Raw genomic sequence first — 72089 nt, forward strand, 5'->3', positions numbered from 1 at the left:
TCCTACCGTCTCTCTAACTCTTGCCAGATAATTTTCTAGCACCATATTTGTCACTTTTTTAATAATATCAGCAGATGATGCGGTCGAAGRTCGTCYAAARCAAGGYATGTCTTCAACGATCGCTCCACCCCCTTTGAAGGCTTTGTACCACTAGTAGACGTGTGTTACTTTGGGTTAATTATAGCTAATTCAGCATTCAGCGCTGAATGGGACTTTTCGAAATTAAGTAAATTTGATATCATTTTACCCTGAACAGGGTATACATATGTATTAACTTGCAACGATGTTTACAATACCCAAAAGAAAATGTGCGGACCCTTCAAACGCTCGCATATTTAAATGATAATCGTGCCGGGCTAAATCGATTTAGTCATGTTCGTCTATCTCACCCTCCTCACCCTCCAAAGATCACAAAAGCATATAGCTGCCAAAAAATTGACTGATCCAACTCAAGTTTTCGATTTGACAAGGCATCGTCACGAGAGTTTGAATTGGAATTTCGCCAATTAATCTAGGCGATAAAAATCAAGATCAATTTTATATTTGCTGAAAATATCACTTTTACTAAAATTTTCGTACCCTGAGCAAAGTATATTAATTTTGCAATGAAAATTTGCAACAACCATAAAGAAATGTCGACGACCCGTTATTAATCAGAGTGACTAGCTAAATTAATTTGACCATGTCCGTCTAAGTGCACACGTCTTTTTCTCCTTAAGGTCCTACACCGTTAAGATCACTATAGTATTAAATAGCTGCTGCTATTACAGACAGATCAAAAATAAGATCGAGTATGGAAGCCTTTTTTATTTGACAAGACTTCAAACTTCAAAAATTTAATACAATAAGGTAAAAGGAATATCAAATTATAACAGCGAAAATTTATTTTAATTTTAGGAAGCTTCCATATTCCTACTTAATCAAATGTTCATGTTCRTTGAAACATTTTCGAATTTAAAAAAAACGAACTGAGGCCTTTTCATTGCAAACTATTTAATTACCAAATTCTTAAAATATTATTATTTTTTTTAAATCTTAAAATTTGATTGATATTTATACCACTAATCGAGCCTTTTTCCCGAGTTYAATGCTTGCCAGAAATCGGGTAAGTTTCACTTTCATGGCAAGTTTGTAAAACATATATTTAAATTTAATTTTATGTTTCGTTAAAGCTATAAACATATAGTATTCTAAGATAAAGATGAATAAGCGAACGCCCTATACTACAGCATTCCTCTAGTAAACTAACTTAAATTCTTAKAAACCCTAGCAATTAAGCTTTACTATTCCGAAAAGTACAAAAAAATGTAGTTTTTAAAAATTAAATATACTTATTTACAGATTTATAAATTTATTGAACTCACCTTAAGTCTGATTCAAAACGTTGCGCAAATTTTCAGCCGACGAGTAGCACAAACCAAGCTGTTGAAAGAAGTAAGTAAAGTATGGATAAAAAGATTTAAATAAACAAAAAATTTAAAATTTGATAGCTCTAAAATAATTTTTTAAATAATATTAAGCAAGATTTTGCTATGAAATCTTTAGAAATCACAGCTAAGGCCGYCAGCAGATCGAAACACTAACCGAACCGCACAAACTGTCTAAACTTAATGTCAGTCGAGAAGCGACTCCAGTAACTAGATTCGAGCGTTATCTGTGGCARTGTGGCAAATTTATGTAGATGCAACACACAAAAATACAAAAATAAAAAATATTGAAAGAAATCAAACCAACACGTGCAGCCGCGAGCAGACGTATAAGCACACAACAAACGTTCTGCGGTCCACGCGGCGTATACGTAACGTGTCAAGCAAACTCCGCTGACAGACTGACCGCAAACAGTTTACACTTGCTAGCCGCAAAGCAAGACTAGCTCAGGCTCTTTGCGGCGGTCGAAACAGTTAGCCAAGCCGAAAAATAAACCAGCGCAGGTACAACAACAACAACAGCAATAATATGAGCGACAAGCGGTCGCTTTGGGAGGATAACAATAAAAACAAGAACAACAACAATAGGAACCACAATAAAATGAGGCTAAATTGAAGATTTATTGAAAAGGCGATGAGCGCAACACATACATATACGAAGGCGAAAGTGTGTGTGTGGACTTGAATATGTTTGTGCACACATAYATGCCCACACGTGCATATTTGTTGTTGTATATAGTACACTATATTTGTTATTTTTACACCTATGCAGTCATGGTGTATATGCGGCTTTGGAGTGTATGTSTTTTTATTGTTGTTGTTGTCTGCCACAATGGCGCTCCGCTCCAGCGCTTTGCTTTACCTTAAGCGCACTTTGCCGCGCCACTCATTTCTTGAAGTTGCTACTTCGCTTATTGTCCCGTGCTTTGGCCGAGCACTCAGCGACTACACAAAAACAGCAACAAATCAAATACAAGCGCATAAAAATAAACTGCCACACACACACACAGACAAACCGCGTATGAGCGCGCCATCAGCTGGTCCCTATTGACCAAATCCGACCGCAGTGACCCGCAGCACCTTTCATCGAAGTCAACAACTGAGCGGAAAGGGGTATTTCAACAGCAAATACTAAACACGAGCAACAAGAAAAGAAGGCGAACACTAAAAATAACGAAAAATTGTTGTGTACAAAGACGAATTGGTTACGCCACTTTCGATTGTTGGGGCAACAGCGCACTTCGCTTCGAACTCCAACGCCGGCGCGAAGGTGGCGGCGAACGAGAACGCATAAGCGCCGCGTGAGTGTAGTACACATTTCGGTCGCCGCCTTAGCGCGCGTCTTAAGAGCGGCAGCGATGCGGAAAAACAAGAATTAAATGCATGTAAATTTGACCTGCTTTCGCGTACTCAATTCCCGGCCACAAAATACTACGCGCCACCAGTAGCGCTCGCTTGGCCTTAAGCCGCGCTGCCGTCGCCACCACCACCGCGCCGTGTGCTTCCGTTTGCCATCTCTGCTTGGCCCACATTTTCTGGCTTGGCACTCTTACTTTCTTGCACTTGCCACAGTGTGTTCTTTTGTTTTCTTTTCGCTTTCAACGGCCGCGCACACAACCACAAACCACTACATGCAATGYTGGCAGTAAAACGCTTAGCTCGCGTGTCGGTGCCGGACGGCGTGCCGGATGCGGAAGGGACGCGCTGAGGTGGTAGCTCGGTTGTGGCAAGTGATATTGAAATTTTCAACGGCAGTGGACAAAAACAAAGGTGCAGAAAGCAGCAGCGCGTCGACAACTAACCGTATCTGCTGCGGGTAAAGTTGTGCAAGTGTRGCAAGCAAAACTTTTACTTTCGTCTCGTATTTTTTCGTCTTATTTTTTTGCTTTCTATTTTCCTTAATATGCACATGAAACGAAAACTTGGCCGCCGTCGGCGTTTGCATGCCAGCGCCGCTCGGCGCGCAGAGCGGGTGACTCGGTCAAGCGAATTTGCGACTACATCGAGCGTTTTTGCGCACATTCATAATTTTTTCCTCACTTATTATTTTTGCTTTTTTTGTTTTTGTTTACTGACGACTTTCGTTCAAATTGTTTTCAATTTTCCAAGTGAATTTCTTACAACACTGCAGGTGTGTGTATGTGTGTGTAGGAGTGTAGGTGTGGGTTTTTGTGACCGAGTGTGCAACAGTGTCTAAGTGTTTGTGCGCTGCGAGGAATTTAAATCCAAACAGACTTAAAGAGATATCTAAGCGCACACATACACACATACATTTTGGCTTGTCTATGTGGCTTGAGGCTTACAGCGTGTATACCTGTTATTGCTGTTCTTGCTTTTGGCACTAGCTGCGCATAACACATATATTCCACATTTTTTATGTGGCAGGACGAATGCACAACATACACATATGCAGATTTATACCAATTTCGAAAATCGTAAAATGCCTCAAGCATCTAACATTAAGGTAGCATGGATGTGTGTATAGGTGAATATGTGTGTATGTGTAAATGAAGTAGTCAGTTAGTGTAAGTCGGTTAAGTATGATGCGCTCAATTTTGCTGACGACATTGGAGTTTTAAATCAATTTCCATTTAACTTCATTTGTTACTTGTTGCCCTGGAAGGGATACATACCACTACCACTTTTGAGTATGTTATGTCAGGTAAGGTTTAGAGGTCGACCAAAAACGAAAGAGAAAATGTATATAGGTTTAGTGGTACTTAAAACAACAACTCTCAAATTTTTGGAGAACATGGAACTAGTTGACCTTAAGAATCTAAGAATTCATAAAAAGCAGCGATCTGAACTTTAAGCCTTATTATACCCTAAACTTTGCGGTATTTTAAGTTTCTCACGATTTTTGTAACACCCCGAAAGTAAAATCGGTGATCTTAAATTGAAACCACCATGTGGCTTCATATTTTATAACCCATAACAGGGCTACATAACTACTGTTTGCTAAGAGATTGTTGTAAATTCTTGAACCGAGGGCACACCGAAGACTGCCTGAACATTACCGAACGTACCTGTATGATTTCAAACTTCGAATATAAGCAGARATGCTTTTCGAAATGGTGTTTCATTGAAATCCTATCGAAAGATTTTGAAAAATTATATAACTAAATCACTGAGYAAAAATAAACAAACGAAAATGCATACCTCGAAAAAAATGTTTCTCCCACTAAAATCTTTCCGAAACACAAGCCAGTAAATAAAAGTGAACTTTAATGACTCTATTGCGTTTTATACGACATGTTTTTTTTGTATTGCTGTTGCTACACTCTACCTCCTTTTAACGTTCAAAGATTGGCTTTCAACTTCAACGCTCGCCAACACACTCGTGCACTCACCAGCGCACCGTCAATGCCAGCGCAGGCAGCGGGCAGCGGTAGCGGCGTCGCCTAGTACCGTTATCGCTAGGCAGCGCATAAAATAATGAGTTTAGTTTGTGGGTCAAGCGGCAACAAATCAATGTGGGCCAACAAGCGAACAGGTTTCACCCCAACACACGCACACACACATACATTGGTACATGCATATGGCGTTGTGGTCAAGTAGTCAAGTAGTCAAGGCGATGTCTACGTATGGTTGGTTGGGCGAAAACAACAGTGCCGACATGAAAGTCAAGTAGCTCCTAACWTCTTGTCGAATTTCAAGTAAATAAYTGACTTATCTAAAGGATTATTTGTTAGCCGTCCAAGTCAGTTTTAACCTACTTTCATCACTTTTTATTTTGATATTGTATTTGTTGTTGCCAAGCAGTGATAGTTGGCTGCCACATAAGATTTTGTTGCAGTTTTTTGGTATTCTTTCGCTTAAAAATTATTTCGCCTGCTCTTAGGTGCGCCAATGGCCAAACGGGTATAAGCTCCTGGGCGTTGGCTGTAAGTATAAAGGACCGAACCAAAGGCGAAATTTGATTATTGTAATTACATTGGTATGCCTCAGTTTGGCCATGTCAAGGTTGCAAATTTACTGCCCTAAAAGCTGAAAGAAAGCGTGTATGCAAAAATAAAAAGTATTTTTATTTAATCAAAATGCCAAATTATGCACTGCGACTAGGTGAATATTTAGGGTGTGAAAGATATTACGGAAACTGAAATTAATTGGGGAAAAATAGGAATAAATAAATATAAAATCCAGTTAAAATTAAGTTTAGATTTGTAGCATATTTTCACATACTCCAACCGATCTTTTTTGCATAACTGAAAGCGTTAAAATTTTATGAAAAAATGTTGCCATATGTTTRTAATTTAAACATTTTAAAGAAATAAGAAAAATAGTTACCAATTCATTTTTCTTGAAATTGTATTATTTATTATAAGGAAATTTTTTTTGGAGTTGCCACTTATTTGTAAAACAAAAAAATTATTCGAAATTTTATAAATTAAAGTCTTACATAATTCGCTGGTATTTTTGAGCACGACTAAAAGCGTTAGAAATTTTATGGTAAAATGTTGCCATATGTTTATAATTTAAAAATTTTAAAGAAAAATAATTAGCAACAATTATTCATGAAATTATATCATTTATTRCTGTAAAATAAAGAAAAAAATTATGGCGTTGCCACATATTTGTAAAAAAAAATAATTCGACCACAAAATTTTTTGAATTTTTTTCATTTTTAAGTAATATTTTGAAATTTAGGTCCATTATATATGTTTTTTTTTTCAATTATTATGTCTTTAGTCACAAAAATTAATTATATCCTTTCTTAGTTTAAAAGCATAAGCTCTTATCTCATCCAACAACTTAATACTCGTCCTTCTTTTACTTCACTCATCTTAACAAATTGCTACTCCCATTGCAACGCTGCAAAGCAACTCAAAGCGCTCAGTCGATTACGACACTTCACACCTTCAAATTACCGTTAGCACCTCGATATTACTCAATTATAAATAATTTACCAATGGGATTTATTAACGAACGTTCATATGTCACTAATAACTGGATTATGACATATGTGTTTGCTCAACATCTCGTGTGTATATATGAGTGTGCTTGTGTGTAATTTGCGCTCAATCATTTTGTTTGCGTTTACGTATGTAAATAGACTGGGTCTCGGCGCTCCTTTCCACATATTTAGAAATACATACATAGATATGTGGAATGAGTGAGCGTATAGCGTAGGATGACTGCTTGAACATATGGCGCTGAATCATAGCGGCGCAACTATGAAATACTCACGCGGCACTTAGTGATTACTCAAAAGGCACTTTCATTTTATTTTTTCAATATTTAATTATAAATATCATGCGATATTGTCACGCGACCCGAGATGTGTGAGTTTGCATTATTTTTATGGTCTTGAACTTGAACTTTAAAGAAATAAGCATATGGCATGTGAATGGGGTGSGATTTTAAAAGTACWCATTCATATACATATGTATGTATGCACATTAATATATTTTAAGAGTACACGAAAATTAGTAAAACATTATGCACAAGTGGAATTCGCATGAGTTTTCTTGATTAGGATATAGCAGCTGAGGAAGTCCTTTCAGAAAAATAAGGACTTCGATATCAATATAGGATTGTTTTTTTTCCTTATTGTGTATATAGACCAGATTTTTAGTCGCTTCAAAATTGACTTCAACTGAAAACATCAAGTAAAACCAAGTCCATGTTCTTCCTTAGTCACTACGCGCCGCAATTTCAACATTATTTCTAGTAATCCATGTTATTTTATCTTCCATGAAAGCCTTTTATGGAAAATCAAAAACGTTTTACCTTACGAATTGCACAAAAACTTTGGAGTAATATTTAAGAAACAGAAAATTTACAGTTAAAGTAGAAGACTTCTACCTCTCTCTGGGTAGCGTGTTGGGCCCAACTCTGTACATAATGACATTCCAAAAACTATTAACGTATTGACTTTCACTTTTGCGGATGGCACAGCCCTAGTAAATCGTAACAAATGCCCCCTGAAGTTAAGAGCAGCAAATTTAAATATAAGTCCTGTTATACAATGCAATCATAAAACCGCTCAACCACATTCTTTAGCTTCTTCAGTTTTTCAATAGATTTAAAATTTGAATTCTTTATGTTAGGCTCCAATAATAAAGAAATATCGAAAAACCAATTTTATCTCTCACAGCTTAGCACAGTAGTGCGATACACCTCCAGCCTTATTAAAAAATGATGTCTTAGCCAAATGGCAAAGGAAACTGAAAAATACAACTCGGGCTTGTTTAGGAAATCAATTAAGAGGCTGCGTCTACGCTGGCGAGGTCATGTCGTCCAGCTCTGAGAGTACTTGGCGAAATACCCGCCGAGGGAAACAGAGGAAGAAAAAGAACTCTACACTTGGAAACTCCAATTGCGAAAAGGAAGAACGACTGGCGCGACTTTTTAAACTCGGCTATAACCGCATAAGCGGTGTCTACGCCAATAAAGAAGAAGAAGTCTTTTATTATTCCCATCCTATTCTACGAAGCAGATACATTTACAATGACGAACCGAGATGAAAATGTTCTTGGAGCAATCGAGAAAATTTTTCTCCACAAGATCTTTGAAGACGTCCGTGTAAACAATAAATATCGAAGAAAATGGAACTGTTTAAGCTCTGCGCAGACATGAATATATTTAAACACATAAAAATTCTGCAAATCCGCTGATTAAACCATGTCGTTCGCAGAGAAGATGATGCACCAACGAAATCCTTCTTCGATTCGACACCCACGGGTGGACAACGGAAGCAAAGGCGCCCAAACAACCAATGGGGCAACCAAGTGTATAACGATCTGTTACACTTGAGAAGCTACTTGCAAAGGTCTACATACGTATATAGTGCCGAAGAAGAAGAAAAAGATTTCCTAATAGATGATCATATAATTCAAAGCGGTAAAGGTGATTAATAATCAACTGTAGCGCAAAGTCGAATTATAATCGGTAATGATAAAGAACAGATAGATGAGAAGAATACGAGGCAACTCAAAGCTTTCGGAGTGTGCCGGCCAACATATGTCCACCTCTATTGGCGTTATTTGGTCTCTCATCCCAAAGAACAAATAAAAAGATTCTAAAGCTGGAGAGATAAGCTACTTAGTTTGTTTACTGATCAGAAGGAAAGGAAATGGATTGATCTGATTACTTTAAATATAGACGCATAACTGTTAATCGTGATGCTATTCATCAAGTAGTTTTCATATATCCGTCGATTGTTTTTTCTTAAGACATTCTTTGTACGTTTAAATTTTATTTCTATTCTCTTCAAATGAAAGTTCTAATTTTCTTCTTGGTTTTCGGTTTTTCTTGATTTAATTGAAAGTTAGCACCTTTTTTCATGTGTATGTAAGTTTGCCTTCTCCATCTAACATTTTCTTCTAACATAATTTAACTCATGTACTGTAACCGTAGGAAAGTTTCAAGAAATATTTAGTTCATCTAATAAAGTATGAAAATAAATGGATATGTCAAAAACAACTCTTTTCGTTCAACTCAAGTTAAGCTAATGAAAGGCTTTAATATGAGCTTACAAAACATTTCACAAACATACACATAAACATATGTATACGTGTTATTGCTGTTGCTTTTGACATTCTTCCGTAGGCAATTATTTCAATCACAGCCAATTGCAGAACTGACCTGAATGCTCAACCACCAAATATTAGGTGAATACATTCAAGACAGCAACTGGTAAGCCTAATTTAGATTTGGATTTGTGTAAGTAAGGCAAATATAATACTAAAAAAGTCAAGGTCAGCAAATTGGAACTGAGGAACGCATACTTAATTATAATAAACTAACTAATTTTGGAGAAATGGGAATAAAATTGGTCTGATATTAATCAGCGCCTCATCGGTGCAATTACGAGCTAAATGAGGTCAACCAATGGTTTACTTACGCAGAGTTGCATAAAATTACGGAATAAGTCTTAATGATCAGCCACAGTTGTTTTTGTATGTGATTACTATACTACAGTGTTGAATAAAAATACTACAGCAAATATAAATAATGCAAATAAGCATTGCAAACCATGGAAACTTAAGTGGTCTCTGCCCAGTCCACAAAAGGGGAGACCTAACTACCGTGTGGCAAGCCTCCTGAACATCGCATATAAGGTTCTGTCGAGCCTATTGTCTGAATGATTAAAGCCCACCGTCAACAAACTGATTGGACTTTATCAGTGTGGCTTCAGGCCTGGAAAATCAACAACTRACCGGATATCCAGCATGCACAAAATCTTGGAAAAGACCCATGGAAATAGAATCGACACACACCACCTCTTCGTCGATTTTAAAGCTGTTTTACACATCACTAAAAGGAGCTGGCTTTATCTTCAATCAATTCCTGGGAAAAATAATAGGCAAGGTACAATCTTCTATAAGAGCGTACAGCTGCTGGCGTAGACCGAGGATATTGATATCATTGGCCTCACMAACCGCGCCGTTATTTCTGCTTTATTTAGAATAGATAAGGAAACGAAAACAATGGGTTTGGTATTAAACGAAAACAAGACGAAATATCTCCTCTTATCAAACAAAAAGTGGTGACACTCGCAACTAGGCGTTGATAATTTCGTCTATCTTGGAACCAGTATTAACATCAACAACAATGGCAGCCTCGAAATCCAACGCAGAATAACTCTTGCCAGTAAGCAGGTWCTACTTCGGAATGATTAGAAATTATTGGCWACGGCGAATACCGCAGTCGATGGAGCGATGAGCTGTACGACATATACAACGCCATTGACATAKATCAGCGAATTAAGATACAGCGGCGACGCTGGCTGGATTAAGTAGTCCGAATCGATGAAAACTCCGTACAATYACGACGTCAAGCTCTTATGAGGGTTCAAATGTAAAGTTTTCCACTTTTTTTTAAAGATATATCTCAAGCAACCATTGTTACAAAGATCAAATGTACTAGTGTTGGTGGACTAGTTAGTCCCATTACGTCAAGTTCCCAACTAATGTCATAGTTTTGTGTCTAAGTGACTTTAGTCWTTATCCCCTGTTCTGTTTTCTCATTAGAAACTTTTGCTGGTATGATGAATGCCATTTATGAGTTCTAAGGAGTCTCAGACTCCCGCTTCAGGAATCATGCTAAAAAGACAGAAAAGCGACTATCTTCGACGCTACCAATTTTTAGTCTAGTCTTCATTCATTACTTAGGTTAGGTTTTGTGCTACAGGAAATYAGGTTCACTCGCATTCTCGGTATTATTACCTCACTATTATAAAAGTTGAAAATGCTCTCTTATCCTCCTGATTCMATTACTCAGTCAACCAATAGTTACCACTGGGTAATTATAACTCTCCACAAACTACTTTATTTCGACCAATTCCAATATGTAGCAAAATTGTTGATTCAGCTTTAAACGTCAAAAGTTGTCTTTTGAATATTTCAAAAATTATATATCAGTTTTGACAAAGATTGAAAATGTTAGAAAAAAATGCAAAAATTTCAGTGTTGCGAACAATGATCGGCTTAGGCGAAGAGATCGAACCACATTTTATAGTACCGCAGAACTCAATTTCGAATATACGCCAAAAAATGGGACTGAGCGAACGTAAAGGTGCACAAATGCCAACACTCATACCGTTGGAGAACTCACTGCGCAGCACACAACCGGCCACCGTCAAGTGTCCGCACTGCGAGAGCATGGCGAAGAATTTCCTCTACCTCGAGAGTCTCATACGCAACAACTACAATCCAAAATCGCAATGTGGCCTCTGCTACTCATCGCTCAAGTATCTGCAGTATGTCAACAAGAGTATTATGCAAGTCTTTGGCAATTTCGAGAGTATCGTCAATGCGGCCAACACATTTACTGGTAGCCATCGGCCACGCTCGCCTATCAMTGCTGCGCCTGTACGCGATACGCGCGCGATCACAGCCAAGTCCCTCACCAAACCGGCCACTAAACTCGCTGGTGCTAAAAAAGGCGTAACGAAGAAGCAGYTGAAGGAGGGTGGCAAAGTCTCGCGTCCAGTTTTGCAGACAAGCGCCAAGAGCATGACGAACGCGCGCTTAACGGGTGGCGCGAAGCATGTCGGCAAAGCACGCAGTCATCACGCTACCACTAAGGCAAAGCCTAAGAATAAGAAAGCAAATAATGGGCGTCTTCCCGGTGGCTTTGACGGTAAGCGCAAAAAGTCCGCACTCGCAAAGCCAAACAGCAGCARGCAAAAGAACATTAAGTCGAAGCGGAACAAAGTCACTGCGCCACGAACTGGCAAGTAATGCGACGATCAATTATAGTTGAGCTGACACTGGCTAGCTCTAGCAGAGCTTGAACATTGGTAGCAATCSAGTTTTTATTTTTTAGTATGATTTTTTTCTATTTTGGGGGGGCAAAATTAAAATTCAAATGTGATTTAGTAAATTTTTATTATGTGAATATATTGAATAAATTTTATTGAAACAAATGGTTTGTGATTGTGAGTTCTGACCGATTGACCGATGCCRATACCCATGATAATATTACAATATTTGTTAAGATTAACCGACCAGAGTCTGGCTCTGAGTTCTTTGAGTAAAATATAATCAAAATTTGTCAGAAAGGTAACTTCTCGGAACAATGATAAGACATGTATGTTACAAAGTCTTCAGCCTAGTCTAGRTCAGAGAATGACCTTGCGATGTTTCCAAATAATTAGTCTTTACAAAAGCAATTGAAAAAACTACGAGGCTATTCCAAACAAGACTTGCTGTATCTTCTACCAAGACTTATTCTTCTCTAAATACGAGAATATCACATTTTGACATGGTTTCATATTTACCCACTCTCGCACCATTTCGTCGTCTCACTTTTCTCGAGTAAACAGCAGACAGACAAGAAAACTTCACTTTGTTCCTGGATTGCTGCTTAAAATTYCAAGTTTGGCTTGGATACCAAATTCTTGGAACAATATTTTGTCTGATAACGTAACCAACAAATGTTATGACACAAAGCATCCACCGATATAATGTGGACGGGTCAGACTAAAAATATTTACAACGGTCTTAAAATTAGTTTAGATAGTTTWTATATAATGTAATGTTATATATAATATTAATAGATTACATAATTGTCTTACAACAAATTTTTTCAACAGCAAAATATGGCATTTAAACTTCTGTGATTTCGATTTCAAATTGTTTCGTAGATAATACTTGGAATAAAACGAAATTTAAGATGATTAATACTTTTAGATGACARTATGAGAATATTTAGCTCCAAAAAAGTAGTCCAAACTAAAATAACGTTAATTGTTATGGTAGTGATCCAATTTTTAATCTCTTTCCACTAATTTATCTCGGCTATTAACGAGTGAATGTCGAAGACGAATGACTCTCTTATTCAAAGATTTCTTATGGCTCAAAGCTCTTTATGACAAATACTTAAAATATATTTAATAAAACCAAAGCTTCTCATTTTCCCCTTTGAATTTTTGGCCATTCAATAAAATGTTTATAACCAAAATAATCAATTTCGTTGATCCGTATACTTTCGACTCCAACAAAAAGCATTTAAAATCGACCCTTTCAAGCTCCAAAACAAACGACCGATGACTTTAAGAAACGTCTAGAAAAAGTAAGCATAGAGAAGCGACAGGTAAATATTTATTTCTCAAATTGTCAATATTATTGTTTACAAACGATGTTAATAAACAAAATTTTCAAAAACAAACACTACAAGGTCAATGAGCTCTGGAAAAAAGTAAATATTATTGTTTTCACAAAAAGTGTGAACTCAAAAATATTCAAACTGTACGAACTCAAGTTTTTCCGTCAACGTACAAATTGGAGTCGMCCGTTTTGAAGAAATAGAAAAAATGTCAAACCTTTTTGACGAATAATTTTCAAACCGAAAAATTTTTCTAACTGAACGGAAGCAAATTTACTCCGTGAAAATATCAAAAACCTACAAGAACTAACACAAAATAATAGCAAAGACTAAATATTATACATCTATAAAAAAGAGTAAATAACTTATTACTTCTTATTCAATAACTATAAAACAAGGAGATAACCCAAAGGAACAAAAGCAGTATCCAGTTTATTTGCGGTTCTTGCGCAAAAAGTGTAAAGGAAAGGCATTAAACTACACGCACGTACCAATAAAGTAAAAATCAGCTAGTGTAGGACCTTCCCGTCCATCGCCATGGCGGCACCCGAAGAAAAGGAAAAGAAGGAGAAAGTCGACGATCGCTTTGACTATTTCAATAATTATGTCATGAAAACATTACGTTTGAAAAATGAGCGCTGGGTAAAACTAATGGGCATGCCCGAGTCGAAAGTAAGTGCTTGTATGTATTTATATAAATTGATTTTTTTTTTTACCTTAGAAATGTTGGATTTGGAAATAATTTCTWAGATTTCTTAAATTTTCAATACGTTTTTAGTAATAAAAAGCAAAGGTTTGAAAAATATAAATATATAAATAACAGTTTTGGGTTGGTCGGCCTACTATGAACATTTATTTTCGTAGAATGTAAAGTGATCAGTTTATATTTGTAATTTATTTGCGACATTGTCGACTTCACAACAATTTCGCTACATTATTTTAGATTAGCATCTAACACTTCGAACAGTGAGTGAMTTGCTAAGTCTGTATGAGCCTTTGAGAAGGATATGCTTTTCTTTCTGAAATTTATGAATAAGTCAAACAATACAAACTGTTCCATGAAACATGAGCTTTAAAATTACTTAAGTTGGATGACTCCTATGTCGAASAGAGATGATAAGGCCATCAACGAATACCAAGCACTTGAATAGGCCTCGTCTCTTGGGACAATTTTAAAGAGATGCGAGGTTATAATTTAAGAGAGACTAGATCAATGCGCTTTTATAATACTGAAAACCATACGAGTATGAAAACTATCGTTGTATAAAGAAAATTCATTTTAGTGACGCCTGAAGAAGATTCAGCTGGTATTTAAATTTTTAAAATGATAAGAGATTCCAAACCGTAAGCTTTTCGTCCGATAGAAGCGTTTTGAAGCTAGTTCTAATACATTATTTTGGTGTTAACACCCGGATCAAGCTATTATCAACGTTTTACTTTACAAGATCAAAGGACATTACTTTTTATTCCAAAATATATTACTCACATTTCTCTTCTAACGTACTTTCAACTAGGAAGTAATTCAAGTATTCCTCAACGACTCCAGCCAACCGCGTTTGGTATTCTACCTGAATAACGCTTCCATTTTGGTACCCGCATTTGACTTCCCCGCAAAAGCGCGCAGTAAAATTGTCTACTTCATGCGACGCGAAATTCCTTCCGATCTGTCGTTACAGGATATGGACAGCGTAAGTAGTTGCCATATCATTTGGTTCTTTATTTAACATTTCAATTATTTTTTACCAACAAAATATCGCAGAAACTAATGATTGGCGATATCCTGCCAAATGTGCTGGAAAATCTCTCGGTGCTCTGCGATGATGTTATCTTCCCTGTGGTCAATAATCCAGTAAATCAGGATGGTTGGACATCGGTGATAGTTAATGATATGAAAACCGAATCACAGGATTTACGCAATGGCATTGCACAAATGAAGGGCATCGTTATAAATCGAACAATACTACCGTTACCCATTTGTATTGACGAAGTGATGGATTGCGCGCCACAAATTGCTATCGGGTGAGTGTTGAAAAGATTTGTCCCTAACTTTTGGACTGATTTGCAAAGTTACGAAAAATGTAAATTCACGGTTGGTCAGTATACCATAGGTTCATTCTGAACAATCTTAATCCAGGATATAACTGGATGCAAAGAAACTGATTCATCTGTCAATGAGTTGGGCTCTGCAATTGCACTTTTTGAAAGAGAGAGTACGAAAGTGTAAATCTATCTAGACCAAATCTTTTATTTCGGAAACTGCAGAATTCACGTCAAGTCTTCTTTATATTAACTGTGTTCTTTATATAAATTTCTTCGGTAAAGTGTGACTTGATTCGTAGTTCTTAATCGCCTGCTTCTAGATATTGATCAAAGTCCGTTTTACTCCATTTTAATCATCACCTACCTTTTATTAACAAATCTCTTTCCATTAACCCAGCAACTTAAACAACTTCAACAACCTGCTCAAGCATTCATTGGAATTCATGGTGGTGAAATGGCTCGATTCAGTAGAAGATTTGGTTTTGGTAAAGGCACGTGAACGCATCTATGCCAAGGAAACACATCCGAAACCGGATCTGCTCTTCAGCTTTTGGGAGTCTCGCTTAGAGAACTTGGAGAATTTAGCTGATCAATTAGGTGATAAGCGCATAAAAACTATCGGTTTTGTGCTCGAGAAAATAAATTCCGTTTTCGAGTCCACGTATCGTAAGATTGTGGAGCTGGTGTTGCAATCTTTAGCCGAAGCACGCGATATAACCAAGTACTTAACACCACTGGTAAAAACTCAACAAGAATTGCGCACTTAGACTTGAATGTAAACTATTGTATAAAATCTTTCTATAGCGCAAAGTTATCGACTCTTTCGAAGTGAATCGAATGGATGAAAACCGCGCACAATTGCGTCCGGTACTCCTCACCATCGGGCTGGTGTGGGGACATTCAAAATACTTTCACACTCTGGAAAATATGGTGTTGCTCTTCGAACTGTGGCACAATTCGCTGATCGAGAATGTCATCTTAACCATAGAACCCGAGAGCTGTTTCGGTGATGTCGACGAAGCCTACAAACGCATAATATTGAATATTGATCACGTGGCGTACTACAAGTAAGTGACAGAGTGCGTACAATCGACTAAGCAATAATTTTAACCAATTCATCATGCAGAAAAACATATGATCATTGTCGCTCGAGTTTGAAGAAATTTAAGATTGGCACACAATTCAACTCGCAAGACTGGACATGGCATCCGAAAATGATTTTCGATCGCTTAGATCGTTTTGTCGACCGTCTGTATGTGATGAAGAAAATTTTCGATACCGGACGTGATTTTCTAAAGCTAGAAAAGATCACAGTTGGCGGTCTGAAGGGTCGCCAGATATCAGCGGCACTAAACAAAATTCTCGAGGAATTCAATAACAAGTATCGTGATTGGACAAATGGCGTGACATACAATGTGCTCGATCCCGACGAGTCAGTTGAACAATTTCAAAATGATGTCGAGAAATTTCATGATTTCGCCGAAAAATTGGAGCGACGCATTGCATTCCAATTCGAATTGGCGCTACTGGACTCACATGATCTGATGCTTTGCGGCAGCTTGTTGTTACGTCCGATTATCAAAGAACAATTGGATCCACATATGCATATACTGGTGGACGATTTGGCCGAAGAGATACATGCAGTGAAAAAGGATTTCAACGTTTTCGAGGACATTTACAGGAAATCGGGTGTTAAGGCGAGTCAACGATAAAAAAAATTGAGAATTTAATGATCGAACATCTTAAAGAAATTGATTTTTTTATAATGACAAAGTGATTAGTCTGGCAACAATAATACTGTTATTAAATTCACTCAGAAATCTTTATGGCACTGTAGTTGTAGCGCGACTTGACTAAATTAACTGATTAAGCCCAAATGTAGGCAACATTTCACTTCCTTTTGAAACAAAATTTAAATTTTTTTCTTATTTTCCACATTAAGTTTTATATTATTATGATTTTCTAACTTCTGTTGTGCATTTGGTTTAGGCTCTTCCCACTGATGATTGCTTTCCCAAAGTATCTGGTGCTATCTCGTGGCTACACAAATTGCGCCATCGCATCACTTGGATCAAGTCAGACTATGAACTCTACGAATATCCGTAATGAGCATAATTTGATGCATTTATTATTACTAAATTTTTTACGCCTTAGACTCTTTGACAATGAATATGGCGTACAAACACTGGAGATCTACCATCAAATGCTAAATGAAATCGACACTCTAAAACAGGCGATACTTGAGGAATGGTATACCATGGTGCGTGATCAGATAGCATTTGGCATGCAACAGACCCTACTGAAGAAGGACGATAAGGGTGTGCTCTCGGTTAATTTCACACAAGAATTAATGGATGCTTTGAAGGATATTAAAGTATTGCGTATCATGGAGTGCGAAGTTCCGGATGAACTGATGGAATTCTACGAAAGAAGTGAAGAATTCTGGGTAAATACATATTATACTTTAAGTATGATTACTTTTAGCAGTGACAAGCTTTCTTCAGAAACCTTAACTTTTCTGATAAACCCTGAACCCTCCTTTGGTCTAAAGTAATTATCACATAAAAGTCACAACTAAAAGTTCACTTTATTGTTTTCACACAGCAAGCGCGTCTCAAGCTTATGCGCATCGCCGAATGGTATAACGACGTTAACTCGCGATCGCAGCCGAGCGAAATGAACTTAATAAGAGCGGAATTGAGTGCAATTGAGCGTTATATGGAGCCATTGATTAGCGATATTATCTGGATGTCTTTCGGTATGTAGAATTTCGAATGATTAACTGACTTATTATCGCCCATTCACTGTCTCTATTTTTCTCTATCTCTCTCTCCAAATTGCAGATCAGCGTTTTATAAACAAAGTATTTGGTAAAATTAGCCATTTGCAGAAACGCATCGAGAAATGTCAAGCCAATTTAGATGCGATTAAACAAAGTATTAATGCTTGGGGCAAAATACCATTATTCCAACGCAAAGACCTCAATCCAAAAGCACTACTGGGCGTCGAGCCCCGTGCCGATATTATTGCCAAACGTGTCAAACAAGCAAGTAATACCAAAGAACTCATCGATAAGTTGATGTACGAGAATGCAAAGCTCTTCTTTGATATACCGCAAAGGTATGTAATTGAGGAGAGCAGCGAGGCGCTCGAAGAGGAAGATGATGAAGAACGTCCCACACCAAATACAGCGGCTGTTAGCACTGCAGCTACTGTTGCTGAGAAAGCTGTACCAGAAGCCAAGCGCTTCACACAACAGACGAACGATGGCATAGAAGAGGCATCTTCGGAGGGAGAGGTTCATAAATATATCCTTTATAATCCACAATATTTGAAACTGTCATACCATTAATATTTTCGCAGATCATTAGGCCGCAGCATCGTTATGATCTGCTGCAGACACTAACCGAGACAGAGCGTGAACAATTCCGTGAATATGAGAAATATGTGGATACCCAAATCGCCTCAGAACTTTTGGATGCTGTCATTACAAGTATTACCTACCTACGTATGGAAATCGACAATCGTTACGAAAATGATGCACCGATTTTCGAAATTCTCATGGAGTTGCAAGAGCCACTGGTTGTTTACTTTTTAAATTTGGATCCCAGTTCACCTTATGGCTTTACAATGCATATAGATAATTTGATTGATGATATGTATAATATGATGAGCATGTTGCCACGTGTGGCACAGGATCCACCACAGGAAGGCGAAGAACCCGAAAACTTCATGGGTATGTTGGGTTATTTTTCATAGATATTCTGAAAATTTTCTATCGACGTCACAAACCATAAACATCAAGGATACTTACCACACGCTATGTATATTAGTAAAGCCTCCCACCAAAATTAGCTGCAGAACACAGCAAGCTTTTTAAAATACTATTTACTTATGTTAGTAAGAGGAATCTGAAACCGCCTAAACCTTTATACTTTGATAACTGGCTAGTTCGGTTATTTTCTTTATCTTTTGACATTTATTCTGCTCCCTAGATCTCACCAATATTTCTTTAAACTTAACCAACAGATGAATTAAAAGATAAGCCAGAACTCCAGAAGCAACGTAATGAAATCATGAGTAGAGTTAAATTCGCTTTACAGCAGATACGATCACACTCCAAGCTCTATATGGATTATTCGTATTTGTGGCTCTCAGACAAACAACAATATCTTTCCGAAGTTAAGAAGTATGGTCGACCCTTGACGGTGGCCGAGCGTGAAGCGGAACTCGAAGGTGAAGGCGAGTCAGGTTTGAAGCCGATAAAAGATGATTATCCACCGCTAAGTATTTACAAAGAACAGGTAAGAATGTCAAAAATTAGTTAATATTATATGATGACTCTGAAAAGTAATCTTTACATCTTACAGTTAGACAAATTCATTGCTTTGCAAAATGAGATTTCTCAGTGGGAGTCTTTCATTGATTTCAATGTCTGGMTGCGTTTAAATAAGAAAGGATTCAAAAATGCAGTGCTTAATCAGGTTTCTAAGTGGATAAGCCTCTTCAAACAAGATCTCATCGATCGGGTTATGAACTCGCTGCAGGTGACAAGGATTCAATTTCAAAATTAAATCTTATAATATATGTATATTTTTTGGTATTGAAAACAGGAACTGGAAGATTTCGTAGAGGAAGCAAATGAAGCATTGAAAATCGAACTCAATAAAGACGACTTTGAAGGTTTGCTGAAGATCCTTTCTGTGCTCAATACGATCAATGAAAAACAGTACACATACGACTATATGTTCGATCCATTGCGCGAGGTTGTGGATCTGCTAAAACAGTACAATTACGACTTTAAGGATAACGTCTTGGCTCAAGTAGGTTAATGCGGCTGAGTAAGCCTCAAGCGCTCCATTTTAACGTTCTCTCCTTGCAGCTAAACGAGCTACCCGATAAATGGATGAAAGTGAAGAAGAATGCTGCGGCGGTCAAGCAAACAATTGCGCCCATACAGTCTTACCAAGTCGATCTTATTGAAAAACGAATAATTTTATGCGACACAATGGCGAATCAATACCGTAAGCGGTTTCTACGCAAAAAAGTAAGTAATCTAAGTTTTGGTATTAAAGTAGAAACTTTAAGTTTTCTCTTCTACTATCAACAGTTCTTCCACGTGCCCTGCAGTAATCCATATGAGCTTATCGATGAAGCAGACTTGGAGATAAGCGCACTGGAGGAGCGTCAAAAGTCGCTCTCTGAATCTGCTGTGCTATTCGAATTACAAGGTCCAGATCCCAGTAAGATTGAACGGTGTCGCAAGGACTTACAGCTGTTGAAGGTGATGTGGGACTTTGCAATTACAATACAAACCACAATCGACGAATGGAAAAAGACACCTTGGAAGAAAATTGACATTGAGTCGATGGATCAGGAATGCAAGAAATTCGGCAAAGAGTTGCGTGGTTTGGGCAAAGAAATGCGCTCTTGGGATCCTTACATACACACTGAGAACCAGTTAAAGAATCTGATGACTTCATTGCGTGCGGTAACGGAACTGCAAAATCCAGCAATACGCGATCGCCACTGGGTTGAGTTGATGACAACTACTGGTGTTAAATTCAGCATGGATGACTCGACAACACTCAAAGACTTGATAGATCTTAATTTGCACGAATATGAAGAAGAAGTTAAGGGCATTGTAGACAAGTCAGTTAAAGAGCAAGCCATGGAGAAAGTACTTAAAGATTTGGCGAATACTTGGGCCAATATGGAGTTCCAGAATGATATACACGAGCGCACTGGACTGAAGTTACTTAAAGCTTCAGAGGAAATGATCGAAACACTGGAGGAGAACCAAGTCCAGCTGCAAAATATGGCATCGTCAAAGTATGTCGGTTACTTTCAGCAGGAAGTCGCATCGTGGCAGCAAAAGCTATCGAATGCGGATCAAATCATCGGTTCGTGGTTTGAAGTGCAACGCAAGTGGCAATATCTTGAGAGTATATTCATCGGCTCGGAGGATATTCGATCACAATTGCCTGAAGATTCCAAGCGTTTCGATTACATTGATCGCGAATTCAAACAATTACTAAATCAAATGAATGCTGATCGCAATGTGGTGCGCTCAACAAACAGACCCAACAGCAAACTCTACGACACACTCGAAGGACTGCTCAAACAACTGACAATGTGCGAGAAAGCACTCAACGACTACCTGGAGACCAAACGCTTGGCATATCCACGCTTTTACTTTGTCTCCTCCGCCGATTTACTAGACATACTCTCCAATGGTAATAATCCTAAAATGGTGTGCCGTCATTTGACGAAGCTCTACGATTCTATGGGTCGTCTGAATCTCATTGCGGGCACAAAGCTAGCTGTCGGCATGATTGCGAAGGAACATGAAGAGTTTGTACCGTTCTTAGACAATTGCGATTGTAGCGGCAAAGTCGAAGTGTGGCTCAATCGTGTTACGGACCGAATGCGTGATACGTTACGTGATCACTTTCGGCGCGCTGTCATTGCATACGAGGAGAARCCGCGACACATTTGGATCTTCGAATGGCCCGCACAACCCGCTTTGGTAACCACGCAAATCTGGTGGACAACCGAAACGAACGACGCCTTCGCTAAGGTGCAACAACGCTATGAGAATGCCATAAAAGACTACAACAAAAAGCAAGTGGCGCAATTGAATAATTTGATTAATATTCTACTCACCGATCTCACACCAGCCGATCGTCAAAAGATCATGACCGTCTGCACGATCGATGTGCATAGTCGTGATGTTGTGGCGAAAATTATTTCCGCCAAAGTAGAGCTGGCCACGGCATTTCAATGGCAAAGCCAGTTGCGTCATCGCTGGGACTTGAAGTTCGACGATTGTTTTGCCAATATCTGCGATGCACAATTCAAATACGACTACGAATATCTCGGCAATACACCGCGRCTGGTGATCACACCGTTAACCGATCGTTGTTACATAACCTTAACACAATCACTGCATTTGGTAATGGGTGGCGCACCGGCAGGTCCAGCTGGTACAGGCAAAACCGAAACCACTAAGGATTTGGGCCGCGCACTTGGCATGATGGTCTATGTGTTCAATTGTTCCGAGCAGATGGATTATAAATCTTGCGGTAATATACATAAAGGACTGGCGCAGACGGGCGCTTGGGGTTGCTTCGACGAATTTAATCGTATATCAGTTGAGGTGCTGTCCGTGGTGGCGGTGCAGGTCAAGTGCATACAGGATGCCATCAAAGTAAGACTCAAGTCTTTAAAGCAAACAGACGATAATTTATCCTTAATTTATTTGCCAGGCCAAGAAGGTGATGTTTAACTTTCTGGGTGAAATCATATCTCTGCGCCCAACTGTGGGCATGTTTATCACTATGAATCCCGGCTACGCTGGCCGTGCCGAATTACCCGAGAATCTGAAAGCTCTCTATCGACCCTGCGCCATGGTTGTGCCAGACTTTGCGCTCATCAGCGAAATCATGATGGTCGCGGAAGGCTTTCAGGAAGCACGTCCGCTAGCGCAAAAATTCATTACACTCTACACGCTMTGCAAGGAGCTCTTATCTAAGCAGGATCACTACGATTGGGGTTTGCGCGCCATAAAGTCAGTGCTAGTAGTAGCCGGTTCACTACGTGTAAGTTGCTGTACAGTTATAAGTATATATATATATATTTAATTATCAGCACTCACAGCCGAAACTGAAATGACGAAGTGATGTCCTTAGCTCAGCAATTTGCCCAATACTTGGTGACAAACTTAATCGCCTTTCGCATACGGTACAGCGGCTCACATCCGCTCTTTCTTGGCTTCCGCAGGCTTATAGCTTTGCCAAAAGCTTTACATACATTTTCAACTCGCAGTTAAACTTTTCCTGTCTCACAGTTGTGTCACAGAGTTTTGGAGTTCCCGTAGCGCCATTAGCAGCACGAGTTCATTTAAGACTCGGCAGTTTTCGCCTTCGCCATCATCGTCATCATATCATGTTTTAGTTTATTGAGTGTACAATTGTTTTCGCCACTGTCGAGTGTCCTTGATTATGTCAACACCTTCATTTTGCTTGGCACTTTGCTACCAACGTCACGTCCATGCCGATTGCATGCCTCAGCTCGCAGTGCCAACTAATACCATTAACCAGTTACCAAAGTTTCCGTTGCACAATCTCGGATGCAGCACGAATATATGCGCATACTTCCGAATGTATGGCTCCAATGTCGAAGTGCAGCACATTTTAATTAAAACTTTCGYGTGCACGGTAATGCGAAATCCACATTCGCTAAATTAGTCCATGGCGACATAAACGATGTTCGACTCGAAGCCAGTGTCATTAAGAGATACCGCTAATTTAGTTACGCATTTTATGTGCCGAAGGATAAATATGTGGCATTGAACTTTTAACAACGAAGCTATTGCTAAGTAACAGCTGATTGACCGGACTCGACCCACCTAATAACTGAATTGTGGTCGGATGGAGGATTTTATGATCGGATTGACTCTGTACATCGTTAAAACCTCGTGAAAATTGTTTTTACTTATTCTAAAACTGTGTCACTTTTAACTATTAAATCTGGAATATAAATTTGCCCTTGTTGAGATAGCTTTTGTAGCGTCCGTAACCCCTAGCCCGCAGTACCGTTGCACCTCTGCCAGAGATTATATCGGCACTCGTCCGATAATATCATCCACCGTCACTAATATTACATATCTACATCCGTTTTCAGCGCGATGATCGCTACCGACCTGAGGAYCAGGTGCTTATGCGTGCACTGCGTGACTTTAATATACCGAAAATCGTCACCGACGATGTGCCGGTTTTCATGGGACTTATTGGAGATCTATTCCCTAACTTAGATGTGCCACGAAAACGTTCATTGGAATTCGAAGCTGTGATCAAACGATCAGCTGTTGATCTGAAACTGCAACCTGAAGATGGTTTCATCTTGAAAATTGTGCAGCTGGAAGAACTTTTTGCTGTCAGACATTCAGTATTCATAATTGGTTTCGCCGGCACTGGTAAATCGGAAGTTTGGAAGACATTAAACAAAACATATCAAAATCAGAAACGCAAACCACACTACAATGATCTCAAYCCCAAAGCTGTCACGAATGATGAACTGTTCGGTATTGTCAATCCAGCGACGCGTGAGTGGAAGGACGGACTCTTCTCCATAATAATGCGCGATCAAGCCAATTTAGGTGGCACTGGACCGAAATGGATTGTTCTGGATGGTGATATTGATCCCATGTGGATTGAGAGCCTCAATACGGTCATGGATGACAACAAAGTGCTGACACTGGCGAGTAATGAAAGAATTGCTCTAACAAAAGAGATGCGTTTACTATTCGAAATTGCTAATCTGAAAACGGCGACGCCCGCTACCGTGTCGCGCGCTGGTATACTTTACATCAACCCGCAAGATTTGGGCTGGAGTCCATTCATACAATCGTGGCTAAATACACGTGGCAATCAAACCGAAGTGGCCACGCTCAATGTGCTCTTTGACAAGTACGTGCCTCCCATGTTGGATGTATTTAATAAGCGTTTGAAGCGCATCACGCCCATCTCTAATATCGCCATGTTGCAAATGACTTGCTTCCTGCTCGACTGTATGTTAACGCCACAGAATGTGCCCAACGACTGTCCAAAGGATTGGTACGAAATTTATTTTGTATTCAGCATAATATGGGGTTTCGGCTCGACGCTCTTCCAAGATCAAATCATTGACTGGCGTAACGAGTTCCACAAATGGTTCATCAATGAATTTAAGGCTGTTAAATTTCCACCAGGCAACAATGTGTTCGCCTACTATGTGGATCATGAAACAAAGAATTTCCTACCGTGGACCAAATTGGTGCCATCGTTCGAACTGGATCCGGATGTGCCACTACAGTCCAACCTGGTYCACACTTCGGAGACGACGCGTTTACGTTATTTTATGGACGTGCTTGTCGCTGATAATCATCCGGTAATGCTGATCGGCGCTGCGGGCTCTGGAAAAACTATAATAATGGGTTCGAAACTAAATGCTCTACCCACCGAAAAGTATGCCATACAAAATGTGCCCTTCAATTTCTATACGACCTCGGAGATGTTGCAACGCGTGCTGGAGAAACCGTTGGAGAAGAAGGCCGGTCGCAATTATGGGCCACAAGGCAATAAGAATATGTTGTACTTTGTGGACGATATGAATATGCCGGAGGTAGACAAATACGGCACGGTGCAACCGCACACACTAATACGGCAATTTATGGACTACCATCACTGGTATGATAGGGTGAAGATGACATTGCGTGACATACATAATTGTCAATTCGTCTCCTGCATGAACCCTTCTGCCGGTTCGTTCACCATCAATCCACGTTTGCAGCGACACTTCTGCTCTTTCGCCGTCAAGTAGGTGTCTTATTTACCGTTTTGTTTTATCTTATTAAGATTTCTTTCTTCAGTGCCCCCGCTGCCGATGCGCTCTTCCATATTCTTTACTCCATACTGTCCCAGCATTTGGCCACACCACACCTTAAATTCGACAAAGCCGTAATAAACTTGGGTGAACCGCTCGTACATACAGCCATCGCATTGCATCAGAAGGTCGCTAGCACATTCCTGCCTACGGCCATTAAGTTCCACTACAATTTCAATTTACGTGACATCGCCAACATTTTTACGGTAAGTCTCTTCATATTAATATTACCGGCATAAAGAGTTCGGTTACATTGAGATACATTGATATAATGAAAATTTATTGAATCTTTGGAGATTTATAGAGTCAACTTATTGGTATATGACAACTGTGCACAATCCCTTGTAGAAAATACTCCTTTCCTTCCAATTCAGAAAATTAATCAAAATCATTGCCCTGTTTAATAATCAGCATTCGTTAGATCTAGTTCCGGTGAGACCAAAAAGACTTGAGCAGATCCCACGACTATCAGTTCTACCTTTTCGGAAAAAATTTGTATTCGACAGAAGACCGCCTACTAGAAAGTATCCCCATAAAATATTTAGAGGAAACAAGAATATACTCGAATAAATATTTATTTGATAAATATTTGTCTTCGATAAAAACCCGTCAAATTGAGGTTAATATTCCCCAAAATCATTGGGGAATGTTTTTTACCGGAATGAAATTCCTTTGCAGCTTTGAAGTGATTTCTCGGTCTCAGTCGAAGGATAGATACCCAATTAGATTCCGCGGTATATACATTCCTGTTTGCCTTCCTAATAAAAAATTACACAAAGATCTTCGAATAAATTGTTGTCAAACTCAAATTTAAAATATGCCTTTCATCTTTATAGCCCCTTTATATTGGATTTCGCTTTGAAGGCTAAAGTTATTCAGAGGGATACTTATCGGAAACATTATAAAACTAATTTCCACCTTCAATAGTACTAGCTCTTAGAAAATTTTTTGGAAACCTCATTCCTCATACATATTTCGAGAAATGTCTCGTACTGCCAGTTGCTAAGCTTTCTTATTACCTCTTTTTTATACTCAGTTTTTTTATTATTAAAAACTATATTATTTTCCTACAGGGTGTTCTGTATGCTAATTTTGAAACATGCCCCAATCCCAACATGCTCCTCCGACTATGGGTGCACGAATGCAATCGAGTTTATGGAGACAAGCTCGTTGATCGCACGGACATGGCCAACTACCGCAAACTAATCGGTGACATGGTGCGCAAAGGCATCGAGACTTTCAGTGAGGATATTGTTTTTCGCCGACCACATATCTATTGTCACTTTGCAAAAGGACTTTCCGATATCAAATACATGCCCATATCTGACTGGGATAGACTACATCGGCTGTTATCGGAGGCACAAGAACGCTATAACGACTTTGTGGGTGCATTGAATTTGGTGCTATTCGAGGATGCCATGGCGCACGTCTGTCGTATCAGTCGTATTTTGGAATCATCACGTGGCTATGCGCTACTCATTGGTGTTGGCGGTTCGGGCAAACARTCCTTAACGCGTCTCGCATGCTTTATCTCATCGTTGGACGTWTTCCAAATACAACTCACAAAAGATTACAGTAATAATGATTTGAAGGCGAACTTGTCGACATTATACATGAAGGCAGGCGTCAAATCTACACCCTGTTGTTTCTTAATGACCGATTCGGAGGTGGCTAGGGAACAATTTTTRGTACTTGTCAATGACATGCTTGCTTCCGGCGATATACACGAACTCTTCCCAGACGACGAAGTCGAAAATATAATCAATGCCATGCGTAATGAAGTCAAGCAATTGGGTATTATGGACACACGRGAAAATTGCTGGAAATATTTCATTGACAAGGTGCGCAGTCTCCTAAAGGTAGTGCTGTGTTTCTCGCCCGTTGGTGCCACGTTACGTGTTCGCGCACGCAAATTTCCAGCGCTTGTGAACTGCACCACCATCGATTGGTTCCACGAATGGCCACAAGAGGCACTCGAATCGGTCTCAGCACGTTTCCTCAATGAAATCGATGTGCTGCCCAAATATTTGTCCAACCCGGTATCGAAGTTTATGGCCTACGTGCACAAGACTGTCAACGATATTTCGGCAGTTTATTTGGCCAACGATAAACGCTACAACTACACCACACCGAAATCTTTCCTCGAACTAATCAATTTATATGCAAAACTGCTGCAGGAGAAAGTGAAGGCCAACCAAGATCGGCGTGTTCGTTTGGAAAATGGTCTGATCAAATTAGCAAGCTGCTCGAAGGAAGTCGATGCTCTGCAAGATGTGCTCAAAGTTCAAGAAGTAGAGCTAAAAGCGAAAAACGAAGAAGCCGATCACCTGATTAAAGTGGTCGGTGCTGAGAATGAGAAGGTGTCCAAGGAGCGCGCTTTTGCCACCAAAGAAGAGAAAAATGTGCGTCAAATCGAGGAGGATGTCACGGCYAAAGCCAAACTGTGTGAGGAGGATTTCCGTAAGGCACAACCAGCCCTAATAGCCGCACAAGAAGCGCTTAATACACTCAACAAAAACAATCTAACGGAATTGAAGTCCTTCGGTTCCCCRCCTGAAGCGGTGGTAAGCGTGTGCGCGGCCGTTTTGGTGCTATTCGCTTCCAAAGGAAAGATACCAAAAGATCGCAGCTGGAAGGCTTGTCGTCAAATAATGGGCAATGTAGATAAATTCCTTAGCGATTTGGTGAATTATGACAAGAAGCATATACATCCGGATATTATCAAGGCACTACAGCCCTACATTAACGATTCAGAGTTTAATCCCGAAAAAATTCTATCAAAATCATCAGCAGCTGCTGGCCTCTGTTCGTGGGTGATAAATATAAATCGCTTCTACGATGTATATTTGATCGTAGAGCCAAAAGAGCGCGCACTCGTCGAAGCTGAGCAAGAGCTGAAGGATGCGCGTGACAAGCTACAAGCGCTAAACGATCGTCTACTCGAACTGGAGGAGCAGTTGAATGTGCTGCAGATGGAGTATGATGAGGCCTTAGCCAAGAAGCAAAAGTGTCAAGATGAGGCTGACAAGACAGCTTTCACTATTGACTTGGCTAATCGTTTGATTGGCGGTTTGGCATCGGAAAAAATACGCTGGACCGAGTCGGTGAAGAGGTAAAACTATTCTACCCTTAAAATTTTTTTWATTTTTTTACACGTTCTTTAATTCACTTCTTAAAGCTTAAAAGAAGGACAAATTACACTACCAGGCGATATGCTGCTGATCTCATGCTTCATTTCGTACGTCGGCTGCTTTACGCGCCCTTATCGGATCGAGCTACAGCAGAAAATGTGGCGACCCGCTTTTAAGAATAGCAATGTGAGTGGAATTTGTAATAGTTCTGTAGCTAAGTTAAATCTTTCTTCTTAGCCTAAAATTCCTGCTACCGAAGATAGTGATCCGTTCGAAATGATTTGCGACGATGCACAAATCGCCGAGTGGAATAACCAAGGCTTGCCGAGCGATCGTATGTCGGCAGAAAATGCAGCGATTTTGGTGCACTCTGATCGCTATCCCCTCATGATAGATCCACAACTGTAAGTTTGAGTTCTTTTCATAATAATTACATCAATTTACTAGTACATAGATATTTAGATTGTGAGAAAAGATATTACAATCTCTAGAATAATTCTAAATTCCGACTTTTTTGCACTTGTATATCCCTGCAGACAAGGCATTAAATGGGTGAAACAAAAGTACCAAAACAATTTAATGGTCGTAAGGCTTACTATGAAGGGCTATTTAGACATGGTTGAGAAAGCTGTATCCAATGGCAATGTTTTGCTGCTCGAGAATATTGGCGAGAATGTGGATGCTGTACTCAATCCATTGTTGGGGCGCATGCTCATAAAGAAAGGCACATGCCTCAAAATGGGCGACCGAGAAATCGACTTTAATCCTAAATTTCGTCTCATTTTACACACCAAATTAGCCAATCCACATTATAAACCGGAAATGCAAGCGCAAACCACWTTGATCAACTTCACAGTTACACGTGATGGTCTCGAAGATCAGCTACTGGCTGAGGTGGTGAAAGTTGAACGTCCCGATTTAGAGGTTATGCGCACGCGGTTGACGCAACAGCAAAATCACTTCAAAATCACGTTAAAATTCCTGGAAGATGACTTATTGCAACGCTTATCTTCAGCGGGTGAAAATGTTTTGGAGGATGTCACGCTTGTGATGAACTTGGAGAAGACCAAAAAGACCGCCGACGAAATCGAAGTAAAGGTGGCTGAGGCAAAAATTACGGCGGTGCAGATTGACACCGCACGTGAAGCTTATCGACCGGCTTCGGAACGTGCTTCAATCATTTACTTCATACTCAACGATCTTTTCAAAATCAATCCGATTTATCAATTTTCGCTCAAAGCCTTTACCGTTGTCTTTTCAAACGCCATGCAACGCGCCGTGCCCGCTGAAAAAYTGAAAGATCGCGTAGAGAACCTCATCGACTCCATAACGTACTGTAGTTTTTTGTACACATCACGTGGTCTCTTCGAGTCTGACAAACTTCTCTTTCTAACACAAATGTGTCTGCAGATACTTATTAGCGCAGGTGAAGTCGAACATTCAGAATTGGACTTCCTCTTGCGCTATCCCTACATGCCGAATCAGACATCGCAACTGTCCTTCCTCACCAATGTCGGTTGGGGTGGCATACGCGCTCTAAGTAATCTGCCAGCGTTTAGAAATCTAGACAAGGATATTGAGGGCTCACACAAACGTTGGAAGAAATTCGTTGACTCAGAGTGTCCAGAGCGAGAAAAGTTTCCGGGCGAGTGGAAGACGAAATCAGCTATACAGCGTCTGTGCATAATGCGTTGTATACGACCGGATCGCATGTCTTATGCAATGCAAGTATTCATAGAAGAGAAACTGGGCAGCAAGTATATAGATTCGAGATCTATGGAGTTTGCAAAAACCTTCGAAGAGACCAGTCCCGAAACGCATGTATTCTTTGTACTTTCACCCGGTGTTGATCCGCTTAAGGATGTCGAGAAGTTGGGMAAAGTTATGGGCTATCATGGTGATAATGAGAACTTCCATAGCGTTTCGCTAGGTCAAGGACAAGAAATTGTCGCCGAAAGCTCAATAGATACTGCGTCGCGTAAAGGTCACTGGGTTATATTGCAAAACATACATTTGGTCGCACGTTGGCTACCTACATTAGAGAAGAAAATGGAAGCATCGCTTATAGATGTCAATCCAAATTACCGGCTTTTCCTAAGCGCTGAACCAGCGGCTGATCCCGCTTTCCATATATTGCCACAGGGTATTCTCGAATCAGCCATTAAGATCACAAACGAACCACCGACCGGCATGCAGGCTAATGTGCACAAAGCGCTGGACAATTTCAATGAAGAAACACTCGAAATGTGCTCAAAGGAAACCGAGTTCAAGGCGGTACTATTTGCGCTCTGCTATTTCCATGCGGTAGTAGCTGAGCGACGCAAATTTGGACCGCAAGGCTGGAATCGGGTTTACCCCTTTAATGTGGGCGATTTAACAATTTCAGTTTATGTGCTCTACAACTATCTTGAGGCGAATACGCGTGTACCTTGGGAGGATTTACGCTATCTATTTGGCGAAATCATGTATGGYGGTCATATAACAGACGACTGGGATCGACGCCTCTGTCGCACYTACTTGCAGGAGTTCATGCAGCCGGAACTAATCGACGGCGATCTGGAGTTTTGTCCTGGCTTCCCCGCGCCCGGTATACTAAAATATCAGGGCTATCATGACTACATCGATGATGTTTTACCACCCGAAAGCCCCACCTTATACGGTCTACATTTGAATTCGGAAATCGGTTTCCTAACCACAGTTTCAGAGCGACTTTTCCGCATTGTTTTCGAATTGCAACCACGTGTTGCTGGTGCTGAATCGGGTGGCGGCGAGGCTCAGTCACAAGAAGATGTAGTCAAAGCCATGATTGAAGATCTACTTGACAAGATACCGTCACCTTTCAATATACCCGAACTAATGGCACGTGTTGAAGATCGCAATCCATACATTATAGTCGCCTTTCAGGAATGTGAGCGCATGAATATTTTAATGAATGAATTGAAGCGCTCGCTACATGAACTCGAGTTGGGCTTGAAGGGTGAATTAACGATTTCGTCCATTATGGAGGGGCTCATGCAATCACTATTTATGGATCAGGTTCCCGAATCGTGGACAAAACTCGCATATCCTAGCCTCTTAGGTCTACAATCGTGGTTTGCTGATTTGCAAATGCGTTTGCACGAGCTAGAAGGTTGGGTAGCTGATTTTCGTATGCCATCGTCCATTTGGCTGGGTGGTTTCTTCAATCCGCAGAGCTTGCTAACCGCCATTATGCAACAGACGGCACGTAAAAACGCATGGGCTTTGGATCGTATGTGTCTCAATTGTGATGTGACCAAGAAGACTAAGGAGGAAATTAAGTATGTTTAAAGTCATGTTGTGCACCTTTGGCTTTGGGGAGTCTAAATGATATTAAAATTACGAAATTTCAGCGCACCACCTAAGGAGGGCTCCTATGTTAACGGTTTGTTTATGGAAGGCGCACGCTGGGACATGAAAATGGGTACCATTGCTGATGCCTTTCTGAAGGAGCTTTTTCCAGCCATGCCTGTGATATTCATTAAAGCGGTCTTACTCGATAAACAAGATACGAAAAACGTCTATGAATGCCCTGTCTACAAGATACGGTGAGTTTGGATTCACGCTTGAATKTTATCTTTCATTTTTCTGAGGAAGATATTTGCCTAAAACGTTTGCTATAACGACATTAAATAACGTTTTTCTAACTTCACAATGCACCGAATTGTASGCAACGGATATCATATTGAAAAAACGTAGCCTACATTTGGGTGCAATGATAATTAAAGTGGCGCTTCTGTATTTCCTTAATGTTATCGGAGTTCAATTTTAACTTTAGCCCACTTTATGCTCTCAGCATAGTTTATCTACAAAGAGAATGCTGATTAATTAGTGCAGAAGCAGATCTACTTGATTGCACAATTATACATTGGTAATTGTTATTTTGGTGGAGATTCCCAAATATTTCCGGGTCATCCGGATGGATGAGCTTCCTAATTGTGTGTAACGTATGTAGTTTGCGGTTAAATATCTTTTGCACAAATACTCGCCTGGAATGCATGCAAATACTGCACTGTGGGTCATTCTCACATGAAATAGTTTGCACATATTATGAAATACAGATTTAGAGTGCAGCCGTCGAAGTGGACGAGTCACCTACCTAGAATTACAGTTTCTTGAAGGAATATCGACGAAAGGTGTGACTTGGTTAGGAAGAAGTAATGAAGAAATTCTGAATTTTTTTGAAATTTTTGGCTATCCATTAAACTATGGTTGTGCTGTTTACCTTTGACTTTCACAATCCTGTCTTAACTTTTTAGTTAAATTAATTAGCTTTTCATTATCTATAACAACCGCTTAAACATCTATGATTAAAAATACATCCATTCCCCCCTCTAATCTAAAATTGTATAAATTGAATTTAAAAATTTTCAACAAATTTTTGTTGCAATCACACCACAGTGCTTTGATACAAAACACTCGAATGCAAAGCTAGACCCACCCAACCAGTCACAGGAAACTAATATGCCTTTGCATGCCTTTCTAACCGCCATATGTCATCTCAAATGGTTAAGCACACGCCCACACACGAATATGAGCTTGTATGTAAGTACGTTTGTTGTCTTGCCTGCACGCTTTTTCCGGAAAATTTTTACTTTTGTGCCCATTGCAATCGACCGCTCTGCGTCACACACTGTCTCCTCTGCCATCTCACTTACCGCATTTGCCACTAATTCCTTGTGACTTTTCATTGCCCACGCTCATTGGTTTGGCACGTTTTTGCATTTCAATTTAGCAGAGTGCCAGCAGGCTTCAGTCGATCCCTTGTCTCTCACCTAATTCTTATCTATGCGTTGGATGGACTATGTTGTTGCCGAATATGAAATGAAGGAACGCTGACCATCGGCCGAAAGTATGCGGTTATTTTACGGTTGACGCGGAACGCGCACAGCATGCCTTCCGTATAGCCGCCGCGGATGTTGGCACACATATTTGAGAAGGATTAAGAACATGTTAGCTTCATTGTCATCAGAATATTTCACTTCCGAGTAGTATTAGACGTCAGTTTACGGTCASTTAGACTTAAAATAACCGGCAGTTACAAGTAGGGATAACTAAAAGATTATTGATGCTTAGTTCTCACTCATGTCAGATATATTGATCCATTTCGTGGTTCCCTACTTGTTTTTAAAGAAAATACAAAAACATCAAATTTAAAAATTGAAATTTTGGTCTTATTGGTCGATCATGATTACTAAGATTCAACAGGACTGTGTTCACACCARAAGAAGCTGCGTGACCAATTGAACCTTGATGTAGAAAGCTTTTTCTGTACCTGTGAGTTGCATAGCGCTTAAGGGGTTCTAGATTTCAGGATCCATACTCTCTTGTTAAAAGCAATCGAGTGATTACTCACTGTTCTTTCATTTGACAAAGTATCTTCGTATCCGTATACTCGAGCAACCGAATGTACATAAGTACATTTATGTAAGTATGAATTGAGCCAACTAAACGATTTTACGTCTGTATGTGCTTTAAAGCGCCGCAGAGTCTATGCTATGCCAGTGTTTACTTTTCGCTTTTCCTACACAGCTGCTGTTTCTGGACTGCTTTCAGTTCTCCTTCTTGTTGTTTTCGACGCTTTTATTTATTTRTTTTTCTTTTTGTGCTTTTGCTGTCGCCGACATTTCACGTCGATGATTTGTGCGTCCTGATGAAACTCATCATCGAACGTCGTCAACACGAACACTCTCCTTTTTTACGCTACACGAAAGACATAAACACGAACATGAAGAARAGCAATCACGCATAATGTGTCCAGTGAATGGCGAATCACCAACACAATGAAAATTCCACTCTTCCGCTGAAGCGTGTATAATTGCGTACAACTCGAACCGCCTCTTCTCTTCTTGGCGACGGCAACATGAACATCAACAGTTGTCCGGCACTTTGCGCACGCTTCCGGAAATGGTTGGCCAAATTTCATACTTGTACACCAAATATATTTCATAATCGATTTGACAGCTTTTTTTAACCACTTTACTTATTTGGGTTTTGATGTGATTTCATATTTTATATTTCAGTTCTGATACAATCATACTTAAGGATGTGCACACATAATATTTTTATGCATTAGACTATTTTGCTTGAGTCTTGCTTACCACTGTCGAAACAATTTCGGGTATTATTTTGATGAAATTGCCTGAAATTGCTTCAGGCTACGCTGGAAAATTATTACTCCTATTAATTTAGCAAAAAGTAGAAGGAMGAACTCAGTATTAAGGGGGTAGAAGAAATCTAGTCTAGAAATCAAATTTTGGGCAGCTTTTTGAATTTTATTTAAAAAAAAAACCAAAAAATATTTTTAGTATCCATTTTTTACAGGTGTACAAAAATGGAGGCATTGATCCTGACTCCCTTGGTGGTCTGGAAAAAAAATCAAAATAAATTCTCAATCAGTAAGGATGCTGTTATAGGCCCTACCTCAGGGAACACGAAATATTTTTTTTTTTTTTTGAAAAATGGCGATGCCTGAAAATAAAAATAATTTTTTACTTTTTTTTCTTTTAAAATTCCTGAATTTTTTTTAAAGTTTAAAAACAAAAATTTTGACACGTTGCTGGTAGCAACGATAAAGGATTATATAAAGAAGGTTAACATAAAGTTTCAAGTAAATCGGTTGTATAGAACTTGAGATAATGCCGGTACCATGTGGAAAAAAATAGTTTCGAGAAAAACGCGTTTAAAAAAGTGAGTCAAATTTCAGGCAGTCTAAGTCATTTATTAGTGCGCTAGGTACTGCGTCACTAAAGTAACTGTAGCTCCTAAAATAATTTTAATTTTTTAAAATCCTTTGCTGGAAATTCTAGCGTGGAATACCCCCTTAAACTTGTAATCGTTAGAAACTGTACTGTAAAGACGATGAACTCACTATCCTAACGGGATTTAGGTTGAGAACAAGCAAGCGTTCCCCTGTCATCGTACACTCAAGCCCTGGATCTATGGGCCTCGCACGAGCTCAGCAAGCGTTGGTCAATAAACAGCATTTGTAAGGTTCCGAAAGCCTTCTGGACGAGCGTGGAATGCAGAGATATATAGAACTACTAGCTTTTAGCACGCTTCACGGTAGATGTCCTAACTTGACATTGTCCCATTGTCACTCACCGGTGAGCGTAAAGATTTTGGAGGACGCAACTTTTTGCAGGAAGGAAGATGAGATGGAAACATATTTCTCCTTCACTGTACAGCTTTAGCCAGCCTAAGGTTGAAGCTAGTGAGTTGTCATAAACTCCATGGAATTTTCTAGAGTACATAGATATTAGCCAGCTCAATAAATTTATTTTTGGCTCTAGGCGCTTTATAGATTTACTACGATTATTTTGATCCGTACATAAGAGTTCTAGGCATCATAACGTACTTCGTGGTCTCACGAATATCAGTCTACTAACCTAACCTTACATAAAATTGGAAAGAGGAAGTTAGTAGTAGCAAGGAAAAATGAAAGATGAAAGACCAAAAAAATGATTGAGCGAACTAATATCTGTTCGAAACATTAATACCCCGCTTTTTTTTATAAAAATCTTACATTTCAAAAACAGTTTTTGTTTAGTTTGTTATAATAACCGCAAATATCTTTCCAAGATATACATTTAAAATCAGAAGCAGTTTTCTTAAACTACTACTTTATTTTGGTTTCTTCCTGAGGTACTCACAAATTCTTAACCTCAAACAGCCAGTCGAAATTCATTACAAATAACTTTTAAAGTCACGTTTTCTTCACTGTTTTTACTTTACTTTATTGTGTTTTTTTTTTTTTTTAGCATGCGCGGGCCCACTTTCGTTTGGACTTTCAACTTGAAGACGAGAGAAAAGGCTGCCAAATGGACGTTGGCCGGTGTTTGCTTGCTCCTGCAAATCTAAAATGTGTTTACACAAAAGTACAAAAGCCAGCACAAAAGCATAACAACTTTAATGGCATTGGAAGTGGGTGCTTTTTCCACTGGATCAGCGAGTGCGCTACTACTCACGATGTCCTTTTGACTCAACTAAGACATTTATTTGTATTTCATATTCGTTTTATTATTATACAGACATTATGGAATGCCATACTTGCGGCTCCATTTGTAACCTTTTGAATATATACATATATACATACTGTATATTTGTGACATATTTTACAAAATTTTCGATTTATTAAATTTCAGTATTGAATTCTAATTTTAAAGCAAATTTATTGAACCAATCGTTACAATTCCTTAAAAACTTTCAAAATAGKCTCCTTCTGGTGCATGCTGCCTGTCTCATCGGTCYTTTCAGGCAAGGAAACAAAWARGTCCAGGGGGCCCACATCTGGGCTGGAAGCCTTTCACAGAAAGGAAGAGGAAGGTGAAKKTKTTAATGGCTGCACTGTGACTGGCGGTCAGCGAGTGTCGAACTAATGCGATTAGAATATTCGGTCGCGGACTTTGAAAACCCCACGYCTCTAAAAAAGCATTAACTCTTTTAGATACAGAAAATTTTCATCGACAGAATCTTACAAAAATAGGTTTATGATGTATAATTTGAAATATGGATACAGTAAGAACTCAACAATTTCTGGTAAAATCTTGTACTATCCAAGCACAGGAAAAACGGAAGTCGCTAAAAACGATTTACAACAAAATTCACGTCAGGACTGACAGGGTAAGTATATGCCAGAGCGCCAAGATCATTTGCAAGAGACCCCTCGGAAAACGCTTGTTGTTGTTGTTGTTGTTGTTGTTGTTGTTGTTGTTGTTGTAGCGGCAGAATTCTGCCGAGTTCACAGTCCTTGGCCGGATAAAAATCCGGGTCCGTTCCGGTTACGTAGACCCGACTGTCGTGGTTGTAGACCCGACTGTCGTCTTGTTTCTTACTCACACGGTCTCGAAAAGACTAACGGACGGTTGTTAGCCTTTTGACAGGTCACAACCTAATGAAATTTTTGAAAAGGTATACTAACAGGTTAAACAGGTTTTTAACAGGTTAAAACATCAATGTCAGGACGCTGCCCCACCGGCATCAATAATCGTTTAAATTGTATTGTCTAACTTCTTTTATTTTTTATTATTGTTTTTATTTAGTCTTTTTTTTTTTTATAAATATTGCTCGTACATATTATACACATACTAATAATGGACTACTCGTTATTATTCACCTTGCCACGCAAACGCGCTGCGATCAAGAGTTGCCAATGCGGCACAAGGATTTTGACAGCGCTCCATTCRTGGCATCGTCAAGGCGTCACATGCCACTGACAGCGGTGACTGACACCCGTTGATTCACTCGGCGACCGCTTGACATACATGCAACTGTAGTGGTAGTAGTTGATAGCACTAGTATGTGGCAGCAGAAGTGAACGTCCAGTTAACAATGCCCAACCGCAAATTACAACATTTGTGGTGAGCGCCCGCTGGCGCGCGACCTACAGCGAATTATACGGTTAGTTACCGGTGAAGGGAGAGAAAAGTTAAAAAGAAAATGAGCAACGAACAAATGGAAAACAAAAAGTATGTGAGAAAAGAGCTATGAGCCCATACTSAGTGAATATCAAACTGCAGCAATTACTGAGACTGTAGCCGTTGGTGACTGGGATGCTACGCTCGTAWGCTACCCATGCCATGCCCGCACACAATTCACSGGGCAGTAGTGCCGAATAGTGCRCGCCACCACCAACCCCTCCGGCGACACTGCCGCTACGTCTACACAAGTGCATAATTTATATGCATGCAACACATTTATAACTGACGCGGCATTGCATTTGCGGCGCCGCTGCCCTGCGCATCGCATCGCCAGTCGAGTTCATTTGGCACACAGCTGGCGTYGGCATTTATTGTTGCTGTTTGCCATTGAAGTTTATGGTACGCTTACGGGCAAAGTGYCCGCGCTTATGTAKAGATGTGTGTGTGCGCGTGTGTGTTTACATTTATGTTTGTGCCACAACTAGGCTGTCTGCATATTTGTGCACTTTGAACTTAACTTTAATTTTGCGCGCATTTCTCATGATTCTCGCAATTTAAGTGCCGCGCCGCACTTGTGGCACATAAAACGAGCCGCGCTGGTGCGGCATTGTGCTTTGCCGCGGCCTAAAGTCATTGCAACAGAAAGAAAAATGCATGCTTTGCRCTTGGCTTATTGGCATTTTCCATGCCATCAACCAAACTCCCGTCCAACTTCCGACTTCCGCTGAGTGTTGGCARTAGCCGGAAATTGCTTCAAACTACATGCGCATATGCACAAACACAAACACACATTTGTGGCGGCACATGCATATGCAATATACTGCCAGCATTTAGTAGAGCAGCAGCGCATTGTTGCCCCAATTACCTTGTAGGCCTCAATTCGCCAACGCCGCGTTGAAGTTCTAAAATTCTAATTTCACCTTTTAACTGGCGAATTCGCATCCGATTACCAGCCCATTTGCAGCGCACGCACACACACATACACAATATGTGTTCACATAGTTTTCAAATTAAAATCTGAAGTTTGATCGATACTATTGAGCAACGCCAATCGCCGTTCCACCGGCGCTGCTGGCAATGGCCCATACAAAGCCSCCGACAGCGTGTATTGGCGCCGTCCACCAAGCCGCAACCTCCCAKCCCCTCCCTCTACTTGACGCTGCTGTTCCACATTTAGCTCTGACTAAACCACTTACACTCCCTGTGGCCGGTTCTCATGGGCGCATTTATGAGCCATGAGCTGTGAGCTCTGCGCCACGAGTCACTACCACAAATGGCATTAGCGGTCACTTTGCAGTTAACAGCTCACTTGGCAAGTGCCGCTTTTGTGTTGCGCATCGTATTTCACGGTGTAAAAGAAAATTATTCATTTCAAACGTGTGCGTGTGCGTGTGTGTGTGTGAAAAGTTAAAGCAACAATGTCCACCATCGATGAATTGGAAGATGAGGAGGAATGTCCAGCTAGCGCAATGTCGTCGGTGCAGTCCAATGATCCACGCCTTGAATTCATCAGCTCATTTACATTGAGTTCATTGCGACTGAAGCAGGACAAGTGGCATCGTATGATGGCTACCGACTCGTTTCGTGTAAGTTTGTTTTTTCGCAATCGAAAGAATGATTGCTTAGACTTCTGTTTCTTCTTTATTGGCGTAGACCTAAGACTTCTAGGTTGAACTTTAGACTACTAATTCGAATTGTGATCTGCTGTTAGAATCAAAGTAGCTGCCCTTGAGTCGCAGCGAAATTATTTTATATCAAGCTCTCGGCGAAGCTATTATTATTTAATCACTCTATCAATTTTTCTCGTTTCTTCTGATCATAACAGAGATCAGACGGGTTTCTTTCCAAATTTCTATATGCGAAACGTAGAATTTTATCTTATTCCTCATTATCGCTTTTATTTGTTAGAACTTAGGTAAATGGGCCAAGAGCTGGTTGAACTCGCAAAGCTTCTTAGCTCGGAATTTAGCCAGGATTTCTTATACTATGTAGATGTATACAGTTAAGTCCAAATGAATTACTGTGACCTAGAGAGCTAAAGAATGTAATGAAGAGTGAACCAGGAGAAAATTCGCAAGTGAGAATGTCACCAACTACTGACCCAAACCCTTGGATATCATCAATAACTATAAGCAAGAGGACAGACTTTAGAAGTTCTAATAAAATAGGATGTATGTCAGACGTCGCACAAATGAAAGCATTCATATATACTACAATTCGTTGCAGTAAACCCAAACTAGCTGCAACATAGACATACCTCTAAATGTCTCACAAAAACTGTAAACCCCTACAACCCTTCAAAAAGCGATGAAGTCTTCTAGTAACCAAGTTAGATATTAGCAGCTTCATACCACAAACTAAGCTTCATTCAGTAATTTATTATACAAAGACATGCGTAGCTTTAAAACTTCAAAATTCCCGAAAAATTATTCCCATTTGAAGGCGCTAAGCCGTAGCCTTCACAATTTTCCAGGTCATTATGTTTGATTGGTTGCACAACGCGCAGCAGCGCCTCTTAGTTATGACGCTCAATCATAGCGGATATTTGGTACCGAAAATTGCGCTCAGTGAGTTGCACCACAATTATGCGGCGCAATCAACCTTGAGCTCCACACCAACGCCACCAACAACAGCGAGTGTCATATCAGCAACACCAACTGCCATCACGGATTCGTACGCCGCGTTAGCCAATCCAGTTGACCACGCAATGGCTGCAACAGCAGCAACTTCCGAGCCAACAGCTAAATCTAATGATGTAGGCCCACCAAGCAAAGCCGCCAATATAACAAGCTCGGCTGCCATTGTTGCGTCGGCAGCTGCTGTGGCCGCCGCCGCTGTGCTGACGCTACCAATGCCACCAGCTTCTAGTAGCTTCTCCACACTAGACGGTGTGCCGCGCGGCAAATGCGTTTACTTTGTGCGTCGATGCGCGAACATACCATTAACCGCAGCTAATTTCCGTACGCAAATACTCTGTGGCGATTTGCCGGTGCACAGCAAAATAGAAACTTTATCGCTGCTGTTCGATGAAGTMTTTCAGCCTTTGCTCGAGTGTCCGCCAAATCGGAAATCGTGGCCGAAGCCGGTGCAAAAGGATTTGCAAATGCACATTAAAGAGGTGCGCAACTTGCTGGTTGAGGTGAGTAAATTTGAGTGAACAGTTTCATTTAAGATTTAAGTGCACATTACATAGCGAAACACAAGTACTTAGCTTGAACACGTTTTATAAATTCTATAAAATTAGATAATTTTAAAGTATTTAGTTTTGTGTGCGTGTGTGCTAATAAGACTACTAGACTACTTCATTAACATTCATGTTAGTACTTTTGGTAAGCCTGAAAACAATACTGAACTGTCTGCACTCATATTTCGGGCTCCGGCGAAGTCGATCAGCCTCAAACACATTTAGTGTTCGATATGGAGGCTGAATTTACCGACCATTGTGCCAAAAACACCTTCTTTGCCGTCTTAGTCATAGTGCCATCTATCGCACTTCTAGGATCGCGGTGAGGTCAGCCTTTACTCTCACGAGGACATCAACCACCTACCCAATTAAGGGACTGGACAATAACATTGGACATGAAGCTGTTTTGCTCTTTTATTGCGGAGTTTTCTTTACGTGGCGAATCCCAAATCCAGCGCACAACCAATTTCTCAATTTACCTCGCCTTGAAACGGATGTTTTTTGGCTACCCAAGCAATACTTGGTTTAAAAGCGGAAGCCGTGTGCTCCCTGGCTACTCCCAAGTGAATGGCAGTCAGAGAACTTTTTTCACTTGCGTGAACTTATACACATGGATCCATCCTCCATTAGTTTAGGTCAGTTATTTTTGGTATTTATTTGAATCCACTACAAGCGCTCTTTTTCATAACTGCATGGAACCAGGTGCTTCATTTTCATCGGCGATCGCCTCTTCAGTCGACGGAAATTGCTTCCCAGCGAGCCTTTTTTGAATTTTAGGGACAGGAAATAGTCGTTGTGCCTGATTCTAGAATACGGTGATTACGGAAGCAAATCAAAGCCCAATTATTGGTTTTTGTCATCGTTTTCACGGACTTGTGATACGATGCATTGTCTTAGCAAAATCGCACTTTCTTTTTCTTGGGATTTGAAGCGAGTTTAGACTTCGGAGTTAAATTACGGCGCCATGTTTCATCCTGTGTCATATATCGACATAGAAACTCGCGTTTATTGGCTTCAACATCTCCAAACACTGCTCCGAATCATCAACTCATCATGGTTTTTGATCAAAAGTGGGCTTGAGCGGCGATTACTTTGTACAGAGCTCTTCACGATCAGTTAAGTGCCGGATATCTCGGTCAACTCCACTTTACGGTCATACAAACTTATTTTGTGTACTTTTTTTAATATTTTAGTTGGCAACACACTCCTTTGGGCGACCACTGTGTTCATCGTCTTTGGTGCTGATTTTACCACGAGGAAACTTAAGTTTGACTCTGGTAAATTTGACTCCGGATATGGGCAGGTACTTTTTTTTCTTGCTCCACTTTCATTCGATTTTAATTAACGACCCTCTAAGTAGTGATCGCGCATTCCCCTCATTGTAAGACATTCTCCAAATAGACTTAGAGACTGTTATCTACAGCCGTGAATCGGGTCTTTAAGCACTATGTTGATCTGTGGTCGTCGCCAGCTTATCATTTCCAACGTAACGGTAAGCTATGAAATACCGCAATCACACCGGCGTCACCAATATCACATGGCAATGCCAAAAACCGCTTTGCGGCTCCCTTTTAGCATCCTTACCCCTTATAGCTTTCGTGTAGTTCATACACATATTTTATAGTCCCAGCAAATAAGCCTTGCACACAACCCTAATTTAACTAAAGCTTTAATAACCGGCAAGAACAAGCCTCTTCCCACATAGTCTATCCGTTTCTATGCCTCCATGTTTTTGTGTGTATTTGCATTTTCATTAATCTAATTGAGAATATCACACACAAAAGAGCAGCTTCTATGAAAGGCGAGTACGGGAGGGAGGTGCANGTTTTTGTGTGTATTTGCATTTTCATTAATCTAATTGAGAATATCACACACAAAAGAGCAGCTTCTATGAAAGGCGAGTACGGGAGGGAGGTGCAACGGACCATCGCACACATGAAGGAGTTGTGTGCGTGCCTATTTTTGCTAATTGGCAAAAGTTTTCCTCACTGACTTTTATATTATACCCGTTATTGTTCTATGGTTTGYTTTTGCCGTTGTTGTTGTTGTTGACGAAAGTTTGAGCTGGAAMATATTTACACGGATGTAAAACTAGTCAAATGAGCAGCACCGTGTGGAAGTGTGTAATAATTGTTGGTGTTAGTGGGTGTATGACAAGCGAGGGTCTCCATAACAATGCTGTTATTGGGTCGAGGAATATAGTTAGCCTTCGCACGCACGTGCTTAAACTATAACTCACGCAAACCGAGCATAATAAGCTCAATTCGTACTTATTCTATTTCCATTATGTAATTTTTCGTATCTTTTTTTGCGAGCACCTACTCAGATCAAGGGAAAGACCAACAACCGCACAATTTTATCATTATTAGTTGCGCCGGCAGTCATCGAAGAAGTGGCAACACACGTTAATCAAGGGTAAGTGAAATGCCGAGCGAGCGAACAATATATGGTGCAAAAAAAGTGAAGGTACATTTTGAGTATTTTTGTTGTTTTAAATATAATTCTTTCTATTTTTGATTTAATCTTCAACATTTTATAACGATTTTGTGGTTGTAGTCGAAATTTAGTATTAGGAATGGGATTTCGAAAATTTTCAACTACAACATATATATGTAAGCTTTATCTGTACTTAGTGCGTTGGATATGGTGCTTGGAAATCGCCAGGAAATTATAAGAGAGAAGGCAAGAGTACTTGACACCTCTCGTGAGTTCGTTCGATTGATTTTGGTGGATATTTTTATACCCTGAACAGGGTATATTAAGTTTGTAACGAAGTTTGTAACACACAGAAGGAAGGGTCGAGACCCCATAGAGTATATATGTATAGGATCCGTATTTCGAGCTGAGTCGATTTAGTCATGTCCTTCTGTCCCTCACTTTTTAAGATATCCTTTTGAAATTTTGCAAACGTCACTTTCTCTTCAAGAAGCTGCTCATTTGTCGGAACTGCCGATATGGATCCACTAAGATATAGCTGCCATACAAACTGAACATATAGTTACTAACAGAAATGCACCTGTGAAGGGTATTTAGCTTCGGTGCAACCGAAGTTAACGTTTTTTCTTGTTTTGGTATGAAAAGAGTTTTTGCTCGACTCATCCCGATGAAGCAAATAGCAAATTTTTTTTCAAAAAGGGTACCGTAAACAGGTCTCTTTGGACATAGTTACTTGATCGTGCGAATTCCAATCCCACATAAATTGAGAGCATTAAAATTGCCGATGAGTTTGGCATGCAAACAAGTCAACCATCATCGGAATGGAGGAAAAAACAAGCCGAAACTAAGAATACCACGCGAAAGCCGCTCAAAAATTAGGCGCATTACTTTTTTCGATCTTCTTTATCGATTGTCCAGTGAGAATTTCATGACATTTCAAAGATTGGAAGTGAGGTTATTGCGTTTTAAGTGTCAGTATGTTGTTGCTATCGGTGCGAAAATGAGCTTCGAACAAAGAGCCAACATTTATTTTTGTTTCAAAATTGGTAAAACTTTTACCAAAATGGTTCAATTGATGATGACGCCTATCCCGCAGCAGAGTGCACGAGTGGTTTCAACGTTTTCAAAGTGATCGTGAGAACATAAATGACAATCAACATGTGAGCCAATCAAAATCCGTGATCATCGGAAATTACATCAAAGCTGTGCGTGAATTCATTAAAAACAGAAGAAATCATCATTGAAATTCATGGAAATGGAATTGAACATCTTCAAAACATCAATTTATCGCATTTTGACTGAACATTTGGGCTTAGTAAAGGTGTGTGCACGATTTGTGCCGCACAAATTGACTGMCAACCAAAAATTGCTCAGAATCCAACATTCGATCGACGCTTGTGACCGATTATTTGACCAAAAATCACATTTTAACCATTAACCACTCCCCGTATTCACCTGACTGAARCAGAAGGAGACTATTTTGAATAAAATAAATTGATTTTGCCRAAATAACCATTTGTTCTGTGTTTTTTGGAACCCTCCTTGTAGTTCGGTCGATTACAGCGGTTACGCCGGTTTTTAGATTAGGCTGGGCGGAACCACGTAAAAAAGATGTAAAGACACACTCTAAATGCATTTAAGTTTTACAATGCGAAATCTGAATATTATTTAATAAGCCCTTGCTAATAGCTCATTAATCGCTGTTTATGCCGCAAAGAATGTGCGTTAATTATATGTATACTATTATATATTATTTATTGCTTTGAAATTTAGCGTCATCTTCACTTCACAATCGAATTATGTAAATTACTTAAAACTATATACAATTAATTTATAATGCGCCCAAAGGTATGCTTTTATAAAACTGCTACCGTGAGATAACAAAAACTCKAATTTAGTTTTAAATTATAAATTACCTTCGGAAAGCTTCATACTACTGATGAAATCGGAGATTAAGCTTGCATTTATTTTTCCATCTACAATAATAATTATTTTTTTCTCTACCGTTATGCCAAGGGTGGCCGAAAGCGCTTCACCGACAGATAAGGCAGAAWAAACTAAAATGCTTGCTGTCCTAAACCGTTACTACTTCAGCTTAGCGAAATTCRGACACCAGAAATGTAAATTAATTGTAAATGGATTACTTAAGCAGACCGGCGGAGAAGAATGCAAAGTAAAAAGAACAACAAACTTCGTTGTGGAAAATACRAATTCACTTCGAACTGGTACAATGGGGTGCGTTCATGTAATAAGCACATTGAAAAGTGAAAGAATTTAGGTTAGCGATTAAATGGTCGATCGTAGCAGGGATCTTACTTGGTCAGCTTAGAACGCCGGTCCATTTTGATGCCTAAAACTTTTATATAATAGATTAGGGGACCTTTACACATCGTCAAAGCGCTTTGATCCTATCAAAAATATCAGTTTTGTCTATTTGTCTTGGTTCGCCGATGGTAAGACTGTCGAGAAGTTTCATCCACAGTTTTGCAAAGACTGGACAATGGAGAAGAAATAAAGTGGATATTTCCACCTCACCATCCTCTATAACACTTTGGCAACTTGCGGCCGTCACTAGTAGTTCACCTTCTACCTTATGCCAAAAAGATATTGCAGTCGCACAGGAACCSCGCTCAAAGACTGATAAGCTCAGGTAAGGTCCGTTGGTCTACTACTAGAATGCAAGTTGCCAATATAGATCTAACTGAATCCCACCMCAATGTGAGCGGAACAAGGGTACTCACCCTGGGCAGCTTGTGGCTTTGCAGTTGCCAGCGTTTAGAACAGCGCTAGTATTGCGGCTCTGAAAATAATTTTTCGTTTTTATTGCMGTGTGCTATAGATCTTATCTACCCTTTAATTCAAGACTGGTACACAAATTAGAAGAAAACCCTGGCCCTTCAAGCATATAGGATGCTGGCCCCTGATCGATCATTTGAGAATTCGACAAAAAAGTGTGCAAAAAGTTATTGATTACAGCTYCCTCGGTCGTTATCGATATCATAAGATATTCCGTCTTTCTTCGACAGACTTAATCGCTACAAGACTTTATGGCATGTACAGTTTTGCCAACTCTTTYCTTACCGTCGCCACACTGTGCCATAACTAATACAAACTTTAGTATACACAACAACTTCTACGCCGTTCGCACTACATGTAACCAGGCACAAACCATTTCGCCGGTTCTCACCAACTTTTCACAATAACAGAAAAGCACTCAGCGCTGCAGCTTTCGATTCCATGCTAATCCCTGTTCCAATATTTATTTTTACTTTATTGATTTGCTTGAAATTTAAATTTTGGCTGCTGCCGCTGAGCCAACGAGAAACGTAGTCTCGAACCGGCGATTAGACGAATCCTCGATTGACGAAACGTGCCTGAGTATTGAATGAAATGCAAATCAATCGAATGAAACGGCAACAGCTTAACATTTAAAGCCGCATCCATCCATGTCCTCCATTCCATACGGCCGTTGGTCACTTTGCACGAATAAAGCATAAACAACCTTAAATAGGTCAATGAACACTTTGAGTGTGTGCAGGTTACGAAACGCGGATTGACGTCGAGTTAAGTGCGAAAGGCAAAATGCAATAAGCCAAAGGAGCATTTATGTGGGGCATAAACGAAACGGAAGGAGTAAAGTGAGGTGGAAGTTGGCAGCGTCGGCAATGTTGACGAAGAACAAAGAGAAAAACCGAAACACAACGATGTGCCGTTTAACTCTTTCCGAAGTGAAAGAAGTTTGGGCAGACAAAAAGTAATTAACGAAAGTTCATACGAGTTGAATGACAATGGCCTAGGGATAGTGTTGCGTACACCGTTTGATTGCCTCTGCTTACCATATTTGAATCGCTGTTGAAAATGTGGTAAAAGTTCAATGACTCGATTCGTTGTGGGTGAAAAACCGTTGGCATGAGACAACCGACGACCAGCATATGAGCGCATATTAGTACTAAACTGAGGCTAATCAAGGAGTCTTTCTGCTGAGCATATTGAAATCAACTCGACAGCTATTTTGCGRCTTAACTGACTTAAATTTCCCGTTAATTTTGAGGTTTTCAATAAAGAACTTGAAGCCTTTCGTTTGAGTTTGAAATCATCACATTCGAGCTGGCTCGTTTTCCTTGAAGCGTAGATAGAAGTACAGGACTTATTCAGTTCGTAATATATTACATGGAGAGGCCTTACTAGAAGAACAAAATTAAAATCAGACCACAAAGAATGTTTTTTTTTCTTTCTACTTAATAATTCAATAATTTCGCCCTCAAGTTAATTACTTACCCTTCCGCACCTTTCATTTCATTCTTAGTAATCTCGCACCAGCCATCGAGCCCAAGTTTCGCACATCGCTTGAGGAGATGTACATTAACTGGACAACACAGATACATGATATAATTATCGAAAGATCCGAATGCCATAGTAGTAATGTTCCAGCAAGAAGTAGCAACCAGCCAATCAAGAGTGTAGTGCTTGTGACTCTCCCCGCGCACGAAATCGCCTACTGGTCTAACCGCAAGCAAAATTTGCAAAATATTTACGAACAATTACGCACACCGACACACAAAACACTCACACACATAYTGCGCAGCATCGATTCACCCTACTACGAGCCTTTCGTGAGGGTCTTTAAGCGTTTGGTATGCGCTTGGCACGAGGCCGAGGACAACACGTTGTGGCTGCAGCCGTTACTACGTCAAACAGCCGCTTTTAACGCTGTCAATTTTCACGCCGCCGGCGAATTGGTGAATCCGCTCGTRCATGTGCTGCATCTCATTTGGACCCATGCGCGCTACTACCGCAGTACGCAACGTATGAGGGTGCTGCTGCGTTGCGTATGCCACTTGTTGGTACGGCGCGCCAGCGAGGATTTGGATTTCCCACTACTCTTTCAAGGTGACGCCGATGAGGGTTTGTCCAAGATAACCAAATCGATGGAGGTTATGGAGCAGCTAAAGTAGGCTATTAGTTGCTGAATTTCAAGATGARCCGTAAGTGTACTCTTTCCTCATTTCAGGTCACGTTTGTTGGAGTACAAGGAGAAATATTCCAGCAATCAGCAGTTGTTGCCCGCCATACCCAGCACATCCAGAATGGCCGCTTCAGCTTCTTCTGACAGCAGCACGGAGGCTTATGAGCTCTGGCGCTTCTCGCCCGACGATGTGTTTGGTTGCACACTTGACGGGTTTTTGGCGCAGTTGTGCGATATGCGCACACTATTTGAGGCTGCAGTGTCGTTTCAAAATCTCGAGAAAATAGAATTTGGCGGGCTGCGTGGCAAACAACTGAACGAGCGTGTAAGACAGGTGAGTTACAGTTTTTCTATGCCTTTAATATGCCTCTACAATATTTGTGTAAGAGCTTATAAGCTCTTACCTATCCGGATAATTTGTCATTCCTTTCTATAACTTTCACTCTGATCGCTGAGCTGAGCTTAGCATTATCCGACTCATCTTAAGATGCACGCCTTGTTTGCTATTACAGAAAGTTAATCCGTCTCAAGATTTATTTGGTTTCCAGAGCCTCGGAGAGGCCTTTCCACCTCTGTCAGAACTATCCATACCATTTCATATACTTAGGTCTTTAAAGAAATATTATGATTTAAAGATTTTTCAACGGATGATCCTACSACGAACGGACCGCAGAAATATTGTCAATAATGGCAGAGCTTAGTTGGTCACTTTCAACGCATACCAAAGATGAGAGTTTTTAGTCATTCCCTTCTCTTTTTTGGTGGCATAAACTCCGCTTACGGGTACTTCAGCTTCTTCTCCACCTGAYCTTTCGAACGAAGGGTGYTCTTCCTTTTCCTCTGCTTGCCCGGCGGGTACTGTTCTTTAATTTRCTGAACTGTGTCAATGTCTTCGTACATCTGTACTGTACATCGTTCCATCGATTGCGGTATTCGCCATTTCCAATGCGCAAAGAACCACAAACCTCCCGCAGAACCTTTCTCGTAACGCTTACTCATCAGGTGCTGTAGTCTTCTATGTCTCTGTACTTTATCGAGAGTACCTCTCAACTGAGGAATCAGTCCGAAGTAGCACCAAGAATTAYTCTGCCTTAGATTTTGAGACGAAGTTATCTACGACTTTGAAGTTATGAATATCAGCGATTGTTTGTTTGATGACCGGTAAAACATTTCACCTTGCCCYCGTTCACTACCATACATGGCCTGTCACAGAAATTAGTTTATATTGGCTGAAATAAAAGCGCTCTGCAGAAAAATAATTAACGGTATCAGATACGGAAGGTATTGCAAGGTTCAAAACCCAAATGTTTCGGAAATTATTGTAGGAAATCATTGACGTTTTCACCGTCCGTTCTGTGAGACTCTGAGCTTCTTGGCTTCAAACTTAGGTTGATTTCCGTAAGCAATCACCAATAAGCCACTTTCATTTCTAACATTTATTCTGATCACACCATGGACAGAAAAATTAAACTCCATGCAATGCACTCACACTTTCACAGTAAATGAAACTTGATATACCTCTCGACACAGGTGCACACACAATTCAAGGAGCACTTTGAGCAATGGACTCTAAACGAATTCGATGCAGCACAGTTGGATACGCAATTGCCGAGCAGCAGCAAATGGACGCACTTTAAGCGACAGCTCCGTAACTTCTTCGCACATATACACACGCTGGAACAGAAGTTGGCAACGATATTCGTGCAAGCGTACAAGGATTGCCAAAACTGGGAGCAATTAACCAAGGTGTGTCTGACTTTAATGTTCAAATTATTTGCCATTTCACTACTTCTCTCTCTCTCTTTCTTTTTTGCCCACACTTACACCCGTTCTCCGACGTGTTTGTGTGCTTTCCAGCTAACGGTAATGCTTGGCAGTGGCATCCTACAGCGAGGCACAATTCTACCGGAACTTCGTGTCATTGAGTCACAACTTCTTCATATCTACGACGACGAGTTGCAGCAGCTGGAGACTTCAGCGCATAAAGTGCTGCTAGAATTTGAATTTCGTGGTGTGTCTGCCATACCGATTCAGTTGGGATTTCCACCTACCGCCGGCGCTCTAATGTGGTTGGAACAGCATATGCAACGCATAGACGCCCTGACGTCGCGTGAACTGCATAATTTTATGAAGACAATGTGAGTACAGAGCACAGTTATAGCTACTATATATACATATTCGTATGGATATCTGCACATATTACTTGCTGAAGCTCAATGAGGTGATGCAATCGATTGGAATTTGTACTCATTCGCATCAACTGAGTAGGCAACTACTTACCTGCTTCACGCATATTTTCAGCCGCTGTGAGTTTCAATAGCGTTCACTACGTTCAGCACGTTAAAGGTTGTAACGGTAAACTGCGTAAAGCTGTGGTAGAGTTTACTCACAGATAGGCATTAGTACATGTGAAATATTTGCATTCATAGCAAGGCAAAAGTGTGGAAGGMCATACTGGTTGTCTGGTCTACCGGTCTTTCAAAAGGAATTCCGACGATCGAATGGCGAGATTGATAGGCCGTTTCCCACGTCTACTCACCAGGAGGGGTTCTCAGCTACGTTGCTAAGCATCACTTTTACTACCTCTGGTTGAGTTAGATGGCTGATCAGACATCGCATATGGACTACTATTTGTAGTAGGGTGCTCGAAAATTAAAATTTTTTAATTTTTTTAATTTTTTTAATTTTGTTTTTTCAACTCTTACCCCCTCAAACGTTAGTGGTTGACAAACAAAAAATTCTCCCTCATGCCAGGAGCTGTAGCTTAACTCTAAGGGTTTTTTTTTTTTTTGTTTTTTTTTTTTGTTTTCTTTTTTTTTGTTCCCATACATTTAACATAGGAATTTTCGTTTTCACCAATTAATTTGAAAGTAAGTATGTTTAAGCCTTGACCTCCCAAATGCGGAAACAGTCAAGAAGAAAGTGTTGATTGGTTTCCACCTCATCTTCTTCCATACAGCTCTAAAGCTGGCGTCTGGTAGGATTCCCAGCCTTACAGCGTGAACGCCAACATCTCAAAAACATGGAAGGGGCTAGCCTTACTGAGGACAAAAAGATCCCTAGGTCTCTTGCGATCGATCTTGGGCCAAAAGGCTTTTGAGACACCGTATGTACCGATGGTGGCCCAGCCCTGGTCAAGTTTCCTCAAAGCCCAGCTATCTACAACACAAGAGGATACGAGCGACTCGGTCACATTCTACAGATAGCGGTTATAGRCTACCTTTTATTGTTAGCTCATCAGCTTTACAATTTCCTGCAATTCTGCTGTGGCCTGCCACCGATACCAGTCTTATCACAAAGGCACTTAAAGCATTGCTATTGTTAGTGAGGTTAGGCAAGAGATGTTGAGCTCCGCGGCTATCTCCTATCTGCCAACACAATGAATTTCAAGCGCTGTTTCTTTGATTTATCGATCACGAGCGACTGGCATGAGACAAGTTTTCGATGACTCCATGACCTTCACTAAATGTTTTGTGCTACTTCTGTTCATAATTAAGTAAACTCGCCAAAACATGTTGAGAAACTCTTATGGTTTCGATACGAGTCTTCCTGTCTGGATAGGATATTATCAACAGCAGTTTGATCAGATAATTCCTTTTGCTTTTTCATATTTGAAGTGTTACTAACTAGGAAAATGTATGGACCGAAATTAGTGCATATAAAAGTTTTTAGGAAGCATCCAAGTCCAACTATAGGAGTTTTCCTGCTTCACAAGGGCCTGACCTAAGCAGGCTAAGGGTAACTCACTTCTTAGAAATCAGCTGGAAGCTGGTTCCACCTAGACTTGAGTTCATTCTGACTGTCTGTTAGAAGGAAGCAGGCATTATCTGAAATTTTTCTATTACTTACAGTTGGTTACTTTGGAAGCATCGGAGATCAAATCAACTTATTTAGAATAACAAGACGTTATAGTCTGGTTATGCTTTTCATAGTTTATTTTTCCAAAAAATACATTAGTTTGCACCATCTTTTGTAGTATAAACGAGAGTATGGTCGCAATAGAAATATGCTCCAGAATTCTAAAACAGCGAAGAAAATTCAATTTAATCCACTGAGGGTCCTCCAGTGCTAAATCATTGTTAACACACGTTGCCTACAATTAGGTTTTCCTCTCAATATTAGCGAAGTCACACACACAATGATTAGTTAATATTTTCAATCAGCAAATATAAATCGCGATTTTAATAATACCTGCCAAAATTTAGTAACCCTCCTAAAATCTCATGAAATAATTTGGAAATGAACTAAGGTATAAATTAACGAAACAACAGAGGCATTGAGGGTTTGGCTTGCACCAGATCCTACTTTCGTTATTCAATYAATTCTCTTTTAGCTTTACTCACAAACGATTAACACGAAATTCTTCGTAGACTCTTTAACGCCGACTTTCCAACCGGAAACAACGAAACAATTAGCAACAACAACAAAACGGAATACAACGAAACTCAGCATGAAGAAGGTGTTGCCGGTGAAGGGAGCGTTAACTCAGTAAATGCCTACCGACGACTAAATACGCGACGTGATATTTTGACAACAAAGCTTAGCAATTTGCAGTTGAAAATCTGGCACAATTGGCAGCAGACCATATGCAAGAGGATAGCCGACGGACTTGATGCACGTGTGATGACCCTCGGCGACAACAACAGCAACAGCCAAAGCAACAGCAGTTACGGCAGCCGTCATTTGAGCGGCGCTAGTGGAAATTACACCTTTGGCGCAAATTTTCGCAGTGCAATCACCACAGCGTTGGCACATTCGCGCAATCACAATAGCGACAACAACAGCAACAGCAAAACTCACATGGGTGTTAGCAAAACCAACAACAACGATAACAAACAAAACCGCAGCGGCATCAAAGACGCGMYGAAATCGAATGYAAAGGCAAAATCACTGCAAATGAATTTCTCATCGGATTTATTTGGACTTTTGCAAGAGGTCAAGCATGTGCTGGCAATGCAGCAGGCAAGCGGGATGCGGCGCGGCWGCAACGACATTAGCGTCAACAATCTATCAACGTTTGAGGCTGCCGGCGTTATGGCAACCACTCAGGCTCAACACGAGCTTGAAAATCAATCAGCGACGTTGCGGGAGGCAGCGGAAGCGGCTGGGGAATTTGAAGATAGCAACTGCATGGAGTTGGCAGCAGCGGTAACTGCGTCACCGACAGCCGCTACAAATGCATCGTTAACACAGCAACAAGGACCGAATGCGTTGGCGAGCAATTTGCTGGATTTGTACGCCGAAAGAGACGAGTTTTGGCAACGCAAAGTGAAACTCATCAAAATCTGCGAATTCTACAATGGTATTCGTGGTCTGTCCACTGATGACGCTTGTGTTGACGGCATTATTGGTAGCGCTGCTGAGTTGCAACTGATTCGCCACGAAGTGAATACAATTGACGAACGCGTGGAAGTGGCATGCGCTACGCTCACATGGCGCACGTATGGTAAGCGATGAACGGCAAAAGCGACACTAAAAAAATGTGGTTAGATGATTGTTTCAAAGGGTAAACCGATGAAGACTCTGAATGGCAATCAATTTAGTATGAAACGATGTATAAAGAGAAGTAAACACTTGGATGAAAAGTTTTAAATTATCGCATAGGAAACTGGTTATTATTGTAGTTAGTTGTGCGAGTTGGATTTGGACTGTTACTCTACACCCAACAATCTATTTTTTTTAATGAAAAGCTCGAAATGGCGAGAAKAGTTCATATCAATATGTCCCTGCTCGTACTTCCTGCAAAATTTTGTCAAAATTTTAGGCAATGGCCCACAAGACGGGTTTAAAATAATAACTACAATAATCTAAATCAGCCTATCATCTGGTTTGGAAAACCCAGTCTTGCATAGAGAGTCAAAAATTTGACCAAAATTTTACAAAAATATTTCACCAGACACTTCTTTTAAAYAATCAAAACCAAATTTTGCACTTATGATTTCCTTTAGACAAGGTTAGGTTAGGTTAATCTAGCAGCCCAATAAGCCAAGCAAAGACCAGTTTTGGTTCTTTGCGATACCAGATGTAGTTCAGTTACTACGTCTATGAGGAGTAGTCATCCTTTAGGATGAATTTTAACATGTTCTATAGCCTCACTACCGATACCTCCTCACGTGCATCATACCCTGGGACCCCAGATAAATACTGCATAGTCTTGCCAAAGYGGTACAAGAGTACAAGAGATACCCCATTGCTTCCCTAGTGTCTTGGTCTAAACATTTCTGCAGTCTTCCCTTCAAGTCGTGTGTCGACACCAGGCAGTTACCAATTAGTATTCCGATAATGTTCCTAAATTCTCGATATCGAGTGCTAATAGGAATTTCTGAACTAATTGTTTGCGCATGGCATTTACAGTTTTGAACCCAGATAGCTCAAATTTCAGAAAGAGTAATATCAGCCAATACCACGAAGTTAGTACAGATGTCAATCTTTCATCAAATCTGCAGAACATATTTAACAAAATCGATTTTCAAACTTTATTTCTACTGGACTAACACCACTGATAAAATATTACAACTTATTGTGTTTCAGAAACATCATACATCTTACAAATTAGGCCCTTAAAACAATGATTGAAAAGCGCTTAATCTAGATCAGGAACTTAAATATCTCTAGCTATATTAGGCAAACAACGAAGTGCACTCCCACACACACAGGCAGACAACTATCAATCAGTGAAATAGTCTACTCCATATGCTCCTACTAAATTCCGTTATCACATTTCAGCGATTCACTCCCTTCAAATTTGCTTTTCACACACAGATACGGCATTGATGCATGAAATCTATGAGCGTTCCAAACGACTCTATAATCGCCTCAAGCAAACACAGCACAATCTACTGGCTATCATACAAAGTATACGCCGCTGGAGTCGGGAGCCACTCTACCAACGTTGCGCTTACGGGCGTAACCTATTAGACGCACAACAGCAGCAGGAACGGTTACGACAACGGCGCGTGCAATGCGACGAGACACGGCGTCTATTGAATCGACTGTTGATTGCCAATTTCTGTTTATTTTTCGATTATGACCAGCAGAGCGGCGAGTTTGAAGGGCGTGACGACCAATGCATACAGGAGGTGAGTTTTTCTTTTGTTGTCTGTGTATGTCTGGAAGTTTTGTGCTTACACGCGGCAATGGTTTTTGTAGTTCTTACGCAAGTTCCCCACTGCTCAACGACGCAGCTACAACAAGTATTTAGCCGGTGTGGAGGCATTGATTAGTCAGGAAGTGCGCATGGCTATTAAAGTCAGGTGATCAAATCCGTCACATACTTCAAGTTCTGGCACGTCACAAGCTGACATAATCGTTGTCAATATGCACTTTAACTTCTGGTTCTATTGTGGCATACCAACATCATCTCTTCGTTAAATTTTATTTGACGTTAATAATAACTTATCATGTGATATCACATAATCATTTTCCTATTAAATCTCATCATTCAAATTTAATAAATTATCAGGATATTTGCTTCACAATAACGTATCATAACACCAAGATCTAAAAGTCATGACTATCATATCGCATCACATCGTGCCGGACGGCATCATAACAGCACTTATATGTCTGAGCAAAATCATCATGTGGTCAAGTCACAATATATGTATATGTATTATACTCTAATAATAATTTACCTCACATTATCAGCAAMGCATCACATCGTAGCATTAGTCTGCGCAAAGATGTGTCATCAATGCCAACATGTCACTTATCATCATGTTAATTCAAATCGCATCACTAAGATCATCATCATAATCACGTGGTATTAAAATACATCACATTCTGTAATATCACCTCATTTCACATCAAAATTTTTATTATCACATTACATCATGTAGTTGAAACAATTTTAGAACCAAGCTATGCTATATGGTCATATCGGAATAATATATCGGTGTTTAAAATCAACATAATTTCGAATAATATCACGCCATTCAAATCACATCTTATGATTCACCTCTTACACATCATTACCTTAATTTTAGCACGTAAATACAACAGGCTAGTGACAGATGTATAATCACTTCATCGCATCATCACATCATATCAGCTATAAATCTCTAGTCAAGTAATGCTATGAAAGATCACATCTTCACTTCGACGCAACAGAAACTTTAATACCCACCATAGGTGCATTCCTTATATCATAATGGGGTATAAAAAGGTCTTTACCTTCATCTTCATCGGTCAGTTGGTATGTCAGCAATATATYGTGTAGTCGAAAAAGTCTGTTCGTATTTCTAATCAAACTTTAGCTTATTTTTTTTATACTTATAATAAAAAAATAAACAAACAAGTATGTACCAGTTTTGGTCGATTTCTTTTTGCCTTYTTTCCGGTAGAGACAATATTCCATCAGTGTAAATCGAAATTTCGAAATTTCCAGAACGGAGCGAGCGAACCGTTGTTTGTTRATACAGCATCATCTCCGTAAACTTCACAAATYTCATTGATGGCTTCCGTATCATTCTTCCCTTTATGCAAAAATTTCAAAATATAGCGAATTTCTTCATTATTTTCTGTCATTTTTGAACAGCTGTAACTTTTTTTTTTTTTAACTTAAATGATCTCACCTTTCTAACACTATGGTATGACACAATGTGACACAACATCTATTGACAAAATACGAAAAAACTTTTTTGACTACAAATATGTACTATAGKCGTTCAATCTGAATAACTTATTCGGAGGTTACGGCATTACTTTCTATAATAATTTGTGTCTTGAAGATACAGAAGTTTTACATACAAAGACTGCATTTTCGACAAATGAGCAGCTTCTTAGGGAGAAAACGGCATGTGTCAAATTTCAGATCGATATCTCAAAATCTGATAGACTGGTTTGCGTATATATAGACAATTAGATAAAACATCTTGTCATGCTGATCATTTATATATGTACATTAGATTGTCCCAAGGTTTTTTTCTCCCAAAAATTACTTATACTTTATTTTCTTCTTTATTAGCATATAGAAACTTCAAATTTAATGGGGAGTGTTTGTTATCATTGTCATTCGAAGCAACATTCTTTGGCATTTATTTTTTGAAGATTATCTCATTCAAATGTTGCCCGCAGCTACGTCTCAGACGGTCCGTCTGTTGGGTCCAATTTTTGGATGACTCGTTCGAGCATTTCGACTGGTAACTGGCGAATGACGCGTATAATGTTTTGCTCCAGGCCTAACTTGAAGCGGGATTGTCCGCATAGACTTTAGACTTTACCCACAGGAAAAAGTCTAATGGTGTGATATCACACAAATTTGGTGGCCAATCTACCGGTTGAAGACGCCAAACTATCTGCTCACCGAAGTGTTCTCTCAATAAATCCATTCATTGATGCCATCATGTTGAAACCTAGAGTCGCCGAGATYACGARCTTCAGCTTCAGSCATCAAATAGTCGCTTATCATGGCGCGATARYGGTCGCCATTGACTGTTACGTTCTCACTGGCRYCATTTTTGAAGATYGCACCAAACCGTTATTTTTTCTGGATGACATGACAGTTCTTGAATCCTTTCAGTTTGCTCTTTGTCATAAATGCGGCAATTTTSTTYCTTTACATACCCATTGRGCCAGAAATGGGCTTCAGCGCTGAACAAAATTTTGCTYSAAAACATCKGATCTTCTTGGAACTTTTCAAGAGCCGATAGGGCGAAGTGATGTCGCTTGGGAAGGTCGAGCGACTTCAGTTCTTACGCAAGCGGTATTTTGTACATTATAAATGTAAGATCTCGAAGTAAATTCTACCAAGTCGTTCCATACGTCAGGGCGAGTTACTGCTAACGTCGCCGAATCTTTTATTTACGGTTTTCGTGTATAGCTACAGGTGCTATATTTTTTTACTGCGAGCTGGACGTGGTGTATGGTTATCACATATTATCAATAATGAAGGGTCTCAACATGGGTAGTGCTATTGCGAATGGTACGCTAGAATATCGTAAAAAAATACTTCTGCTTGAATCACCCGTTAGCAAGAAAATATTGACAAGTTGCGACCCAAATCGGCACAGGTTATCATAATACTATATATGTACATATATATGATTCAGACAAATTAAGGGTATGCCTTCTTTAATAATAATAATTATTATTATTTTTTTTTTTTTTTTTGTTGGGACACAATGTACATACGTTACAGTATCCTAGCAAACTTTTTATATCGTATTGGGGGTATAGAAATTAATATAACACATTTAATCAGAATTATTAAAGAAAGTTAAAAACATATRTGATTTAATAGATTAAATATTTTCCTGACAAAATTAAAGTAAAGTATTTAAGGCTTTCGATTTATTGATATCATCAAAAGTTTTGCCCACAAAAAGAAATTATATAGAACAAACTCCCAGAAATAAAAAGTAAAACTGCTAAAGGACCGAACGCATAATTATTTAATTTAAAAAAATAATAAATTTACAAWTYTTTCTTATWTTTTATTGCATAATCAAACAGCCATCAAGCTCATACTCATTGCAATTGAAGCAACGAAAAGTACTCCTCAATCACCGGCCACATTATTTCCCTTTATTACATTACTGCCTCTCGTTGTTATAAATTTAACAAGTTCCACAAAAAGTTGCAAATGTCCTTGCACAAACACCCGCATTCAAAATGGTTGGCCGCAAAAACCCAAATATGCGAATGCCAAAGCAGCGCAACGACATGCAAGCCTGCAGCTACACCCGCACAGCAGCTATTCTATTGCACGCTGTTGGCATATTTCATTTGCCACAACACCCCCATCACCACCTCCAACTACACTCCCATGCTCACGGCAAGCGCTGAGGTGCTTTTATTTTATTTTAACACACTTTAATGTTTTCACATTTAATACCKCGAGTTTTTGCCAACATGCCACACCRCCGCTGCCGCTATGTTTGTTTGCAACGCTTGCGTGCAACTCACTCAATATGCACTCAATTTAATTTGCACATCACTCATACGCTCCGTCGCACGCGGCGGTCGACCGCCTGCTCGCCCCTTTTTCTTCCGCACAGTTTGGCGTATTTTCACAACCGAATGGTGAACACCGCCAACGAAAATGAAGAGTTGTCAACTCGAGCAACAATAACAACAACACCGCCAACAACACACTACACGGCAGCAAACACGTCAACCGCCAACACACCTGCGCAGCTTGGCGCTGATGATGAGGACGGCGCTGACGCTGGCGTTGCGGGTGGCACGGGTGCGGGGGCAGAACCACTTTACGTGCCTCATAAACAACCAGTTGCGGCAGCCGCTGGCAAACAGCGATTGTTGTTGTCGCCACCCCCGCAGACACCGTTGCCGACAAAACCTGCACCGTCAATGGCAGCAACGCCTACAACAAYAACAACAACAACAAATACTAGAGTAATGTCTGCAATCAGCAGTAGTGGCAGCAACAGCAGTGCCGCTATAATGGCGCACMAACACTTCAACAGGCCGTCTGCCGTGTCGGTAGAAACCGCAATGCCACTGTTTGAGGTGAAATTAGAGTTGCTGCCGACTGAGACCGAGACGCAGTCATCGGTGGCGCAGTCGGCGTCGGATGTGTGGCATACAAATACGGAAATATGCTTCGTGCCATCATTCAACGTGAGTGWAGAAAATAATTTTCAGCAAATTGTCGAGCAGCTGCTAGAGGACATACACCAGACTAGCCACGGTTGCATGCCACGGCGAATTGTGGACGACAAGACGCTGTCTGATGACAATGAAGACGATGACGACAGCGACGGCGACGGCGACGGGGACGGGGACGAAGATGCACATAATGACAACAACAATAACAATAATTTAAATGATGACGTTGGCGCTGTGGTAGACACCATTGAATGCAATAATAAGGATTACGTGTTGCAAGCAGAAAATTTGCGCAGCTTCGCGAGACTGCAACACAGACGACACACGGAAGAGAACCAAAAACAGCGTCAGACACGAAATGCGAGTTTGTCAACATTCCATGAGGTGGCTGTGGCGAAGCGTCTACAGCTGCAGGAACTAGCATCTAGAGCGGGACGATCGCAGCAGGGTAACGGAGACCAAACAGGTGAAAGAACTCAGAATCTCATACCTGAAACTGATACTAACGTCCTAATTGTGAGTTTGGTTGGTAAAATTGTTGTGGTCTGTCTCGTTATTCATTCGTCATTTTGATATTTAAATAGATTCAAGAATGCAAAAATACCAATGATGCCCTAGAGCTTTTTCCAAACTTTATAACCTCAAAGTTATCCTGGGTAATATGATCTCATCATACTTGAGTGTTGACAGATTTAGAATACTCCTTGATAGTATTAWAGTTTTTCCTGATATTTATTATATTATAGATGGATTTTATCTCATTACACTTAGGTCTAGATAGATTTATATATAAGTTCATTATGATGATTTCAAAATAGAGGTTAAAAATTTAGCAGAACATATGCATTACAAAGAAAGACTCTTGATTTTCGTAAAGGCCTCATAGCGCCGCAATAAAGAGGATATATACATTTTAGCTTTCATAATTTGCTCGGGTAGAATTTTCGGTGTCAAAATAAACAAAAATGTTTCCTTAATTCCCACAACAGTCAGATCTTCCTAAACGGAATTGTCCCGSACTTAAACTGGACCAACCAAAGTGGAAGCATTTCTGAAAATTATATGGAAATATTAGCTGCCTTTCTAAGATCAAAAGCCCAACATATGTAAGCAAAGCAAAAATAAAATTAAATTAATTGTGGTATTGGATTCCGAAAATATAGTTAGCCTTACTAGACGAATTCGGTTCAAGGCATACACATAGACATATATTACGTGCAAGTGTAACCTAGATTCAGCTCAACTATGCTCACATCACGCTMCTTGGCTAGACGAATTTATAAACTGCTTTATTTTTGCCCGTAGACATCTCTGCCGACGAACTGCGTCAGCTGAACGCTGACATACACGCTGCACTCMACACGACRATTCGCGATGCCAGATTCTTCGCRGCGCAATTCAACGCATACGCCTTTCTGTGGGAACAGCAGCGAGAGCAGGTGCTACAAGCCACCCTACAAGGCGCACGCGAAAAGGAAGCTGKCGCTGGTAAAGGTTACGCCATCATGGAGGCGTYCAAAATGCAGGTGAGTCACTCCTTACACATTTATGTATGTATATATGTCTAAGAAGATGGTGCTTTCRTGGCGCACTACACATTATGAAGAATAGAAATAGCCAAGATTGTCTGCTCAYAAGATTGGTGCACAAAGGCTTTCGACCTCTATTATTCTTGGCATGTCAGCATACTTTGTGTGTAATGTTTTTGTTCTCCAGTAACAGTACTTGTGTGCAATGGGCTGTCATCAATGGCAAATTGGCTCCTTTTGATGTAACATAACTTCTGCAGCTTGATAAGCTCACGTTTAATATTTTCTCATTCTTTATCAAAATAATGTGCGGTAAAATTTTATAATTTTAAAGCGAGCTTGAAAACGCATAGGAAAATTATGAATACTTTTTAAATCTTTTGACTACTTGGACAGTTGAAACCACTATATATGCTTGTCAACGGGATGAACTTTCAAAAGCCCAAAACTTTTTTTTTTTTTTTTTGTTTTTGTGCGATAGAGAGAATATAGTTAGGAATATATTTTGGACTTATCTCATTTCCTCAAAGTTTTCGAAGTATCAGGAACTGAAATATTCCTCATTCTATATAACTTGGAATCATTTTTCTTCTTCTTTATTTGCTTAGACAACACTTGCGCAGTTAATGTCAAGTTTGCAACACTTGTTCTTCGTTCTCGATGTTAGTCTTGCCGGGAATCGCGGCATAAAGGCAGCTTTTTTTCGTGCTATTAAAATCGACGAAGAGGTGCTGCGTGCAGATTCTCTTTTCCCGGGTATTTTCCAAGATTTGGGGCATGGTGAATATCTAGTCAGTTGTTGATTTTCCAGGCCTGAAACTATACTGACGGTGGGCTTTAATATTTCACCCAGTACGCTCGATAAAACCTTATATTGTTTATGTGGAGGAGGCTTATCCTACAGTAGTTGGCGCAGATTGTGGGTCTATCTTTTTGTAGATTTTATTCCAATCGTCGGGCATGCTTTCGTCTGACTATATTCTACGAAGAAGCTGATGCGTGCTCCTTATTCTCCAGCCAGGTAATTGCTGTTCGAACTTCCTCATTGTCGATGAAACATCTTGTCCATCGTCATCGATTGGGAAATACGGTGCATGGACAGTATGCTCCGGTCTTGAAAAAATTCCAAAATTATATATCTTAACTAATAGCATTACTTCCGCACAATATAGCTTCCAAAAATTACACAAATTCATACATAACTATAAGTTTGTATATAATTTTTAAGCCGCCGGCGATCCTTAAACTAACTGAAGCGATTATGTTTAGCACATCAGCATAATCAACCAAGAGTGATGTTAACCAATTTTCCAATTATCCCCAAAATTCGTTTATATGCATACTAGCCTACAAGCRTTCACACACACATACACATATACACCAACACCATTGACTTGAGGGTGAAACGCAGCTATGAACTCTCATAACCACAACACATCATTTATCGTCCCTTCTTATGCTTTTCTTTGGTTTAGTTCTAACACCAGCACTAATACAATCAAACATCTACTCGAATATACTAGCATTCTGTGTAGATGGCATCCCTGTCACTTGTCATCTTGTGGCCCATTACTGTAAATTGGCCAAGCATTTATCAAATGTAATGGGTCATCTGGGTGTGACTCAACGAACGCTGATAATCAATATGAGTTCCTGTAAATGCCAAAAATAACATAACTACTCGTACATCTGCAGTAGAACTTATTTGAAGTCGTAAATTGGCATACATATGTCACCAAATTAATTATAACTTGCTGACAAGTTTACTTCGAACGACATTTTGATTTGTTAAAAACCTCTGTGTCAACTGATAATTTAAAGTTACAGAATTTCCTTTAATTTCTATTGCAATTTTGTGTTCAGACTTAAACCAGTTGTTMTTCGTAAAGACATAAAAGTTGGTTGGTTGACATGGCACCACAAACCCATGTAATATATAAAGTGTAATTTTCCTGCTCCGTACGGTGATATTGATTGTAATTTTGATTCACCATTGAACCGGAAACCGGTTGATTTTGTTGCTGATTCTGTTGATATTCGCAATGTAGTTCTGTTGATAATCAGTACATATTAGTGAAAAGATTATCTCATCGAGTCGATTTCCACAAGTTTCTTTTGAGACAAGTTCTTCACCAACCACATATTTCAGCATAATCTGGAACAGGTCCAAACTATAAGGAGGATGAATAAGAACCACTCAACTGAACTCGCAGAACTTCTGAAAATTACTCTCCTATTTAGGCAACCAATGATACGAACCCAAACGATAGTATTTCTGGATCTCAATCAATACCGAATGATGCCAATTGATGAAGATACAAATTTTGGCAGACGGAAAGAAATCGAAATGAGCATAAGATGAAAAATGTTGCTTTCAAATATTCATAGCCGAAGATCATTACAATTTTGTAACACTAAAATAATTAGTGTTGAATTTTTTGAGAGTTGTTGAAGTGTTTGGCAAAACGCGACTATACCTAATACAAATTGATGTTGAATCCGAGGACTTGAAAAACTATGGGAAGACACGGACAAACAAAGTATAGCAATAGTTAGATTAGGTTAAATAAAACGATGAACCAAAAATGGATTCCACTTGAACAGCTGAGAACGCCGATCCATTTTGATACCAAATATTCCTAAATATTTACTCTAAAAAATCTGTATCTGGATTGATTTTTTTTTTTTTTTTTATCATAGGACGTGTTTTTTCACATGGCAGATGCCAAACTCAGCGCACAACCTTGGAGAGGGGATGTTTCGCCTTCTCACTTTAGCACAGCATACTTAGTCTAAGACCAGATGTCGTGAGATGCTTGAGCCCAAGTCATTGGCGCTCAGGGAACTTCCATCACTTGTGTGAACTTGTACAATAAGGCTCTATCCTTCACTAGCATTGGCATTGGCTCCCACCTCACTGTTAAAAGTCATAACTTCGAAGGCGTAGATACTTTCGTCTATCTTGGAACAATTCGAACGAAATCCAATGCACAATAACTCTTACCAACAGGTGCTACTACAGGTGCGGAAACCCAACTCGTTCACAATTCGATATCATCGCCGTGAAACAATAGTAGAAGACCTTGATCTGTTGCAGTTCTAACTAAAGTTTGAAGTTCACTCGTATTATAGTATGCTGATTTTGAAGACCGAGTTTCTGACAGAAGAATTATTTAATTTTCTTTCTCATTTATATTTATGTTATAGCCAAATGWAGAATCCTCCTCCTTAGCAAATCCAATTCTAACACCCAGAGCAGAAAAGCTCCATGTGAGTCACAGTAACCCCCACATAAGRGCGTACCATATTGAGCAAGTCTAAATAATAAATTACAGTACAAAATATGTGTGAAGTGTATTTATTATAACAACTATAAAGAAAAAAGTTGCATTTACCATAAGAAAAAAGACCAAGAAATATCGAAAAGTTGATAGGTACCACAGGAGCCTCTCAAAGTAGAGCACTACGCTCCGTAAAAAGCAACCGTTTGCCACCTAATTTATGACTGGCAATCGGTGCGAGTATTGACTCAGCTGTTCATAATGCATGCAATTTTAGTTGGCTAATTTCTCAAGAGGTGATGAGTTGGCCAATTTCGAGTTGCTGCTGTGGCCAGCTGCTGCTCAGTGTAGCTGTATACCGTAACCAAGCCGGAACCGCATTAGTATGCGCACTAAAACCACGCAGCGATTACCAAAAGGCATTTGGATTGAAGCAACAAACACACACACACATACATCATTACACATTGGGCATGCATATTTTCCCCGCCATCAACCCGGCAGTTTTGCTCATTTATTTGCTAGGCTTGGTTATTGCATTCGCCACTAATATGTGTGTATGTATGTGTRTGTATGTGCMMMACATTTATAACCAACGGTCATTGCTGTCGAATATGTGTTTGCAAAATGTATTAGCTGCGTGCGCATTAAATTAAAATACCCAAATGAAGCGTCCATTCCTCATATAGTCAATTGGATGAGTTTGGTAGGCACTTCCATTAGGGCGATATGGATTAAGTGCAATATATTGTTTTGGTCTACTCGAACCGTTTGGTATTTTATTAATAAGGAAAATCGATGGCTTCCGCTGTRCAGGCTCTTAGGTGTTCGAGGAAATGTTTTGATCATAGACTATTTGACCGTTATCATTCGGCAATTGCAAATATGGTAAGAAAGGAAGTTGAAGAGAATGAACTGCATGGAATTCCCAACGAAGCCAAACTATCCCATTCTAATATAATACAATAAAAAGTTTAATTTGCTCGTGACCGAATATTCAACTTTAAGCTTTAGCTATACATGTAGAGGTAATGTGATAATTCGGCCGGACGTACTCTTMAAAATACAGTATAAGTTCCTATGATTCAAAGGTCCAAAATTAACAACACTTCAAGACCAGAATGGAGACTAGGGGATTTCTTGAGTTCAGCTCGTTGGCAATAGCCAAGCAATATGAATTCCAATAATATAATAATACATAATTACCTCAATCCCGSGTCGAGAATAGTGAAACTCCGCAGTTCTTTCGAACTAAGATTATCGACCARTAGCTAGAAACCCTGCAACTACAAGTATTAGCTCTAGTTCAACGTGCCACTTTTTCTTTATTGGCGTAGACACCGCTTAAGCGGTTATAGCCGAGTTCAAGTACACAACAGCCTCGAAAAACGAAGTGAGTTATGGTTGCTGTAGCGAAATTTGTTGAATAAATTTGAGGAAACTGCCGGAAAGGACCTATCCGARCCGTTCGATATCAAGCGACGTTTCAAACAACTGGACTCCCTATTGTGTGACTCCTTCAATATRTGCAGAGCTGAARAGAAGGTACARTTTACTATAAGAGTGTACAGCTKCTGGCGTACGCCGATGGCATCGATATCATTGGCCATAAAAACYGCCCCATTAGTTCAGCTTTCCTCAGTTTGGACAAAGATGCGAAGCGTATGAATCTTATTGTGGATGAGGACAAAACGAAATAATCAAATGAACAGTCGTCGCACTCACRACTTGGCTTCCACGTCTCTGTAAACAGTCACAACTTAGAAGTCGTACATAATTTCGTCTGTCTTAGAAGCAGCATGGACACAATCTCGAAACAACAACACCAGTCTCGAAATCCAACGTAAAATCACTCTAGCCAACAGTACTACTTTGGACTGAGTAAACAATTGAAAAGACATGCCATGAAAAGTTGACTATCATCGATCTATACCACTCCCCATTTAGAATAACGGTGATAGCAGCTYCATTCCGAAAGAAGTACGGATTCCACCAAACCAAAAACCACACAATACTGTCAATTTAGGCAAATGTAATGATTGTTCATGTTGCCGYTTTCAAGTTGCTTCAAGGCAAAGAACCTTTTTCTACAGATGCAAGCTCAAATCCTTTATAAAACTACGCGGCTTGTGGTTTGAGACAGTCATAATTCTTGAGAACGTCTTGGAATTGACAAATTGCGGTCTTTAGCAACACTTGAGTGAACGGCAAAAATGTTTTAATTACTTCGAGTGGTTGTTTGTCTTACTCACACTTGAGCATTATGTAACAAAAATGTACGTTCAGAATGTCTTATAAAACTTTTATTTCCACACTATGAGCTCTGACTCGAGGAAAATTAAGAAAAGGTAAAATAAAAAACTAGAATATAATATGCTGAGATTGAAAGTATATTGTAAAAGAAAAATCAATAAAGTTCCTAAAAAACTTTAAAGGTGCGACCACCCTAATATTACACATATGGTAGCACTTTGCATTTGTGTAACCAAACAGTAACGAAATTGACCAGTAAAGCCGGCGTTTTATTGCCTCAATGAATCGAGCAGCAGCCAAAGCAACTGTGTCACTCAGCACATATTTACAAAGTATTTACCCTGTATACTATACTATATAGTTTCAATAACTTACTGAGAATTCGCATAGATTTACAATTTCATATTCTACTATAAAACTTTTATTGGATTTTCTCTGCTTCAATTGCGGTTGACGCAAACGCAGCTGGGTTCAGTGGGCTTTGGTTAAAGGCGGCAGCCAAAATGAATTCGTTAACTAATTTATGTGCTGCTTGTACTATATAGACATGTAGATACATACAAGTATGTCTAAATATTGCAAATATTCTTAATAATTATTTTACCCATATCCCCTTTCGCCAGATTGACCGCTACAATGAGCATCACGAGGCCGTTGAGCAACTACCGGGACAACAGCACATAARTGGCTGGCTAAGCATCGACCTGAATCCACTGAAGTATGCGCTACTAAACCACGTCTGCAAATGGTCACACCTCCACAAGCGCTGGCTGCTGCAGTACGTGGAACGCACCCTGAATGTAAGCGCAATTGCAACTGTGCTCTTTTTTATATACGCTTATCATTTTCTCCTCATCAGGAGCTCACCAACTTCATCAGTCAGGGTCTGGCGGTTCTCCAGCTRCCCGTTAGCTTGAAGCACTTTCGCCGCTTGCTACGCGTGCTCGCTGTTATGGCRCAAATCCAGAAGCATGTCGCCTATGCGGACAACATGTTTAAGCCTYTAAAGGACATTATGGCTTTGCTGAAGTCTTATAATGTGGAATTTAATCAACAGTTGCTGAGGAATATCGATCATTTGCCGTTACAATGGAAGCATCTGAAGGATGTAGCGGCTGCGCGTTCGGAAGCGCTGGAGCAGGCCCAAAGTTTTCAGAAGAAKCGTGTTAATTCCATGATTATCATATTCATGTGTCGCGTGCAAAATTACGCCAAACGGTTTTCGCGTTTGCCGGTGAGTAAGATCTTAAAATGTTATTATTTTATTCTTTAACCCACCGAAGAAAAGGCGTTGGTTGGTACTCATCTTTATAATGGTTTTCAAATGTCGATTGGTAGTGCTCCAAATTGAACTTTCAAAAAAATTTTCGACGAAAATGAACACTCTCCGAACTTTCTTCTCTCCGATACTGGAAATCTTTTCCTAGCTTTAGTATATTAGTATTCACTTTTGCAGCTTTCCTCACTTCTAAAATGAAGTCAGTTTCGCCAACGCATGGTTCAACCATTACAGTGAACATTCCTCACTTTCTAAACTTAAGGGCAAATCCTCGAAAACTCCATCAAGCTTAACAAAACCTAAATATCCAAATATGCTACTTCTGTAAATTTTCGATAATAATAAGATCTCGTCAGAGCCAATATTTTACTACCTAATTACCCAGTTACCTCAAATCGAATACTTCGYGAAGCTCATTTTACTCCATCTCTWTGAAATCAGSTCAGGTGYGTCCTTCAAACTCTTAATGYMCTTAGGCCAATTGTTTCGGTGTCGCAGAAAGCGTCGATTTTTAAAATAGATTGTCATATGTAATTTGCAGTTCTTCGCCGTTCCTTGCATCAATGTTTATGAGCACTGCGATGCTGTCTGCGCTCGTTTAGACCACCTTGCTTCACTTCATCGCCGATACCTGCGCTACTCGATACTACTCGGCATCGATGCTGCGGATCCAACAACACTACAGCTGTGCAGCGCCGAACTGAGGCGCATAAAGGTRRGTGTACACGCATACATTMCMRGGAACTTAGAAACATTTAACTTCTTGTCTCCCTGCTCATAGCAATTGTGGGACTATGTGCATRTMATTGAGGCCTGTATTGTGGAGTGGCATGCTACACCGTGGCACAGTATCGACACTGATGAGTTGGAAACCGAGTGTAAAAAGTTTACGCGTGAACTACGCACTCTGGRCAAATGTATACGCGATTGGGCGCCATACACATACATCGTGGACATTCTCAAGGATTTGATGGCTTCATTACGCGCCATCACCGAACTACAGAATCCGGCTATCAGTGAGCGGCATTGGCTCGAGCTGATGCAAGCAACCAAGGTAATTTGATGACATATTTTTCTCTTTGCTTTTTACCATTTTTTTCTTTGCTTTCATCCGCTCAAAAGTTGACTCAGACGCATACCGTGGAATATCTGGTGAGTTATAGTCGCTATATGCATATTCCTTGTTTCCTTTTTTTAACATTACTTTAGTAATTAAGCAACACTTTGTTCGAATGACCATGCACATATCTATCCCTAGCTTTGGCTATAGTTTTCAAGCATGGAAGTTTTAAATACTGAGGGCTTACATTCCAAATGCCTCGAAGACGTAAAATCTGGAAAGTAATAGAAGTTTTTTGAACTGGATTTTTCGAAAACAAACCGACCAAAATCGGTATCATACAATTCTAAATGAGATAGAGTGGCCAAGAAATTTTCAGAGCAAGAATAAAAGAATGTCTATCTACCTCTTTCTCTCTCTCTCCTTGTGAGGAGCAGAGATATTCTCTGAGCCAGTGCAAAAGTGAATCTATTTATCCCTCTCTCCCTGCCTCTTTGAATGTCTTTTCCTCTCTCTATCTCTATCTCTAACTGCGCGGCATTCATTCTTCCTTTTCACTGTTTGGCGCCAATTGGAGATTCCAAGTGTAGCCAAGTCCTTTTCCCCCTGGTCTTTTCAACGGAGTGGAGGTCAATTCGGACGACATGACCTAGCCCGCGCAGCCGCTGTTTCCTGATTCGCAAAACTATTTCAATGGAGTCGTATATCTCGTACAGCTCATCGTTCCATCGACTCCGGTTTTCGCCGTGCTACAAAACCATATGTACCTGTAAATATGCCGCAGAACCTTTCTCTCGAAAACTCGTAATAGAGCACGACGGAGATGACAATTGACTCATAGAATTTGGTCTTTGTTCGTGATAGAGGAATTTGCTTCTCAATTGCCTACTCAGTCCGAAGTAGCACCTGTTGGTAAGAGTTATTCGTTGGATTTCGAGGCTGACTACTACTGTTAATATTGGTTCCTGTCAATAGTGACGTGGGAACCCAGTCGCGAGTGCGAGGACTATTTTTTGATGGAAGAAAATATTTCGTCTTGCCCTCGTTCACTAGCAGACCCTTTTGCTCGGTTTCTTTGTCCAAGCTGGAGAAATCAGAACTAACGGCGTAGTTGTTATGATCCATAATGTCGATGTCATCCGCGTACGCCAGTAGTTGTACACTCTTGTAGAACATTGTACCTTCTCTAATCAGATCTGCAGCTCGAATTGTTTTTCCAGGAGTATATTCAAGAAGTCACATAAAAGGRAATCGCCTTGTCTGAAATCTTGTTAGGTATCGAACGGTTCGGATAGTTAATTCCCGATCCTGAAGGAGCTTTTGGTATTGCTCAACGTCAGTTTACACAGCTGCATTAGTGTTGCGGAGATACCAAATTCAGACATAGCGGCATAAWGGCAGCTCCTTTTCGTGCTGTCAAAAGCTGTTTTAAAATCGACGAAGASGTGGTGTGTAGCGATTTTATTTTCACCGGACTACTCAAAGATTTAAAATTATTAGATTTTAAACATGAATCAAATGAACAAAAAATTTCGATAACCAGTTGTCAGTTGTCAGAAATAATCTCAATGACGAAAGCGATAGACTTCTCACTCATCAGAGTTCTTGATATTTTAGTCAGTACCATGAAGCAATTTGAAGAGCATTGCAAATAAAAATATCCAGAAATTCTGGATTTTTGAATTATCTGCTTTGGTGATGTGCAATAGCCACCCTGTGCCTGTGTTTTACATTGTCAATTGATGGATTTATTTTCACCATTTGTTTATGTCCAAACTTAATTAGGATCAAGTGCTTGCTGTACTGGGCAACGAATTGCGTAAGTTGCATGCGTCAGTTGCAATGATTGAATCATGTACATTTAATGCTACGAACGGGACAACAAAGTCCACAAATTCCGAGAACATAAATATATGTGCACACATACACGAGCGTGGCAAAGTGTGCGTGTGTGTAGGTGGATGCAAGTGCAGGCGAGATTGAGTTGCATACTTTGCTCAATCTATATAAATCTGGTYTATAATGCAAACCTAATTCAACTATCGTCCCGTAAAGCCTCATTTACACACACGCACACACAATTTCGCCTTTGACATTAATATTTACATGAAAACAGTTTGTAAATTTGTCATCTATATGGATCTGTGTGTATGTGTGTTTATACGTTGTTGTGCCCATCTGGAACTGAGCTCCGATATTAGCAAATAATTGACAAGTTAAAATTACATTTTCAATTAAAGACAAATTCTGAAATCACAGTCACGAAAATTAGTGGCTCATTCCCCTTGTTTACAGCGGACTAAGTTTATGGAAGCAACTTGCGAATGCAAATGTKTGTATGGAGTGTGARTATGTGTGTGTTGTGGAGCAGTTGCCCGAAATTACTGAGACAATTTATTTGCTTGTCAAATTAGCCAACCGTATCGCTTACTTGATTGCAAGTACAGTTATACGGKGAACTACAAGTGAAATATTCAGAAGGGCTTATGAGGCGCGCATACATACAAACACAGAGCGAGA

At 39.9% G+C, this 72089-nt stretch overlaps 3 protein-coding genes across 3 annotated transcripts in view; all 3 read left to right on the forward strand.

Annotated features, from left to right (window-relative positions):
• The first annotated feature begins 10765 nt into the window (after positions 1 to 10765).
• On the forward strand, positions 10766 to 11755 carry LOC108975242. Its single transcript, XM_018943592.1, has one exon. It carries the CDS (start codon positions 10811 to 10813, stop codon positions 11612 to 11614), a length of 804 nt encoding a protein of 267 aa, XP_018799137.1. The 5' UTR covers positions 10766 to 10810; the 3' UTR covers positions 11615 to 11755.
• Positions 11756 to 13253: 1498 nt separating this feature from the next.
• Positions 13254 to 36640, forward strand: LOC108975287 (dynein beta chain, ciliary). The gene is made up of 25 exons (XM_018943662.1): positions 13254 to 13652; positions 14495 to 14668; positions 14740 to 14999; positions 15418 to 15757; positions 15825 to 16087; positions 16147 to 16717; positions 17010 to 17122; positions 17175 to 17466; positions 17625 to 17778; positions 17864 to 18318; positions 18384 to 18756; positions 19050 to 19324; positions 19391 to 19567; positions 19634 to 19843; positions 19903 to 20067; positions 20131 to 22230; positions 22289 to 22621; positions 23706 to 25378; positions 25432 to 25651; positions 26519 to 28557; positions 28624 to 28762; positions 28814 to 28980; positions 29113 to 31875; positions 31948 to 32142; positions 36355 to 36640. Exons 1-25 carry the CDS (start codon positions 13518 to 13520, stop codon positions 36452 to 36454), a joined length of 13686 nt encoding a protein of 4561 aa, XP_018799207.1. The 5' UTR covers positions 13254 to 13517; the 3' UTR covers positions 36455 to 36640.
• A 2791-nt stretch (positions 36641 to 39431) lies between these two features.
• Positions 39432 to 72089, forward strand: part of LOC108975218 (dynein beta chain, ciliary) — a 50400-nt gene continuing 17742 nt past the window's right edge. The window contains 16 exon segments of the mRNA XM_018943566.1: positions 39432 to 39599; positions 40487 to 41152; positions 43524 to 43612; positions 47940 to 48584; positions 48645 to 48933; positions 50130 to 50345; positions 50457 to 50765; positions 53085 to 54045; positions 55362 to 55678; positions 55749 to 55852; positions 59597 to 60696; positions 61473 to 61693; positions 67854 to 68030; positions 68090 to 68464; positions 69051 to 69224; positions 69291 to 69563. Coding sequence (XP_018799111.1) covers positions 39432 to 39599; positions 40487 to 41152; positions 43524 to 43612; positions 47940 to 48584; positions 48645 to 48933; positions 50130 to 50345; positions 50457 to 50765; positions 53085 to 54045; positions 55362 to 55678; positions 55749 to 55852; positions 59597 to 60696; positions 61473 to 61693; positions 67854 to 68030; positions 68090 to 68464; positions 69051 to 69224; positions 69291 to 69563 — 6084 coding nt within the window.

The sequence above is a fragment of the Bactrocera latifrons genome, unplaced genomic scaffold, assembly GCF_001853355.1.
Source record: "Bactrocera latifrons isolate USDA-ARS-PBARC rearing strain unplaced genomic scaffold, ASM185335v1 scaffold_63, whole genome shotgun sequence".
Taxonomy (NCBI): Eukaryota; Metazoa; Arthropoda; class Insecta; order Diptera; family Tephritidae; genus Bactrocera; species Bactrocera latifrons.